The 66926-nt window shown below is 37.7% G+C and overlaps 2 long non-coding RNA genes across 2 annotated transcripts; one reads left to right on the forward strand and one right to left on the reverse strand.

Annotated features, from left to right (window-relative positions):
• Positions 1 to 4372: 4372 nt before the first annotated feature.
• On the forward strand, positions 4373 to 19747 carry LOC129145320 (uncharacterized). Its single transcript, XR_008550739.1, has 3 exons — positions 4373 to 4469; positions 6088 to 6292; positions 19659 to 19747. It is a non-coding gene; the product is annotated as an uncharacterized LOC129145320 (long non-coding RNA).
• Positions 19748 to 56180: 36433 nt separating this feature from the next.
• On the reverse strand, positions 56181 to 57949 carry LOC119247211 (uncharacterized). Its single transcript, XR_005125682.2, has 3 exons — positions 57797 to 57949; positions 57225 to 57352; positions 56181 to 56428 (listed from the first exon to the last, which is right to left on the reverse strand). It is a non-coding gene; the product is annotated as an uncharacterized LOC119247211 (long non-coding RNA).
• Between the last annotated feature and the right edge of the window lie 8977 nt (positions 57950 to 66926).

The raw sequence follows: 66926 nt of genomic DNA on the forward strand, positions 1-66926 counted from the left end.
AACTTGAGATGATGTACCAGAGTGCCTACTTTATAATTTCCTATTTTGTGAAAACATGAATCTTTATTTGCTTAGGCCACTGTAGTTATGTTTCTGTTGCAGAAAACTAAACAGAAACTGAAAATTATAGATTTCTGTGAGCCTTTTGGAAACAAATTCAGTGATTCAATTTACCTTAATTTATCTTAGTTTAAAGGTACATTGAGGATTATAATCCCTTTCAAATTCTTTATCATCTACATATTCCTCTCTCCCTGTTGGCTTCAAAGGAATTTGTGAGTTGCAATTGTTGTGACAAGAATGTCCTTTGAGAACATTTCAGAGGCCGACAGCATCTTGTTTGATTTTTATATTATGCAATAAAGAAAACTGGAAATCACTTATGTCATTTGTTTTTATTTATAACCAAGCCATACTACATTTCTGAACCTTAATTTATAAGGCTAAAAAATCAGGACAGTTATAAGTATAAAACAGTTTTGAGAAGTGTTGAAATAATTAGCAAGGAAAAAAGTATTCTCTGTGGGAGAAAATAGGTACTTTAGTATATAGTGTTGTGATTGTTTTTCAGAATATAGGAAACATGTTTCTTTGATAACTAAAACCGTAATTGACAAGAATCAGTAAATAGGTTTGTTAATTCCACTCCTGCAAGGGAATTAAAAAAAAAAAGAATGTTTTAGAAGCAATTTGTCTTTTAGGCAATGTATAGGGACTCTTATTTTATTTGTATGTTACATCTTTATCATGTATGTCTTATGAAATTTGAAAGAACCCAAACTCAAAGGACATGGGAAAAAAAAACAAACCTCTATTTCCCACAAGTTGATACATTAATTAACATTTTATATTACAATTATTACTCCCTCAGTTTCAAACTGTGCGGAAAATAACTGCACTTTTTGTCTTAATTCACTGAGGTCTATTCTGCATTTCTGATGTTTTAAATAATATCCAACCTTACATAAATTCATTTTATATAGGAAAAGAGATTCTTGTTTTTGGAGTTTAGTGGACTAGAGTCCAGATTCAGCTATGGTATATGGATAACTAGAAAATATTTTTATGTACGAGCTAAGAAAATGTAAGGGTATTTTATATAACAGAAATGTATATTTCTTATATATTTTTTAAAAATTAGCATAGCTCATTAACTTGTTTATAGAGAATTTTTTTTTAAAAAGCTCCTAAAAAGAGAACAGGGACAAAAATCTACTCTGGTACTTCTTTTTATGACCTCACATTGAGTTTAGTTTCTTATCTCTTGCCAGTCCTTAAGGTTATGGCAGTGATTGTCATCTGTACCTGCACTGAGACATTTTATCAGATCAGATTAAGCGCTTCTAACTATTGCTAAAAATATATACATAGATCTGCATAGACTTGTCTGTCAACCACTTACTATCATCAAAGAAAAAGAGGTCATTTTGGCATTTTCTTCCCCTTTTTACACAGGAATTCATTCTGATATATGCTAATTTGAGTTGCCTTCTCCTGTCAAAAGACTGTCCTAGACATTAATTTTATCTGATTTTCCCTGTCTCTATACATGAAGGTGGTCCACAGTGTACTTGTTGCCTATAATTGTTCAATGTGAGAATAATTTTCAGACAGATGTGAAGCCCATGTTCATTTTAATACACTGAAGTATGCTGACTATCAAAGCAAAGATACATTTGAGAAAGTCAAAACCCTGGTTGGCAGCTACACAGCAATTTAAGTTAATCAGAAATTACAGTTCTTAAGCTTTCTACAGGTTGTGGAATTTTTATAAAATCAGTAGTTGCACTCAGTATATTCAATTCAATTTTATTTAGAAATAAAGCATAATCTTTTCATACTTTTAACTAATCATGCTATACTCTCAACTTAAACATCTTCTAAATTACCCTGGTTACCAGGTCATCGGTATCATACTACCTCTATATGGACCAGTCTCCAATCCCTCCCTAACTCCACTCATCTTTCCATTGTGCCTCCTGTGTCTTTCCACCACAGGAAAATTTCCTTCATGCAGATTCATATTTTCTTCACTGACCTTGTAGTACAGTGGACTTCCACCATTTTCTTCTCATCCACTGGTTTCTCTTTCAATGACATTTGTTACTGATTTGTTCATTTCCCCCAACTTCTAAATATCGGAGTATTTTTCTCCTTTCTAACTAAGCTTTCTACGGGAGCTTACCCTATTTCGTGGCTTTTAATGTCATTTAATGCCGATGAATCCTACTTTTTAATTTTCCCTGGCCTTTCCTTTGAGTTTCAGACTCCTATGTTTATCTGTTTTTTCCTTATTTCTATTTTCACATCTAATTGAGTTCTCAAAATTAACAAATATATAATATGCAACTCTTAAATTTCATTTTCTCACCTCCAAATTTGTTCCTCCCCCTTTTCTACTTATTTCAGTGTGTGGTATTTATATTGATCCATGTATTTAGGCCAAAAGGCTATGAATCATTTTTAACTTTATTCTCTTAGAATTCAATACACCCTACCAGCTAGTTCTTTAGCTTTACTGTTAAACTGTGTTCTGAATTGAATCACTTTTCATACCTTCCACCATTAGCACTCATCCCAGGCACTACTGTTTCTTATCTGGACTATTGCAGAAGCCACCTAACTGGTTACCCTACTTCAATATTTGCCTGCCTACTATCTCTTCTTCAAATAGATTCCATTCTACTTAAAATGTAAATCAAGTCATTTAAATATACTTAATCAATGCTTTCAAAAGACTTTCCATTATATTCAGGGTAAAAGTCAAAATATTTTCAATGACTTACAAGACCATACATGGACAAACCCTTGCCTAATAGCCTAGTCCATTTGGCTTCAACTCACACTGGATTGCTTGCTGGTTTAAGCAGATCAGTATTTGCCCATATCTAGATCTTTACAGTGCTTGTTGCACTACCAGAGACACTCTTCCCAAAGCTCTTTCATGTCTTTCTCCTTCACATCATTCCAATTACTCCTCAAATGTCACCTTACTGACAGACCTTTTCTTTTCTAAAGATTTATTTATTTATGCATACAAGAACTGGGATACAGGCCAGAGGTGCTGGGAAGGAAGAGTATTCACCAGAGATAGAGTGGGGAGCAGAAAAGGTGGATTGACTGAAATACTGCTGAGGGAAATAGTGGGGCAAGACAGGAGAGGTCTGCTGTGCCATGTGGGTATCTCCCTGGCCAGGGATTGAACTCATGCTGCAGTGGCTGTGGATAGTTTCATAGTGCTGAGACTTAACCCCTTGCGCCACCAGGGGGGCCCCTGATAGAACTTAGAACTTTTCTATACAACTCTCTGTTCCCTTCTTAACTTGCTGAAATTATATGATTTTTTAATTAGGAGTGACACCTATCTTTTTTATATCTTATGTAGATAGTACTAAATACAGGATTAATGTGAAATGAGTGTTGAACAAACAATTATATTAACACTGTGTGGTTTTATAAATTTCAATACATAAAATTGGTAGGAATCTCATAAAGTTACATCACATTTTGAAATTGCTAATTTATTTATTTATTCTTTCTTCGGAAATGTAGTGACAATTTATTTGTGCGTTTTGGGTAATGCTTCTGAGATAAAATACATACAAGATAACATATTTAAAGTTGTTTTAGAAATGAGTACAATGTTAAATTCTCAATACCTGGCAGCCATATTACCATCATCCCATGCCATGCATAACCTTGATACAATTCACCTTTTTTCAAACAAGGAATAAATTCTGGCATGTGATGGGCATGTGATAAAGTAAAAACACACTATGTCAGGGGTTTGAAAACCTGGCCTCTAGGTCAAACTCTTTTATCAGCCTAAGAGCTTAACAACATACATTAATCTCATTGATCATAAGAATCTTCATATGTAAAATGATCGGTATGGAGGGGCATGAGGGTAGAGAACAGTACAATTTTGAAATCTCCCCTCACACCTGTAAGTTCTGTAATACTATGTACTTGGAAAACTCTTTCCATTCTCAAAAGAAATTGTTAAGACTTTCCTTGGCAAACTCATATACTTCAAAGTAAACATTTTGCCTTGGGCCCAAGGCGCTTTGTATTTCTTCATCATTTGTGGGATGGTTGAGATAAAAGTGAGGGACTGGAGCCACTGGTGAAAGAAATCAATGTTTTGAGAATATTAGCTGCACATTTCTTTCAGGCTTCAATTCTAGTTCATCCAAGATGTTAACTGTAAACAAGCATTGAAAGCAAATGTAACTTAGCCTTATAGGACTTAATTTTTGAGAGTAAGACCAAATGTGATTTCTGTACATAAAATCAAAAATTTTCATCACAAGTTGAACATTAACAAATAGGTCAAGTTAATGTAATTCTTTTTTATAGGTATTAACTAATTTTGTCAGACTATTTTATTTGAATTCTGACATCTAAAATCAGGTGTGGAACACAGAAATTGGTCCCCAGAGTTGTCCGTGACCTAACCCTTGAAATCTGTGAGTATCTTACCTTGCAGGACAAATGGAACTTTGCAGATATTATTAAGTTAAAAATCTTGAGATAGGCATATTGTCCTGAATTTATATGGGCAGACCTGATGTAATCACAGGGTCCTTGTAAGAAGGCAGAAGATAGAAGAGGAGAAAAATTTTTTTTTAAAGTTGGAGGAAGAGGTCACAAGTTAAGGGATATAGTGGACTCTAAAAGCCAGAAAAGTTAAGAGAACAAATTCTGTCTACAGTCTCCAGAAGGAACACAGCCCTGTGGACCTATTTTATACTTCTGACCTCTAGGACTATAAAATAATAAATGATTATTGTGTTATGTTATTATGTTTGCAATAATTCATTACAGCAGCAATAGGGAATTAATATATTTATTTTATAAAAATGACTATGATAGAAATTTTCATTAGAAGGTAGTTCTATGTTTTTAGTTGAAAGTTAATAACTTCAAGTTTTTTTCAAAAATTTAATCATCTGAAAGTCTAACATGTGTAGCAAGTCACCTATAGTTATATTTAACCACATGGAAAGCATCTAGAGTAACTTATTACAAATCATTTACTTTTTCTTTTTAAAGTAATTAAGGTGTTTTTACTCTGGTAAGAACATATAACAATAGATTTACCCTCTTAACAGAATTTTAAGTCTATGATACATTATTGTTAACTATAACACAATGTTGTACAGCAGATCTTTAGGACTTACCTTGCAGCACTAAAACGATACACCCTTTGAACAGCAAATCCCTATTACCCTCCTCCTCCAGCTCCTGGAAACCACCATTTTATTTCCTGCTTCCAAGAGTTTGTTTGTTTTACTCTCACCATTAAGTGTTTATTTCACTTAGTAGAATGTCTTCCGGGTTCATCTATATTGTTGCATGTGGTAGAATTTCCTTCCTTTTAATGGCTGAATAATTTATCTGCTTCTTTGGGGGGTGATTACTTTTGTTTGCAGAGTCCTGATATTATATATGAGATTGTTGAGATAACTGACTTTCACATTGGATTCCCCTCTGTAGGAGTTTTTAAATTAAGAAACAACAACAAAAAAGAAATCTTTCCATTTTTGACAAACTGGATGTACCTCAAGGGTATCATGTAAGTGAAATAAGTCAGATGGAGAAAGACAAATACTAAAGATTTTACTTATATGTGGACTACAAAGAAACAAAGCAAGCAAACAAAACAAAACAAAAACAGACTCTTAGAAACAAAGAAACAGAGCACAGATAAGAGGAGAAAGGGGTCAGGGGTTCAGTGAAATAAGTAAAGGGGATCAATGTTACCGTGATGAATGGAAACATCTTTTGGTGGTGGTGATCACAATGTAGCATATATACATATTGAATTGTAATGATATATAGTGTTACTTATATATGTATATAATGTTACTGAAACTTAATATAAATCAATATTACTCCAATGAAAATTAATGTAAAAAAAATAAAATATGCCCACAAATTCAAAAGACTGAACCTGAGAGTCCTCTGCATGAATGTGGGTTGAACTGAGTTGCTTCTAACAAAGAGCATTTGGCAGAAATGATGGCATGTGACTTTTAGGATAAGCTCATAAAGACATTGCCCACTCTTGTACTTTCACTCTAGGGAAAATTAGCTTCCATGTCATGAGGACAACCAGCCCCGTTGGAGAGAATCATGTGGTGAGGAACTGAGGCCTTCTACCAATAGCCCTGTCAAGGAATCACCTTAGAAATGGATCTTCAGCCCCAGGGGGTCCTTGAGATGACCAAGACCCTGGTCTAGGCCTTGACTGCAGCCTCATAAAGGACCCTGAGCCAGAAATATTCAGGTGTGTCACTTTTGTTCTGATCCTCAATACTAAGTGAAATAATCAATCAGTGTTTAATGTTTTGAGTTGGGAAGATTTGGAGTAATTTGTTGCTATTTAAGAGAGGACAAATACACTCTCCATGGAAATTTTGCTACATGTTATGCTGCTGTCCTAATGTTATTGGGAAGGTTTATTTTAGAAACACAAAAGTAAAAACAAAACAAAACAAACAGAGAAGGGGAATGGTCCAGTCTGGATTATACTTATTGTTTAAAGAAGTGAAAAAATGAGGGATGACATATTTTGAAAATTCCTTTGGAGAGATAAACCAGAGTATCACGGGGAAGTGACTAATAAGGGAAGAAAGGGTGGAAAAAAAAGCTTTTTCTTTTGCCCCTTTTATTCCCAGTCTTTCCTGCTAATTAACATCTTATACTTTCACAGTTCACAATCAGGTCCTATAATTAGAGAAGGATTAAGCTCTTCTCTCCTAGAGAGGAAGATTAATTTAAACTGTTTGGAAAACACTTAAAGAAAACTCCTGGAAGATATGCGAGGGATGGAAGTTAGACATCTTGTAAAAGAGCATAAATGTGACCAAGTCAAATGATAGCCCCACCCACACCATCACCAGTGCCAAATTGTCTCAAAAGTAAATCACAGCAGGTAGTACAATTTCAGCTAATGTGATTATTGTTAACATGAATAAATTATTTAAGGGTTTTAAGTTTTTTTTTTTTTTTTTGTTCAGATCTTCTCATTCATTTTGTATTTATTGTTGAGGAGCTGCAGGCACATCACTTCAAGTGCTGTAGATATTTCCCTGTTGGCATGTAGAGTGCCTTGAAATTTGTACTTTGAAAGAAGTAGCAGCAATACTCCACCCTGAAACTCACATATTGTCATCAGAGTAGAAAACACTTAAGAATACTGTATTTCACCCGTAGTGTAGGATAATCTTCAATCCGGATTGCTCTGCTGCATCCCGTCTTCAGATAAACAGAAAGGTCTTATGATAAATGCCTGAAGTTTTATATCTGGCCTAGCGGTCGGACCATAAGCAGAATGAAATGAATATTGTTCATTGTCCATTGTGTGGAACAAAATGTGGTTCTCCTGGATGTGACAGGGACAGGAATATGGCTTTAGTCTAATTATGCTAAAATTCTCACTTCACTCATTCCCAAAGAGTACAGGCACACAGGGCCTGGGTTTCCTAGGAGAACTCACTAAGCCTCCTAGAGGCTGCCCTTGTGCTAGGCCTCTGTGAGTTAGTCTACAGCTACATTTGCAAGTGAATGTTTGAAGGCCCTTCCTTCAACTCCCCAATCTGTCTCTGGACCTCTTCAACCATTTTATTATACTGAAAGATAAGAGCTTTATTTATAGTGTGAAAGAAAAGGCAGATGAAGGCTCTGTTCTGGTGTCACCACTTCCGAAGCCACAGGAGCTGTACTCTCAAAGCGTAATGACAGGTTTGGGGGGAGGCTGAAAAGCTAGGAGACCATTCCCAGCATAGAAAATGCATGAGAAACAAAGACATCTGACTGGCCATCGAGACTCTGTGAATGCCAGGTCACATGGAATCCTGCCTCATTGTACTGAGACCTTAGGCTGCAGTTGTTTCCTTTAATTCATTCATATAGTGACTGGAAGCTTAAGTCAAAGCTCATCACTCTGTTCCCCTTATTCAAACCTGCCTGATGTTCTGTCTGCTCTCTGAGTGTGTTCCAAGAGTAGAAAAACCTCATTTTATTGAAAGCACATAGATTCACTGCTACTGATTAGTCTATTTATCTAACTAACTATATTTACTTAAAGAAAAAAGGCTTTTATAGTAAATGGTCATAATATTTCTTTGAAATAAAATGGAAAGAAAAGTAAATATCATGCCAATCTTTGTTGGAATATATACAATGATTATATTTGACTATAATATTAAGAGCTAATTGCATATTTTTCATCAAGTTTATGTAGACTTTGCCAAAGTCATTCCTTGGGGATTTTTGTATTTAAAAATTCTTTGACTTTTTCCAGCTTTTGTTAATTATTTTGCTTTTACATTTGACCCATCTACCATCATTGGTTCCTGTCTAGAGGGCACATATCCAAAATATACTGGAGGAAGAAAACAAACAGGAGGTCTCAGAGTTGGATCAAAATGTTAGAAATATCCTATGTGACAGCAGGATTAACTGGCCGAACACAAACACTTAAAAAACACACACATGAAAGAACCCAAATCAATGAATTCTTTTCTGTTTTTTATCTTTCTGATTTGACCAAATTTTTCAATCAGAATGATTGAGTCAGACTTGACTAATTGAGTCAGACTGTAGGGAAAAAAAACCAAAAACCTATGTGAATATTTCACCTGCTGTAGGAATTGTATGATTGCCTTAGAAAGCACAGCCAGTTATTAGATAGCTTTTTCACCATTTCTCTTTGGGTGATGCTTAATACAAATAACTTACTAATATCCTCATTTCCCCTTCCCCCATATCCCTCACCCCCCCCCACATTTATGTATGACATTAATGGTTTTGTCACTGTTTCTCAGCTGCATTGATGTAGGCATTAATGTAGGCATATTTGTAAGACAAAGGATAGTAAAAATAATCAAATAGTTGCTCAGATGAGATGAATACAAGTACTACTCGCAGGAGAAATGGAGCATTGTGCATAACCACTTCAGCATACTTTAGCATACAAGTTAAGGGAAAAAAAATAATAACTAATCAAACTTTATTAAGGAATGTATATGTGCATTTTGATTGAAGGCATCAGTAGCCAATAGGGTAAAAACACGATGGTCATGACGTTAGCCTTTGAACTTGCAGTTCCATTGAAAAATCAAGCACTATATTTTATGTAAAGATGTAAAGATGCTTACTTATTATATACTTGTCCTTGTTATTTCAAAAAACCTTTGTTCCCCCAATAACTGGATATCACAAGTTGGGTTCTGTAGACAGCAGAAGTGAAAGTGAGCTTGGTATGTAGGACTTCTATTAGGGAGTGCATTGGGACTATATCTGTAGAAGAGAAAGGAAGTAGGACTGGGTAAAGGGGGAGAATGAACTGCTGTGCAGATCTCAACAAGTCTGAGTTGACCCCATGAGGGTCTATGAGGTCAAAATGGCCTGTTAAGAATTGTCTTGGTTTGAAACAAAATAATCTGATTTTTTGCCCCCTGTGTTAGTAGTTGGATGTGGAACACTAGGAAGGGTGAGACTATGTCTGAGATGTGAGGTGGATCTCTGGAGCAGAGGCAGCCCCTGAAGTTGCAGAGAAATGAAGGTGTCTGATGACAGCACTTGAAGCTGCTGGCTGGCAAGCCCTTTCTTGAAGGGACACATGGACAGCCGTTTTATGTGTCCATTACATCAGTTCATTGACTTTCAAAGATTTTTGTATACGATCCACAATAAAACAAAAACACTCTTAAATCACCACCCTAGTGTATTCTATGCGAACAAATTAAACGAAAGTTTTGCAAAATAATATTTTAATATTTGTAAATGTTACATGCGATGTACTCTGTTTTCTATTTCAAGTTGTTTTGCTTCCTACCTTTCCATGTTATTCTATTCTTCACTTTTGAAAATACTGTTTATATACACTAATATGATTTCAGGACCCACAATTAGATTACATCATGCAATTTGAAAAATATGAAATGAGTTTTATTGTAGAAATCAGCTAGCGTTGACCATGTTCTCCAGTATAAGTAGAAAGGACTAGAGCATTCCATGATATTACTTAGTTAGATAACTTTCCTTTCCAGAAAACTGGAAATGTGCCACAGTAGAGCTTTGCACAACCGTGATCCCCAGGGAGTAGGTGTGGTTCATCACAAATCTCTAAATTCTTGAATGCCTTGTTCCCGGTGGGCTGTCATTTGTGATTACTTGTTCTGACAGTATGAGCTCCAGGCAAGATTTTCAAAGCAGGATGTTAATTACTAGGGGAGAAAATAGTAGCTGGCATCGAGAACCATGATTTCCATTTACTTGTAGGGTTTTAGGACATAGGATGTAGAGGTCAGTTAAAACGTCTTAGTTTTTTCAGACAGTGGATTCCTGTGACCTCTTTGTACTGAAACTTTTCATGTGAGGAATTATTGGAAGAAACATTTGGTGTCATGCTACAGAGCATTTAGTTTTGAAATATGTAAGGTAAATGCCTGAATGGGAGAGTATAGCTATAAATTAGTGTTAAAAGACTTCAATGTTAGACAAAGTTATAAAAAGTACACAAGTGTGAGATAGAATTCAGAATGATGACAAATAATACATGTTTTTTCTCTGTGTGCCAAGAAAAAAAAAAACCCAACAAACTAAAAATATACCCTTTATACTTGAAACTGGAGCAATGAGCTCATGGCCCTTATTTGTACAAGCTTTACACTGGAACAAAGTAGATTTTTTTTTTTAACCTGCATTTAAAATTTAAGTTCGGGCCTCCCCGGTGGCGCAGCGGTTGAGCGCTGGGTTGCAAACCTGCCGGCGACCTCTGCGGCGCTGGTTCGATCCCCGGCTGCTCCCCGGTCACCGGAGGAGGGTCCCACATGGCGCGCAGACCTCTCCTGCCGCCCGCTGCTCTCCTCAGCAGTGTGCTTCGTTTGTCTGCCTGCTCTGCTCCCCGCTCTGGCTCTGGTGAATTCTCTCACCCTCCCGCGCTTCTGACTGTACCCAGTGCATGTATAAATAAAAAACAAACAAACAAATAAATAAATAAAACATGCCTCTATAAAAAAAATAAAATAAAATTTAAGTTCTAACAAAAATACATATAAAAAATACATATAAAAGCAAAGATGTCATAAGAAAGAAAATGGTATTTGCTATTTTTCATGATCTATCCTAGGAAATATGCGATTTTTAAAAATATTTAATCCTTGTAGCAATCTTCCAAGTAGACTTGATGGTTACCATTTTTATAAATGAAAAATTGAGACTAAGATGTAAGCAACTTAGCCAGGTTAGTGGAGTCAATACTGAAATTCATATCTGGCTTTAACCTTCTTTCTTCTTCAAAGTCATATATATGTTTCAATTTCCAATTTTTTTTAAAGATTTATTTATTCATGCATACAAGAACCGGGGTACAGGCCAGATGCACGGTAGGGTGAGAGGATTCACCAGAGACAGAGCAGGGAACGGAACAGCAGACAGACTGACTGAAATACACTGCTGAGGGGAGCAGTGGGCAAGACAGGAGAGGTCTGATGCACCATGTGGGATTCCCACCTTCTGGCTGGGATCCAACTGGTGCTGCAGAGGCTGCGCCTCCAGGGGAGGCCCCAATTTCCAACTTTTAAAGATCTTCAGAATAAACTCACATTAACACCAGACATATATTTATTCATACATCAAAATGTGAGCTACAAACTGGTTAATCTACTTTCCACCACGTTTCTATATTTTGCATTATTGCAGTTTGTGAAATGAGTACATTAAAGGCTTTAAAAAATCATTTTTTACTGTTGCAGACTGTTGGAAATTTCTCCTCACACTGTTGTGTTTGTATGATAGTTCAGTCAGCTGTTAAGTAATCCAGAAGCCAGGGTCTGTCCACTCGATAATAAGCAAGCATATGTACTTATGAAGAGTTGAGATTAGCCAATATTTGGAAGCTAGTAGAAATTAAATGTTTTATAGATACACTCTATCATTTACATATATGTACAACAAAGGAATAGTCACTGTGTGACTATTTCAAGCATTATTACAAACTAAAAATATACCCTTTATGCTTGAAATTGGAGTATAATGTTGCTTTTTTAAAGGGAATATCAGGGCCTCCCAGGTGGCGCAGCGGTTGAGTGCTGGGTTGCGAAGCTGCCCGCGGCCTCTGCGGCGCCGGTTCGATCCCCGGCTGCTCCCCGGCCACCGAAGGAGGGTCCGACATGGCGCGCAGACCTCTCCTGCCGCCCGCTGCTCCCCTCAGCAGTGTGCTTCGGTCCTTCTGCCTGCTCTGCTCCCTGCTCTGGCTCTGGTGAATTCTCTCGCCCTCCCGGCTTCTGACTGTACCCAGTGCATGTATAAACCAAACAAACAAACAAATAGATAAATAAGACATGCCTCTAGAAAATTAAAATAAATAAATAAATAAATAAAGGGAATATCAAATTATCTTTGATTTGGCAGGTTACATTTGTGAACTTGTATTCATTTCATATGTCATAGTTGTGTTACCAACAATAGTTCTACAAAAGGAGAATAGAAGTTTACACAGGACAGACTTTAAAAAGTTATCATTAACCCAGTTACCTCAAAATAGTAAAAGAAATTTAGTGATTGACCTCATTAACCAGCTTACTTCATATCATCTCAGTTTCCGGAAATTAGATCTGAGGAGTGTGTAGAGGATAAATTCAACTTCACCATCAGATGAAAAATGAAACAGTAAATATGTTCAGAAGCTGAAGAAGACACTAGAAATTCTAAAATATAGTTAAATCATCATCTATATATTATTCATAAAATGATATTTCAGAATTTAAGTTTGTTGTACAATGGCTTTCCTATCTCTGTGACCTATGTTATGAAGTTTGTTTGTTTTTTCTCTCTGAACACTTACGGTCTCACTTTGCTTGCTTGTAACATGGGACATTTAAAAAACTGTATACTCTGGCAAAAATCTTGTTTTTTCAGATCTATTGATTATTTAGCATAAGAGTCATCATAAGAGAGTATGTGAAGATTGTTAGCCTTTTACTTGAGGAGCAGAACAGTTTTAAAATTTGGATTCTGGTAGGATTTATCATTGTGATTTAAACAAGTCACTTAAACTCTTTGTGACCCAATGTCCAAACAATAAGATGGAGATTGTAACTTGTGCTGTTACTTCTCACTGAGGATAGAAAATCTGAGCTAGTACTTGAGGGATGCGACACAGATAAATATAAGGTATTATCATTGTAACAATTGATCAATACTGCTGAAAAAGAGAATCAACTGTTCTATTAGTGAATCAGTGAATTATCACTTTCTTATGTGAACAAAATTTCAACTTTTGGTTTATGTAAGTTATTTGTTAAATAATACTTGGGGCATTTATTTTAATGTCTTTGAGACACATGTTTAATGATGCTGGAAATAATGGAAATCAAAATTGCTTACATCTTCTCTAAGAAGGCTGTATTAGATATTTTGGAAAGTGTGTACTACAAAATAATTACGGAAAATAATGACTGACTTAAATTTTGATGCCTATTTAAAATAGTATTTATGATTATTGCCTTCTGTTCTCAGGGATATTGATATTCAGAAGTTGTTGAGGTGTCTAGCATGCTTTTTATGAACACTTCACTCAGAAATATTCATATTTGGACTTCACAAATTTTTAAGTTTCAGAAAAGATGAAAGAAAAGTCAAATTTTAACATTTGATTCTCTTTTCTATTGTGATTGAAGTGTTGAGGGTAAATGAGTTGTCAGTGGGAGAGTGCTGGGTAAGAAAAGCACAGGCCTGGTACTGTGTCTGAGAATATAGTGTGCCTAAGAAACTGTAACTAAAAGTAAAATGCATGAGAGAAGTGGAAAGGAGTATTCAGAGAGGAAGGAGGAAAACAAAACAGGACTGCACAATTCTAGGGGAAAATAGAATTTCCATAACTAGGGCTCAATTGATGTAGGACAGAGGAAATTGGAAATGGCTGGGATCCAGGATGCTGAAATATCAAGTCACAGGGTGAATCATGAAAAGTCTGAGAATGAATGTACTATGTGTAACAAAAGGACCTTGTAATATTTGCTTGGCAGCAGGTATTAGGAACCTAAATGTGAGCACTTCTCCTGAGAGATGTGGCTCCGTTCCTTGGATGCCTTGGTGGGGATAAATAGGACAATGTCCAAGGGGATCTAGACAGGTAGCCAAAGAGCAGACTCAGACATGCTTGGAACAACATGGAAACCTAAAAACTAGATGTAGAGCTGAGGCTGGGGCTAAGAGATTTTTGTAATAGAACTGAATTACAATTACTGGAAAGAGGGAATATTGTCACAATGGGGCAAATAGAAAAATAGGTCTGATACTCACTCACAGAAGTCTCTAGAGGTCCTTAATAGTCACATGTTTAGGGACCTGATTAATCACTGAGGTTCCCATGAGACTTAAACTAACAAGTGGGGATTATAGAAACTCCAAGATCCCTGGGCCAGCATGGTGATGAGGATTGCTTCACTCCTGAGAACTGCCAGAGGGACATTCCCCCCAAAGCTGGAAAAACCCTTTGGAAATCAGAGACCATCACAGAGCAACACAGAGGAGACAGAGAGAAGATTCTGCTTCACTGACCAGGAGTTGAGTGGAGAGAGTTCCTGGAGGCTGTGGGATGGGTAAGCAGACTCCCAAGCTGCTGGCTCAGCCAGGGGCTTTTAGGAAGGAAGTGCAAAAGTGTGGAAAAGCATACTTGACTGAAGGGAAACAAGTGTGGAAACATGTCAGAGACTTAATATTTTGCTTGAATCTCAGAAAGATACCTTGAACATTAATTTTTCCCAGTTTATTTGACCACAGACCTTTCACCTCAACTACCGCCTTTCTTAAGCTTCCCCTGGACTTCTGGACTTGTGTTATAAGGGATGTCATTGGACAGTATTAAAATAGGGAATCACATACAAATCAGTATATGGGCCAAAAAAAACCCCAAAAAACAAGAAGAAACCAAACTATGTATGTTGGTGATATCGGTGGGAAAAAGTATCCTTTTTGGAGTTTCAACGATTTCAAGAACATACATTAAAAGAATTTGAGAATCCTCATTGTACTTCTAATATTTTTCTCCAGAGATGAGAGAACAGAAATAAGAATCTGTGTGAATTTGTCATCCACAGTTGGATATTAGGGTGAAAAATTTGGAGAATATGGGACATTTTCAGGAAAGCTCCATGGGGGTGAAGAAGATTATGAGTCCGAGGCAGTAAGTCATTACATTGTCATTATGTTATTAAAACTTAAAGTAATTTTTTTCTACTTGAATTCCACAGAGAAAAAGCTGCTTGTGATTAGGGGCTAGAGCCAGGGAAGTACAGGAGGAGTGATCTTGCCTTCCTTCTACTTGAAGGTGTCATCCCTTGTGTCTGTCTCCCTCCAATTAAAGGTAGGGCAGAAGCCTTACGTCACTTGTGAAATGGTAGCACCTCTCACCACCTGTAGCACATAGTAGGCACTTTTTTTTTTTTAGCTGAATTGAACTAAGAGTATCTGAATAAATGGTTTGGGACTCGTGTTCTTACAGTGCTGTGTTTACCAGAATGGCAGGGCCAGAGCTCCCTCTTCCTCCTTGAATGGATAAACTAGTGTAAGGGGAGTACTCCTTTCCTTAGGGTGATTGTTCACATTGTCACGTTGTCTTTTTTTTTTAATTAATTAATTAATTTATTTATACAAGCACTGGGTACAGTCAGAAGCGTGGGAGGGAGGGTGAGAGAATTCACCAGAGCCAGAGTGGGGAACAGAACAGGCAGACTTGACGAAATACACTACTGAGGGGAGCAGCGGGCGCGGCAAGAGAGGTCTGCACACCATGTGTCACATGGTCTTTTCTAGGTGTTTTGCACTGTATCCCCAGAGTAAATCCTGCAACATATTCCTTTAAACGCCCATCAGCTTTTCTTTATTGTCTATGGTTGTGCATAAGGGAAGGCGGCCTCTCAGGTTGCAAAGCTTACATTTCTGGGAAAGGAGGCGAAAACTGGTAGAACAACTGAGCAAGAAATTTTGATAGCCTCTATTTCCAGGGAATTAGGGCACTTAGTGGTAACATCCAGAATGATAAAATTGAGATAAGTACTCAGGAAAATCAGGTGACATAAGAAAATGACTATGAACCCTGACAGACTGACAATGGCTCAAATCCTACCCCCAAAATTTAGTTCCTAATTGACCTTGGGGGATATTTCTTATATTTTCTTTGCCTCTGTTTGCTCCTGTGAATTGGGATTACAGCCGCCAACTCAAAGGATTGTCATGAGAACTGAAGGAGATACCATATGTAAGGCTAGGTTCTTTCCTTACATTTCTCATGGAACCCTGCGCTTCTCTTTCACAGCACACATTGTAGTTTGTAATTCAGTAACTGTACAACCAGCTCTTTTCTGTCTATCTTCTCTGCCTTCTGTGGGAGATAAGCTTTTTGAGGGAAGAACCACAGTTCTCCTAATTGCAGTGGGATCGCAAATGAGTGGCCTGTCCCTGAGGAAATCCTGACTGGAGGAAACCAAAGCAGTATAGGCACACACTCCCCTGTTCTTAAACATGGTTTCCTTTCTTTTTCATACCCAGAAACCTGACAGTTTTCTTTTCCTTGCTTTGTTCCTCTGTGAGTTTTGCTAATTTCTGTGCTTTTTTTTTTTTTTTTTAAATTTTCTAGAGGCATGTCTTATTTATTTATTTGTTTGTTTGGTTGGTTGGTTTATACATGCACTGGGTACAGTCAGAAGCACGGGAGGGTGAGAGAATTCACCAGAGCCAGAGCAGGGAGCAGAGCAGGCAGAAGGACCGAAGTACACTGCTGAGGGGAGCAGCGGGCGGCAGGAGAGGTCTGCGTGCCATGTGGGACCCTCGCCGGTGGCCAGGAGTAGCTTCGCAACCCAGCGCTCAACCGCTGTGCCACCAGGGAGGCCCTAATTTCTGTGCTTATTTTACCACACATGATATTATTGGCAGAGTGCTTGCTAATAATACTTGCTAGGTTTTATTCACATGTAGCATGGACTATCTCAACACCAAACTGTTTTTTGAAATTAAATCTATATTTTACCTACTTATTTTCCTGATGTTACATTGCATTGCATTATGTAAGTTTCAGCTGTTCATCATTGAGAATCAACATGTGCACAGCTAGATTTGCTTCACTGTTTAAAGTTCAATTCCATACTTTGCCATATCATTTTCCCTCCTTCCCCAACTTCCCCACCTCCAACTCTCCTTCTCTTTTCATTTCTGATGGCCTCTAACTGGTCTTACAGTACAAACATCTATTTTGTTTTATATATTTAATCCATCTGTTTGTTTTTTCTATATAGCATATACAAGTGAAACCATATGGTATTTATCTTTTCCTAATTTATTCCACTGAGCATAATTTGCTGTAGATTAATCCATGCTGCAAATATTAAAATTTTATCTTTTTCACAGTTAAATAGTATTTCACCGCTCATGTGTATGGAATATACATATATATATAAATAAGTATGATGTGTAATATATATATATATATACACATACACATACATCTTTACTCATTCATCATCAGATGAGCACTCAGGTTTCTAATTCTTGGTTATTGTAAATAGAGCTGCAATAAACATGGGCAGGGGTGCATCTGTCTCTTTGAATTAGAGTTTTTGTATTTTTTCAGTAAATACCCTAAATGGGATAACTGGAGCCTGTGGAATTTGTATTTTTAACTTTTTGAGGTATTTCCATTCTGATTTAATAGTTGCACCAATTTGTGCTCCCACCTCAGTGTCCAAGGGCTCCCTTCTCTCCAAATCTTCTCACTGGTGTGAAGTGATATCTCATTGTTGTTTTGATTTGCATTTCCCTAATTAAAATGATGATGAGCATCTTTTCACATGGTTTTGACATTCTGCATGTCTTCTTTGAAGAAGTGTCTACTTAGTTCCTCCGTTCATTTTAAAATTGTGTTTGCTTTTTCTTTTTTTAAAAAAGATTTATGTATTTATTTATACAAGCACTGGGTACAGTCAGAAGTGCGGGAGGGTGAGAGAATTCACCAGAGCCAGAGCGGGGAACAGAACAGGCAGACTGATGAAATACACTGCTGAGGGAAGCAGCGGGCGTGGCAGAAGAGGTCTGTCACGCCATGTGGGACCCTCGCTGGCGAACCGGCGCTGCAGAGGCTGCGGGCAGTTTCGCAGTCCAGCGCTCAACCGCTGCGCCACCAGGGGAGGTCCTGTGTTTGCTTTTTTTTAATTGTTGACCTTTAAGGGTTCTTTGTATATTTTGGATGTTAATCCCTTGTCAGTTGTGTGATGTGCAAATATCTTCTCTCATTCAGTAGGATGTCTTTTCATTTTGATAAAAGTTTCTTTCTCTGTGTGGGAGCTTTTTATTTTGACATAGTCCCATTTCTTTATTTTTGGTTATTCCCACCCTCCCCATCAGTTTTCAGAGTTAAGTCCCCAAACACACCTCTGCAGCTTGTATTAAGGCTACATCACTTATGCTTTCTTCTATGTATTGTATGGCTTGAGGTATTATAATTAGTCTTTAATCAATTTTCAATTAATTTTTGTGTAAAGTATAAGATAGTAGTCTTGTTTTATTTTTTTGCATGTGGTTTTCCATTTTCCCCAACACTCTAAATTAAAGTGACTTTCCTGTTTCACTGTAAGCACTTGGCTCTTTTGTCATAAATTTTTGTCCATAACATCAAACTCTGTCTTAACTAGAAACATGGTCCTTACAGCTATTCTTAAAATGGAAGTTTTCCTAATTTGCTTCAGAGATTTCTGGGTTGGCTTATATTATTTTGAATACTTTTTCATTCATTTTGCTTACATTTATAGAATGAAGTCAAGATTAACTTGCTATTGGTAACTTTGGATCTCAATGCGATTGCACTGTTCATTATTTCATGTGTTAAGAAACGTAAGCCTTATATATATCTACATTATATTTATCCAAAGGCAGAAGGAAAATTAGATCTCATCCAACCCATTTTGTGCTCATTATACTCATTTTCATGTTGACTGACTCCTTTATGAGTACAACAATTATTCCTTGATTTCATCAACTCATGACCACTAAAATAGATGACAGTTTTAGGTTTGTCTTCTGCTTGCATTCACCATGAGGGCTTGGAAGAACTGCACATATCCAGGAGAGGAGTTTCCATGGAAACCTGGACAAAGGCAGAGCAAAATAATTCTTCAAGGCCCGCAAGAAAAGAAAAATTCCACCTTGCTTTTTGTTTGCAGTTCTATATCTCTGGAGCAGTTCAGCCAACTGGCACTGTCCTTGCGCTCTAGGAATCCCTGTTTGAAATTTATATATAGCATTATGCATCTCTAAAATCTGCTAAATAGGATTTGGTGAGTATGACTAAAAGAAGGTATAAAGGTATTTTTACAATACGATTTTTTAAGCATACATTTAAGCAGCTCTGAATTTATGAATATGACATTGCTTTTCAAATTAAAAAATCTTGGAAAAAGATCACAGAGAGTTTTAGAGCAAATGCATGGAATCAATGATTAGAAGTAATTTGGTATTTCAAAACTGTTTGCTACTTGAAAATAAAGAGCAGCTCAAATGATTTCTGATGAATTTGTGGATTATATATCTAGAATAAAAGGATGTCGTGGGGTTCCTGTGAATTCTTTTGAAAAATGATGTCTTTCCCATAGGTTGCAAGGTTGCAAAGCCAGCAGACTGCCTTATTTATGTACCTTCCTTTGTACTTAGCTAAGTACTTTGAAGCTATTTTGAGGATTGGATTGAGGTAAGGATAAGCACCCACCGTGCTCTCCCACAGAAAGTTCTATAGTGCCATATTCAGAAACAGAATCCTCAGCTTCTGAGGCACACTGTGGCCACTATTTAATAAATTTATTGCACAGTACATACTTCTCAAAAATATATTCACAATTCAATTCATTCTTTCACCAGATAATTTCTGAATAATTATTGCACACCAGGTACTATGCTAGGGGCTTGCCCTGAAGGTATCCTTATAGGACTGCCAGATTTTAAAAAGAAATAACACAAAAGAAAAACACAACAAAATGTGACAATATTCCATGCTGTGCAATGCTGTGGGATTCAGGGCAGTCCAAAGCGGGGCGACATCTCACTTTAGTATAGTGGTCATACTGGGCTTAGCCAGGTAAGGCCTTCAAAGAGGAAGTTTTCTTTTGAGCCCTGAAGGCTGATTAATGTGAATCAGGCAGACAAGTGGGGGAAGGAACACATCAAGAGAGGAAACAAATATAAAACCATAGGGATATGTAGGGATGCCAGTATTTGAGGCACTGAGCATAGGTCCTAATATCCTCATAGAAAGAGCAAAGAAAGGGAGTGTGGAGAAGAGCAGAAGTCAGGCCCTCTAAAGGCTTGCAAAGCTAGAGTATGAATTTTATCCTAAAGGGGAGCAAACCACTGAGCAATTTTAGCAGAAGAATGACATGTTAAAGCTGTGTAGATGTTCTGGTGGATGTATTGAGGATGGAGACCAGTTGAGGGAAATAACCTAGTGAGGGAAATAACCTAGTGGTCATGAAAGGAGACCAGTTGAGGGAAATAACCTAGTGGTCATGAAAAAATGGTGAGGACTCAGACTGAGGATGTGGTTATGTTGTTTCCTCATTGAGAGAACACACTTTTTCTTGTGGGATACCATACCCAATTCCCAGTGTGCTGTTGACCAGCTGGCATGGAAACTGAGTTTTCAGTTAACTCTTATTTCATTGTATTAGGCCACAGTTTCTAGGTAAAGGCTGTATGGTAATACCAATAAATCTTCTCATATTACCTCATCCTGTTGCTGTAAAAAAGGAGTGGCTGCTCAACATGGATGGCGCTGGAAGGGATCATGCTCAGCAAAATAAGCCAGAAAGAAAAAGAAAAATACCGGATGGTCTCACTCATAGCAGGAATCTAGAAAACTTAAATAAGGGACCAGGAAAATGAATAACTATAAGAAAGTGAAAATCAAAATCAACAAAAAACTATGAATCAGAGACACTCTATGGGGGGTAGGGGGCGGGAGGGGAGGGATTGGGGTCAAAATAAGGGGGTTGCAATTGTATGGGGAATATAAAAATAAAATTTATTATTAAAAAAAAGGAGTGGCTGCTGTTTTTTAATTTTTTTAATTTTTATTTTTTTAAAAATAGTGTGAATGGGGCCTCCCCGGTGGCACAGCGGTTGAGCGCTGGATTGGGAAGCTGCCCGCAGCCCCTGCGGCACCGGTTCGATCCCTGCCTGTTCCCCGGCCACCGGAGGAGGGTCCCACATGGCGCGCAGACCTCTCCTGCCACCCGCCCGCTGCTCCCCTCAGCAGTGTACTTCGGTCCTTCTGCCTGCTCTGCTCCCCGCTCTGGGTCTGGTAAATTCTCTCACCCTCCCACGCTTCTGACTGTACCCAGTGCATGTATAAGCAAACAAGTAAATAAATAAATAAATAAACAAACATGCCTCTATTAAAAAAAATAAAATAAAATAAATCCAGAAAAAAAAATAGTGTGAATGATACCATGAGAATGAATGAGACATAAGTAAATCTGTGGGTGGTATCCAAGTGTGTTTTCAGAGCTCTTCTGATGAGTAGCTTTACATTAGGACTATTCTACATTAAAAAAAACAAACCCATGCCCAATGTACTGAAATAACTGGATCTGTTCTCTCTAAGATACTCAGCTTTCTCACAAGGCTTCCAAGAAATAGTACTGAACATAGAGTTTTGTATATATCATGAGGTATTGCCCTCATCCTGTCACAGCTGTGCATTTTGGGTAAATCTTCAAATGAGAGAGGCAGCAAAGTTTCATTGCCCTAACACTTAGTCTGTAGCTCAATCTGAGTGAAATGCACATTTTTTTTAATAATAAATTTTATTTTTATATTCCCCATACAATTGCAACCCCCTTATTTTGACCCCAAACCTTCCCCTCCCCATCCCCACCCCCCATAGAGTGTCTCTGGTTCATAGTTTTTTGTTGATTTTGATTTTCACTTTCTTATAGTTATTCATTTTCCTGGTCCCTTATTTAAGTTTTCTAGATTCCTGCTATGAGTGAGACCATCCGGTATTTTTCTTTTTCTTTCTAGCTTATGAAATGCACATTTTGATTGAAAAAAATGAGACTGTGTAGGCAAGAATGGAGAACTAATCTGGAGGACAGACGGGCTGGTAAGCAATTGTTGAGGGGTTAAAAAGAAAGGGAGGGTACAGTGGACTTTAGGCTACACATGCAGGTGTTGATAAAACAGTAATACTATTAAGCAAAATTAGTATGAGAGGCAAAAAATCCAAAAAGGTTAAGAGAGTGACTTTAATCCTTGTGCTGGCTGACTACTCAAGAGACCTGAGGCAAGCTTCTTAATCTATTTGAGCTTCCATTCCTTTGAAATGATGACATGGGATTGTTTGGGGAATTATATGAGATGATGCTTATAAGACAGTCACACATCTGCTCAATCTGTATTTTGGAGCATTAGTCATGTACCAGGTAAAGGATTCAAAGGTGCACAAGACAAAGTTTCTGCCATACTAGATTCTAATGGGTGAGTGGGAAGGGAGACATAAAGTGAATAAGTCAATTGCAGATTTGGAAAAGTGCTTTGAAAAAAAATCAGCAGTTTGGTGTAACAGACATGGGATATGTTGTTAAGTAAGGGGTCCAGGGACAGAGATTGAGAATTGGGGGAAAAGCATTTCTTGCTGAGTGAACAACCAGTTCAGAGTCGCTGACATGGGGAAGAATTTGGAAGGATAATAAGCACTTAGCATTTCTTAAATATAGTAAGCGTATAGTAAATAATATGTATTTAGAAATAAGGAGACATCAGTTTGACTATATGGTATGAAAACTAGCTTAACAAAACCCCTCTTTCATTTATTACATACAGTAGTCAGAATAATATTTATACTTGCCACTTAAAAAATATATCTTCATATTTAGGAATGTAAATAAAATTGTTCATGGAAAGGGAGAGGATTTCTCTAAAGAGTGTTGGGTTTTATTATCACTACTGGGAACTTTGTGTTTAATGTTCTTCTCAATAGTTTTGGAAGTATATATTTTTCTCCAGTTATTTTCTTAATTTATTGGAATCTGACAATCTTAGCATCAGTGGATCTTTCAAAGATCGGAAACTATTGAGTACGTTTTTGAAGTCTGAAATTCATATAACCATATATAGAAAACTGTGTGATCCTTCATGCCTTTAGTAGAAATTTCTATTATTAGTCACTTTTGCATTTTTTCTGTGTGGTTATAGAAGATATATCATTTAAATTATCAAGAAATGATTGCTAATATAGAGTACTAGGCATTTTTAAAATTGCTAATGAAAAATGTTACACAGGGGAATGGTTCAGTCACTACATCATCCTACTGTTCATGCATCATGACTGAGAATTTGCAGTATTGCTTGTGACGGAATGATTATAAACAACTTCTGTACACATGAACAAAGGCATCTGAATTTGATTATAAATGCTAGTTAGGAGATTTTTTTTTTTTTGCCAGTGATTCTACTTATCTTTTTGAACTAGACTAGATAGTGAAAATGAATTGCAAAGATAGGGTTGCTATATACTCGAGAATGAACATGTGACAATGTTAAATATAAATAAAGAATAATGCATGGAATGCCTTAAAACTGTTAATGATATAAAGTAAACTTTAAATATCAAACAAATCATAAAAATAGCTAAGCAGACACCAGAACCACATCAAACAGGGATAGGACTGCTCTAGAATCCAATAAATGACAGCCTCCACGTCTGCTCAGAGTGAATTCTACCAAAGAGCTAATGAAGATAAACAGTCTATTTAAGTGCTGCTGGAAAATCCTCCTTCAGCCAGCAGCTGGCATGACTATTGTCATTCAAAGGGCATAAGTAAGTGTCATATAATTGAGTCATTGAGAAACTGAGATGACACTGAGCTACATTCTCATTAACACTTAAAAAAATTCTTCCCTGGGCTATTTTGTAGATGGTATTTAATAATGATATTAAGCTAAAGAAGAACTGAATGGAGTCAAAGTTTAAGTAGGCCTCAGCTTTTTAATTGGAGGTTCCCAAGGAAGGAGACTGACAGGTGGAGTGTGTTTCTATGAACTGACACTGACAGGATTCTGAATCATCGTCTTTTATAGATATGAGAAACACAAACTTTATGTGTGACAAGGGAGTGCTCTAATCAAACCCAAAGATTGCTATATCCTAGAATACATAGTGCCTTGGAAAATGCCCTCCCCACCTCAGTACGGCAGAGAAAGTGGGTCCTCATAATTTAAAGGAACTCTAGGTGAGAAAGGCGCTCTTTTCCAGAATTAAGTTGAATATTCTCCTTGTACCCGATTTCCTACTTCCTCATTTTACTTCTAGCTTTTATCCATGACTGTTAACTTGGGTGCTCATTCATTCTAATAAGTTGACTTAGTTGGCGTCTTCTAGCCTGGCACCAAAATTGACCTGAACTTTGCTCCTTAATTCTGTCTTCAACACTTGGATTTAATTTAAATCTTTGTCTTTGGAGCTAACTCTACACACTCTTCCCTTTCCAGACTTGCTACACCCTGAAATACTGTACTAAGAGAGTCTTGAATAATAGAGGTTTGAACTCCAGGTGCCACAGATTCTTAAATGAAAAATAAAAATGTTAATTTCTGGATCTTTCAGGTTAAAATATGTTCATAATAGATTCTCAGAATCTTAATGGCTACTCAGATTTGTGTTCAGTGACATAAAGCTCAATGACTAGGTAGCTAGTCAGTAGGAAACAGGAGTATCTTACTCTATCTGGAAATATACCAAGACAAGCAAGTGCAAGGTCCTTTTTTAATTTTAAACTTATTTATTTTCTTACATCGTTGTTCATTTTGTACAGTATTTGATTTCTCTCCTCAGGTGCAGTCTCCATAGTTCTCCTACCACCATAGCACCCATGACCCATCATTATAGTCTCTTGTGCTCTTTCTTCCCCTGTTTTAACCCTTCTCCCTCCTCCTCCCCTAGATGACCCTTATAATCTGATTATTTATATAAAATATTCATTAAGGATGTCCAGAAACAGAAAAAAAAACAGAAAAAAAATTAATTTGTAAACTTTGCAGTAAATGACACATAATTGATATTAGCAGAAATCACTAAAACATATTAAAACACTTTCTGATAGCATGAAATGGTCATTAATTTTGATCAACATATATTTAAGGTTATTTCAGACATATGAAATGCGGTTAGGAAGTCTGATTCCACAGCCCACACTTTCAAAGCAGCCTCTGGTCTTAGATGTCAAAATTGTCCCGCAGTGGATGCTACTGCCTTTGGACCCCTGGGTCCCCTCTGCTGAGTCTCAGTAATCTGCTTCTTTGCCAACAGTTTTGCTGCTCACAGCTGTCAACTTCAACTTGCCTTCCAGGACTATCTTTGGGCCACTAAGCTGCTCTGCCCAACAGCTGAGAGGCTGCATTGCAGGAAGTATCAGGAGTCCACACTCCCAGGATGGAGTGGCCAAAGTCTACTGCATGACCACAGAAACCCCTTCCGAGTCTGGTCAAACTCTGAAGGTTATTACCGGAGACACAACCTTGAAGTGATTCTAAGGAACACATTTGTCACATGTTTGAATCAGGATGTACCTTGCAACTGATTCATCATATTTTAATTGGCAGTGCACTTTTTCTTTCTTAGTATATACAACATGGATGTGTCTAATGGTTATGGTGAATCAGTCAATAAAATTAAGGATGAGAAAGAAAAAATTCTGTTTGAGAACAATAGGCAGTAACTCACTCTAAACTGGTATCTTGTGGAAACATAGAACAGATTGTTCAGTTGTTTTGAAGACATATTGTGAATTAAGGCCAACTATATAAGTTGAGTAAGAAGTTAAAAGGATCGAACCACTTTCAATTGGGTTCCAACTACATGTACAGCATATAGGTCCTGTGCCTTCAATAACTCTTTCTTTTTTATAGTAATCTTTTGGGCAGGAGATAACATAATCAGAAAGACAGCAATTCTGGCCCAAGTCCCATGCTTGGGGATCATGGCATTGACTGACATCAAGATGGTTTTACAACCATCTGCTTTTGATGTCTTTAGTTCTCCAAACAGCTAGACCCCTGTACTAGGCAGCAAAGACACCAGCTTCTGAAACAGGCAGATTTGGATCAAGCCCAGGCTCTTTGATTTAATTGCTGCATGATGGGGAACAAATTACTTAACGTTTAAAAATAATTTGGAAAGAATTATACCTATCTCGAACAGCCTGTAGTGCATTGGCACATATAGCATACATGATATTAATAAATGTTTGTTCACCTCCCTTCCACTCTACTCCCTTCTTTTCATTGTTAACTATGCTTTCTCAAATAACAGTGAGTTAACTGAGATCAGGAAAACAAACCCAGGGAATCTGGGAGCTGTGGTCAAGATCAGGGGCCAGGATTTGCCTTGGCCCACAAGGGCATTCTCTTCTAGTCACTGCAAAGTCAGTAGTCAAAGAATTGGACTCTACAAGTATATGTAGCCTCTCTAGGACTAGAATTGGTATGAAATGGAAAGAACCCACAGTTTAAAATTAAGAACTACAAGATGGAGTCAGGCAAATTCAGAGTCAGCATTCTGTTTGTCACATCATAATCCAGTCTTTTCATTAAATAGACACTTTGAAAGATTTTTTTTCCAATCAAATGGCATTTAATTATTAACACTACATTCTCATCTTATGCATCTGTAACCTTTAAGTGACTTTTTAAAAAAGATTTACTTATTTATGCATACAAGAACTGGGGTATAGGCCAAAAGTGTGGGGGGTGAGAGGATTCACCAGAGACAGAGTGGGGAACAGAACAGGCTGATTGACTGAAATACACTGCTGAGGGGAGCAGTGGGTGAGTCAGGAGAGGGCTGCTGCCCCATGTGGGTAGCTCCCTGGCCGGGGATGGAACTCAGATAGCTTAATAGGTTGCGTCTTAACCCCTTGTGCCACCAGGGAGGCCCTGCATCTGTAACTTTGAAATAGAGCTACTAAGCAGCATAAAATAAGCAGGGTAGCCACTTTAAATTGATGTAATTCATTCAACCTGTCATATTTCCACCCTTTCCACAAATATCTCCTGTTCCTTTTCTGTATGTGCACAGCTTGTGGGTTGAGGGAATATAGTGTGAATATGTCTGCTTCCCTTCCTAGAGGCATCTACCCTTCAGAGGAGCCAAAAAAAAAAAAAAAAAAAAGAGTGTTTTGATGTAGGAATGAGGCCAAGACACTGTGGGAACTTAAAGGGAGGACTCCCTTAACCTCTTTGGTGGCGAGACTCTTCTGAAGAAAACATTAAATGCTTGAAATAAGATGCTAGCATTGCAACAGAAGCTTATTACAATAAAATTAAATTCTCTCCTTACAGACCTTGAGTGAGTGTCCATGGATCTAAGGTTAAGAACCCCCGGGAAAAAGTTTGTTCTAAGCTGAGGGAGAAAATCAAGAGGAGGAGTGAAATGATGTAGGGAGGCAGAAAAGAGTATTCTATAAAAGAGAAGCTTCAAGTGCCAAGAGTCGGCAATAAGAGGACAGTGTAGGGTTTGCTTCATGACCTCCAAGGTTGAGGCTGGTGTAGATGTAGTTAAAAGCAAAGGGATTATTTGTTTCTAGTCTGAGCGGCTACAATATAAGCACATGTGCTTTCTGTTAGGCTTTGTTATAGCAACAAAATATATAAAACAACTTCTTTCTGTTAAATGTCCTCATGATTAAGTGCTAGTGAGAAAAAATATATTGTTTGAGTACATTAAGCTAGAAACATTACTATGCCAACTTTCAAAATGAAAATAATTTACATAACTAAAAATACTGATCCAAATTACTCTGGATCACTTTGTATGTAAATTACTAAACAGGGAATCAGGTCGTAGCTGGAGACCTAAATGTGTATTTGTAAGAAATGCTCTCTTCTGAGCATAGAAATTCGCTCTGAAATACCTTTGGTGGTTTTTGCCTTTTTGCCCCCCCCCTTTTTTTTTAAACAAGAATGTTTTTAGAGACTAGGGCACTATGCAGGGTTTATTTATTTTTAAACTCTATTATTTTTTATTGTTTTTTATTGAGATAACATTGGTTTACAGAACTGTGTATAATTTGGAGGTATAGGCTCACCTACTTTATTTTTTTATTTTTTTTCTTTTATAATAAATTTTATTTTTATATTCCCCATACAATTGCAACCCCCCCATTCTGACCCCAATCCCTCCCCTCCCGCCCCCCCCCCCAAAAAGTGTCTCTGGTTCATAGTTTTTTGTTGATTTTGATTTTCACTTTCTTATAGTTATTCATTTTCCTGGTCCCTTATTTAAGTTTTCTAGATTCCTGCTATGAGTGAGACCATCCGGTATTTTTCTTTTTCTTTTTGGCTTATTTCACTGAGCATGATCCCTTCCAGTGCCATCCATGTTGCTACAAATTGCATGTGTTTATCTTTTTTGAATGCTGAGTAATATTCCATGGTATATATGTACCACATCTTCTTGATCCAGTCATCTATTTTTGGGCATTTGGGCTGTTTCCAAAGCTTAGCTATTGTAAACAGTGCTGCTATAAACATAGGGGTGCAGGTGCTCTTTGGAATTGATGTTTCTGTGTCCTTTGGGTAAATACCTAGGAGTGGAATTGCTGGATCATATGGAGGCTCTAAGTTTAGTAGGTCCAGAAATCTCCACACAGCTCTCCATAGTGGTTGGACCAGTTTGCACTCCCACCAACAGTGCAGGAGAGTTCCTTTTTCTCCACAACCTCGCCAACATTTGTTGTTGCTAGTTTTTTAATATGTGCCATTCTCACTGGTGTAAGATGGTATCTCATGGTAGTTTTGATTTGCATTTCCCTGATTACAAGTGATGTTGAACATTTTTTCATATGCCTGTTGGCCATTTGCATTTCCTCTTCAGAGAAGTTTCTTTTTAGCTCTTCTGCCCATTTTTTGACTGGGTTATTTTCTTTGTTGTTGTTGAGTCTCATCAGCTCTTTGCAGATTTTTGTGATCAGTCCTTTATCATTAGTGTTGGGTGCAAAAATGTTCTCCCAGTTGGTGGGGTTTCTCTTTGTTTTTGTTATTGTCTCTTTTGCTGTGCAGAAGCTCTTTAATTTGATGTAGTCCCAGCTGTTTATCTTTGCCTTCACTATCACTGCTTTGGGTGATGTATCTGTAAAGATGTCTTTGATGTGCAAATCCCGTAGTGTTTCGCCTATATTTCCTTCTATATATTTTATGGTTTCAGGTCTTATGTCTACTTCTTTAATCCATTTTGAGTTGATTTTTGTGTATGGTGTGAGGTAGTGGTCAAGCTTCATTCTTTTGCATGTAGTGACCCAGTTTTCCCAGCACCATTTATTGAACAAACTTTCTTTGCTCCAATGCATAGTCTTTGCTCCTTTGTCAAAGATTAGTTGACCATAAATCTGTGGGTTTATTTCTGGATTTTCTATTCGATTCCATTGGTCTGTATGTCTGTTCTTGTTCCAATACCATGCAGTTTTGATGATTATGGCTTTGTAGTATAGTTTGAAGTCTGGGAGTGTGATGCCTCCATTCCCTTCTTTCTTTTTCAGGAGAGCTTTGGCAATTCGGGGCTTTTTGTGATTCCATATGAATTTCATCAATAATTGTTCTATTTCTTTGAAGAATGACATTGAAATTTTGATTGGAATAGCATTGAATCTGTATATTGCTTTTGGTAGGATGGCCATTTTGATAATATTTATTCTTCCAATCCATGAGCAGGGGATGTCTTTCCATTTCTTTGTGTCTTCTTCTATTTCTTTTAACAGTGTTTTATAGTTTTCTTTGTATAGGTCCATTACCTCTTTTGTTAGATTTATTCCCAAATATTTGATTTTTTTTGTTTCAATAATAAAAGGGATGGTTTTTTTGACTTCTTCTTCTTCAGATTTATTGTTTGTGTATAGGAAGGCTACTGACTTTTGCGTGTTGATTTTGTATCCTGCCACTTTACTGAACTGATTGATGAGTTGAATTAGTTTTTCTGTGGAGTTTTTGGGGTTCTCTATGTATATTATCATATCATCTGCAAATAGTGATAGTTTGACTTCTTCTTTTCCTATTTGGATTCCTTGGATGTCTTTCTCTTGTCTTATTGCTCTGGCTAGGACTTCCAGTATTATATTAAAAAGCAGTGGAAGGCTCACCTACTTTAAATGAGTATTACCATACCATGACCATTGCCAAGATACCCGTAGCCCTCCACCATAGTCCGTGGTACTATGCAGACTTTAAAATATATATTTCATGTATCAGGTATTGTGTATCCATCATTTGGGCACTAAATAAATTACCAGTAAAAAAATAAAGCAATGAAATAAAAATGCAACAGTTTACTGTATAAAATCATAGAAAGAGCCACTCGGTCTTTAAAATAAGGGGACAGGGCCTCCCCTGGTAGCACAGTGGTTGAGTGCTGGGCTGCGAGGCTGCCTGCAGCCTCTGCAGCCCCGGTTCATTCCCAGGCTGCCTGCGATGGTCCCACAAAAAAAAAAAAATAAAATGAAATAAGGGGACAAATATACACAAGCAAAACGAGATAGAAGGGGAAGAAATTAGGAAAGTGATACCATTTATAATTACAGCAAAAAATAATGAATTAAATACCTGGGAGTTAACCTAACAAAGAAGGTGAAAGATCTATACAAAGAAAATTATAAGACATTGTTGAAAGAAATAGAAGACACAAAGCAATGGAGAAGACTGGGAGAATCAATATTGTTAAAATGATCTTCCCACTCAAAGCTATATACAGATTCAACACAATCACAATGGCATTTTTCAAAGAATTAGAGCAACACTACTGAAATTCATACGGAATAAAAAAAAAAGACCTTGAATAGCAAAAGCAAGCCTGACAAAAAGAAAGAGAATGGAGTTATCTCACTTTTGGACCTCAAATTATTTTATAAAGCCATAATATTGAAACAGTCTGGTATTGGACCAAAACAGACATACAGATCAATGGCATAGAATTGAGAGCCTGTAAATAAAACTACATCTATATTGACAGTTCATCTGTGGCAAAGGAAATAAGAACATTGGAACAATGGTGTTGGGAAACTGAACAGCTGCATGTAAAATAATGAAACTAGACAACTATCTCACACACACACACAAAAAAAAATTGAAAATGGATAAAAGGCTTGGGTACAAAACCTGAAACCATAAAATACAAAGAAGAAAACATAGGCAAATAATTTCATGATAAGGTTTCGTGATGCATTTAGGGATTCATCACCAACAGCAAAGAAAACAAAACATGACACCTGGAACTACATCAAACTAAAAAGCTTCTACACAGTGAAAGGAACCTTAACTGAAATGAAAAGACACCCTACTGAATGGGAGAAAATATTTGCACACCATACATCTGACAAGGGACTGAGATTAAAGAACTCATAAAACTACAAAAACAAAAGAAATAACCCAATCAAAAAATAGGCAGAACTAAACAGACAATTCCAGTGAAGACATTCAGACTATAAACAGGCACGTAAAAAATTTTTCGCCATCGCTTATTACCAGAGAAATGCAAATCAAGATTACAATGAGATACCATCTCACACCAGTGAGAATGAGACCAGAAACAGGTGCTGGTGAGGATGTGGAGAAAAGGAAAACCCCCTACAGTGCTGATGGGAATATAAACTGGTCCAGCCCTTATGGAAAGCAGTTTAGTGTCTCAAATCATTAAAAAATGGATCTATTATTCTATCTAGTAAGTCCACTGTGAGGTCTCTACCCCCAAAATTAAAAAACTCTAATCTGAAATGAAACTTGCACTCCCATGTTTATTGCAGCACTATTTACCATAGCTAAATTATGGAAACAACCTAAATGCCCCAAAAGAGATGAGTTTATCAGGAAGATGTGGTGTATATACACAATAGAATGTTACTCAGTGATCAAAATAAGATAAATTCATTCCATTTTTCCACAACATAGATGTAGCTAGAAGGGATAATGCTAAGTGAAATAAGTGAGATGGAGAATGATAAATACTGGATGGTGTCACTAATATGTGGAATATAAAGTAACTGAACTAAGAGACTCAGATAAAGACAAACTTTAAAAAATAATCTTTGAGGGCCTCCCCGGTGGTGCAGGTGGTTGAGCGCAGCGTTGTGAAGCTGTCCGCAGCCTCTGCAGCACTGGTTCGATTCCCAGCCAGCCAGGGAGATATCTATGTGGCACGGTAGACCTCTCCTGTCTAGCCCGCTGCTCTCCTCAGCAGTGTTTTCGATCCATCTGCCTGTTCTGCTCCCTGCTATGTCTCTAGTGAATCCTCTCACCCTCCCGCACCTCTGGCCTGTACCCCAGTTCTTGTATAAATAAATAAATCTTCAAGAAAATAATCTTTGATAGCTGACTACAGAACTGAAGCATCAAAGTTGGGGAGGCTGATGGGGAGGGGGTAACAACAAAGAGGGAAGGAAGCACAATGACTATGGTGGTAAACTGGATGGTTTGGTGGTGGGTGCACAATGGTGGTAATATCTGTGGTAAACAAATATTACCTCAATTAAAAACAAATACATGAATTAATTTAAAAAATAAGTATGGCTCTATAGGAGCTGCAGTTAGTTGGGTATCTGGCTTTTGCTGTGCGGGTGGGGAGGGAGAACGGGGGTGTGGTGAGGGAACAGAAAGCGTGTTTTCACAGTTTTAAGCCCACTGCGGTATTCTGCCACAATTCTTTTCCTTCCCTTCTTCTTTTACTGGAATCCCCTGGCTGCCTTCCAGTTACCCTACTCACTGCACAGATGGCTTGGCGAATCTGTGAATTCAGAAAAGGTGGAAGGTGAGGTGGAATTGAAAGTTTGGGCACACAGCCTCCAGTTTTGGTGTAATAGCACCTGTGTTGTGTACTTGAAGATGTCAGACCCACAGACACTTTATAGGTTCGGTGCTTAAATAGATGTATAGTTTCATTTTAATTGCCAGAGTGACTTGAAGTTCTATGTAAAACAGTCACATTCCAAGGGATTTTGAAAAAGATGTCAGTTCTGCTACTAATGGATAAGTGTACCCATACCATCACTGCATCATCAACAGATAGCTTTTTTTTTTTTTTTTTTTTTTTTTTAAGAGTGGGACTTGCTAGATTACAACTGATTCTAGTTCATGAGACATTCTTGCCCCTTAACCTGTGGTTTATTGAGACAGTTTCTCTGTTTGGCTTGGCAAGTTAATCCTCCAAAGACCATCCCTTTTAGGGAATGTTCAGCTAATGATGCTCCTTACTTTACAGAACTAGATTGAGATTTAAAATGTTTTTCTAAAAAAAACATAAGTTCTTTAGCTTTTTTATTGCACAAAATTAGTATTATTTTTATCTCTTTGATAATTCATGGACAGAATTAACAAGCTGTTCTATTTTGTCGACTGTGAAAATTCTCCAGCTTCCAGGCTCTGCATTTCAAAATGCAATCGTTATCATAATAAAATTCAAGCAAAGCCGTAAAGGAGGAAATATTGTAATATATTTTTGCAACCAAGGCTTTGAATGTAAAAGATCTCTGTTTCTTCCCAGATACATTTTTTCCCAGATCTCTTCATTATAGTGCCAGCTGATAGTGCAGTTCTCAGCTTTCATTTAAAATAAAGTTGTGGATCTGTGATTCTGCCGAATAAAGTTGTACATAAATGAAGTATCCGCAACACAATCATAGGAAGCATATTTTTTGTTTCACCAGTAGTTGCTTATGTTACTCAGATGAATAATATGATTGATTTTTTTACTTTATCTCCAACTGGCAGTGTAGTCATAAATCCATCTGTGAGGTACCCAGTATGGGATAAAATGTTGTTTTTCCTCAGTGTGTTCTCATTTGATTACAATTGCAGCCTTGCCTGGCTGCATTCCATCCATAATTAATCGTCGCTTTGGTTTCCAGTTGCAAGTGAGGCCAGTAGCTTAGCTGCTCACATCTTTAGATAATGGTCCACTCTGCCAGCTGGCAAGTGAATGGAGACCTTTCACACTGAGTCTAATGGACGCAAAAGCCTGAGCTTTTGTCAGGGGCAGCTTTGTCAATAAAACTGTGCCAGAGTAGGTTCAACTTGCTGTGACTGACGGTCTCTTTGGCACCTCACACTTTTGAGTAAACACCATATGCAGAGAGGTTTCATTTTGCCAATTTATTTTAGTGCCCCTCATTCTATGATAGAAAGTATTCTGAGGGGTGACAGGAAAATGAATTCCTCTAAGGTTTTATGTTAGGGTCCAGATCCTTCTGTCTCTCTTACGTATGGAACCATACTCCCATGAGCATTAGTGACTATGATTTTGTCATAATATAGACAGAGATCTGTTTTCTGTCACAGTATTTCATTCTTGGGCATATGCTTTCACACTACTTCAAGGGGAACAAAAAGTGAAGCATACCAGGCAAAAAAGTTAATTTATCTAGTCTAATAATATCCGAAGTTGAGATTTATTTTTGAGCAACAGGACACGCTAATAATGCCCACTTATTTGGTATGAAGACTATTAGATAGATCTTTACATAGATGTGTTTAGTTAGTGATTTGCACTCTGCAGTGCTACCTAAGGGATAATACTGAGCGAAATAATTCAGAAGGAGATAGATAAATCTGGATGGTGTCACTGATATGTGAAATCTAGAGTAACTAAATTAAGGATCATGTAATAAAATAAGCTTAAAAACTAATCCTTGAAAGCTGACTACAGAACTGAAGCACCCGATGGGAGAGGGGATGGGGAAGGGGGAAGAGCAAACAGGGAAGGAACTGGGTGGTGGACTATGGATGATTTGGTGATGGGTGCACTGTGGTGGTGATACCTGATGGAGGTATCCAAATATTACCTAAACTAAAAAAAATAATAATTAATTAAAAATAAATAAAATAAAAGCAGTTTTACCAATAAAAAAATACTACATAGGTTAGTATTGTTTGGCATGAGTTTTGAAAGAATCTCATAAAATGTTAGAATGTTAGCTCATGATTACTCAAGAAAACTTTAACCAGGTTCTAAAACTCAAAAGTCTGCAGGAGGCATATAGGTGACTCTAAATGAAGTAGACCTGGAGCAAGATTTTGAGAGACTGTACAAAATAAAAGGTGCAGATTGTTGGCAGGTAAGGGAAGTGAAGAAATTAGGGGAAGTGAGTGTAATCATGCCAGATTTTACTCATCACGGGAAGCCAGATATGTAGATTTTTTTTTAAAAAAATTATTTATTTATTTATACAAGCATTGCATTGGGTACAGTCAGAAGCACGGGAGGGTGAGAGAATTCACCAGAGCCAGAGTGGGGAGCAGAACAGGCAGACTGATGAAGTACACTGCTGATGGGGAGCAGTGGGCATGGCAGGAGAGGTCTGCGTGCCATGTGGGACCCTCGCCAGTGGCCGGGGATCGAACTGACGCTGCAGAGGCTGTGGGAAGCTTCGCATCCCAGGGCTCAACCACTGAGCCACCAGGGGAGGCCCCAGATAGATAGATTTTTATCTGATATCTCTTATAAATGTTGATTGCAACTAGTTCAATGAAAACAATAACAAAAAACAAACCTTAATTCCATTGTGAAGAGGTTTTACCTGCAAACTGACTTTACATTATACCAGTCTTATTACAGAATAAGACATTTAAAATGTGCTCTTTCTTTTAATAAACTCATGGTGAAATGTATTCACCTTGATGTGTAAATGTAAAAATATCCATATTAGTAAAAATAAGCTATCCTATTAAGTCAATATGTTTTGAATGCTTATAAAATCTTCTCAATACAACTGTAATCAGAGATTAAATCTTTTATCAATTACAGTGAAAAAAATGTTAGTGTAGTCTGGAGAGCAGATCAGTTTATTGCTTTGATGAGCTATAGTTTTATTACATGTCGTCCTCACCCAATTAGAGCCATTGCCATATACTGTGAAATGACTGATCAAAATAAAATTTTCTTATTGTGTTATCTGTTATAAATTCATGCCTGTATATAATCTATGCATTTCCTGCTGCTAAAAATGATTAGAATTTAAAGATTAGCAGAAAATGTGCTACTCTACATTTCGATAATACATTTTGTAATGCAATCACAATAAAAACCTAGATTTGGAATCCAACACATATGTTGCTTTGCTCATGATTGTAAGGAATATTTTAAGGATAAAATAATTTTTTAAAAAAATTTATTCATTTTTATACAAGAACTGGGGTACAGGCCAGATGCGCGGGAGGGTGAGAAGATTCACCAGAGACAGAGTGGGGAACAGAACAGGCAGACTGACTGAAATACACTGCTGAGGGGAGCAGCAGGTGAGACAGTAGAGGTCTGCCTCGCCATGTGGGACTCTCGCAGGCTGGCCGGGATCAAACCTGCTCTGCAGAGGCGGACAGCTTCACAGTGCGGCGCTCAACCGCCTGTGCCACCGGGGAGGCCTAGGATAAAATAATGTTTGAAAGCAAGTTTTGAGAAGGAAATAATGTTAAAGATGATGTATGAAACTTAAAGGAGCGTGAGATTATAGATATTTGTTTCTTCTTTTGTTGGAGGGCTGTAGGAAATAAAGACATGGGTTTGATTTTTTATTCTAGAGAGAAAAAAAGGTATATAGAAAATAGGTGTAGTAAATAACGACAATTTTGAATGGATATGAAAGTGAGACATTCATTTTCATCAAATGAAATATAATTTGATGCCAAGCTTTTATTTATCAGGGCTGTCAGTAAGTCACTGGGGCTGCTCCCCCGCCTCGGGTTCCACAAATGTCCAAGGGGACTAACATAGAGTGGGGTGCTCATTGTGCTCCCCTGGGTCTACAGTACTACTGGTTCCTCTGAGATATCTTGATTCTAGTCCCTCATGAGCCTTTGAAATCAGTCAGCGCAATGGCTTGTGGTCCATTCTTTGGCACAGCAATGTTCTTTCAGAGCCGGAAAGCCCTGGATGGAGGGGAGCTTCTTTAGTTTACCACGCAGCTACTGCCCTCTGACTTTTCTTGCCCAGCAAAATTCAGTCAGTGAGCTCAGACTTATTTATTTATTTATTTAAAAGATTTATTTATTTATTTATTTATTTATTTATACAAGCATTGGGTACAATCAGAAGCGCAGGAGGGTGAGCGAATTCACCAGAGCCAGAGCGGGGAACAGAACAGGCAGACTGACGAAATACACTGCTGAAGGGAGCAGCAGGCCCGGCAGGAGTGGTCTGCGCACCATGTGGGACCCTCTCCAGGGGCCAGTGATGGAACCGGCGCTGTGGAGGCTGCGGGCAGCTTCGCAGCCCAGCGTTCAACCGCTGCACCACCAGGGGAGGCCCCTCAGGCTTATTTAAAGAAAGGAGACTGTCTTCACCCACTGAGGTTATCCTCTTGCCTGGTCGTCTTTTTGGAATAGGTATAAGTAAAAACATCAACAGTAAAACACAGCGATTTTTTTTTCATATTCTTCTACAATAAGAATAAAGCAAAACTTATTACTTTATTAAAGTACAGTTAATCCTTGAAAGAATATAGGGGTGCTGACCCCTGCATAGTTAAAAACCCACATTTAACTCAGAATTCCCCGAAATCTTTTTTGTTTTTGATAAAAATCTCATTCTTTCTTTTATTTTAATTTTGGGATTACAGTTTTACTTCTCCATATGCACACTTTCCATTTACCCTCCATCAAACCACTGGTGTCGATACCCCTGTCTGTCTCACCTACCCCATCCCCTCAGGTAGCCATTAAATTCTTTTGCTAAGAATTATTTAGGAAAAAAAAAAGTCTAAGATTCACTCCTGTTGTATTTTGCCTGAGTATGTTTTGTGGTTATTTATATTCCATAGATGAATGAAACCATCTGATATCTTTCAGTATCTGACTGACTTCATGTAACAAAATCGAATTGAGGTCCATCCATTTTGTTTTTAAATATAAGCTCCTCCAAATTTTAACTAATAGTCTGCTGTTGACTGGAAACCTCATCAATAATGTAAACAGTTGATTAGCACATAATGTTGTATCTATTAAATAATGTATTCTTACAACAGAGTAAGCTAGAGAAAAGAAAATGTTATTAAGAAAATCATAAGAATGAGTACATTTACAGTACTAGACTATCAATAGTGTAATTTTTTATCACACATTTACAAGAAAATCCACATACAAGTAGATCAACACAGTTCAAACCCATGTTGTTCAAGGTCAACTGTCTATTGGCTGTAAGACATTTTGCAGTATCTCAGTAGGGAAATCCTGAAATATTGAAGAACATATAGAAAAGAACTACCAATAGAGATGGGGATAACAATAGTGGGGGGAAATATATATTATTTAAAAATAGGAAATAATGAAGAGAAAAATCTATTCCTACCTTTCCTCCCTCCTTGTTTCCCTCCTTCTTAAATTGATATTTGTACAATTTTCCTGCTATAAAAAAGTGGGGATTTGGAGAAAGGAATTCTAGAAATTGACTTTATGCAAAGTATGTCTGAGAATGAATGCTTTAGTTTTTTTTGGAGAAATAAGTGTCTACATGTTTTAGTGAGGAAATTTAAAGTGAATTTTATAATGGAACATAAGGTTTTGTCTTACTTAATGGAATGTTTTTCTACAAAAATTATATCTTAGAAAAAAAGGGACATAGCCTAATATTTAAGTAATTATAAATTCCTTCATCTTAGAAATCCTTAAAAAAATTGGGGCCTCCCTGGTGGCGCAAGGGGTTAAGACACAGCCTATGAAGCTATATGCAGCCCTTGCAGCACGAGTTCAATCCCTGACCTGTCACGGAGCAACCCACATGGCGCAGTAGACCTCTCCTGTCTCGCCTGCTGCTCCCCTCAGCAGTGTGTTTCAGTCATTCTGTCTGTTCTGTTCCCCGCTCTGTCTCTGGTTAATCCTCTCACCACCCCCGGCCCCACACCTCTGGCCTGTATCCCAGTTCTTTTATGCATAAATAAATAAATCTTATAAAAAAAAGTAATCTTTAAAAAAAATCTTAATGTGCCTGCCAAACTACAATATAAAGTACACATAAGAACCAAACAATTCATTTCTCCATTAGGGAATTTGATGCCTCGATAAACATTTTATTAATAGGAATATTACCTCACTATTGCAAATTTTAGTATCTTTGCAGACAAGTATTAAGGTCACTTTAAAAAACAAGTGATTCTCTCATGGAAGCCACATGCACATATTTACGGGATGAATATGAGACTTAATATTTTGGTTTGTAGTCGGGCTTTGTACTTTTCATCATCACATGTGGATTGAAAGTACCATACCTTGAAGTATGAATGTAAATGAAAAGCAGATGGAAGGTGCATGTGAATGATGTGGAAAAGAAATAAGGAGACTTGATCACAATCACTGTATGAAGTCTGAGAGTAGTGAAGAGCAAAGTTTCTAAATAAATCTATTCTTTTACAACTGTAACTTCACACATGTATTGATGATTAACTTAATCTATTAAATATTATAAGTAGTCATTTAACTCTTTTTCTCATTGTCTATCTACTTCATTTTTAAACTTGGCCATGAGAAAAATGATGTTTCAGGGACCAGGGGTTATTTGCATTCAAGCAGGTAAAGTAATTGGAGTAAGGGGTTTATGTGCACCTGAAAATATCTGTCACTTAAACCTTGCAGGATTCAATGTCCAAATCAGGAATTATTAACTCTGGGAAAGTATTAGTGAGTTTGTTAATATGCTGTAATATGTGAAACAAATTTTTAGTTTCTATGCATATATGCGTTACTCTGGGGCAAGGAGACTACAACAGCATTTTTTCAAAAGTATCTGAACCACATGGCTAAGTACAGCGCTCCAAAGCATCATAATTTGCATAATTTGAGGAGCATGGCCACCAGACATCCTGGCTTCTCCTGAAGAAAGGAAGGAAAACATAAGGTTAAAATAACCACAATATTCTCTGGAATCCTGTATAGCTGTAGGTTGTATTTCCATCACATGTATAGAGTTCAAATAGTCAAGGAGCTTGCTCTGGATAGATACTACTGTATATGTTGAGGGAGGCCCTGAGAGATAATAACAGAAATTTCTAGAAAATTATAACTGTTGAAGTAAGGTGATTAAGCAACATTTCTGGTATGTGTTCAGAGTGGCGAGCTTGCAATAAGAACAAGGTAAATTGCTCCAGTTAGGAAGCCGTTGACCTCTTGGGCATTGTGTCGGGATATCAAGGTGACTGGAGGTTCAGCTGTTGTTGCTGCCCTAGAGAGGACCTTGCTATCAACAGGAGATCAAGGCCAGTCAGGTATACTGAGCAAGCTCTGTGGGGTAGGTGTTAAGGCCACATCCCAGCCTTGGGTTGGTATATTCTGCTTAGCTTGAAAAAACAAAACAAAACATAAAACAAGGCAAGAAAGAGCTTGTTGCTAAACAAACCTGGAGAGTGACATGCATCTGGCTAAGGTATGGTTCTGCAGAAGGAAACCTTGAATTGTACTCTGCCTGGTGATCAAAGTATGCTCTAGCTCACACCTCACAATTGTATGTAAAAAGCTGGAACTTCTTATTGATCTGTTTATACTTTAGGTTGTGTGTTGACAGCTTCATCTCACCAGCTGCTTATGGTAGACACAAGAAATATACTTGGGTACCATTGGGCTGTGTACTCTATTAGTTTTAAGAAAATGATTTCAAATCAAAAGTACAAGTGATGAATCCAAATGCCAGTCAGGTCCCTAGGCTGCCATCACTTCTAAATTGTGTGACCATCAACTTTATTTTTTTTTTTTTTTATTATTTTTTTTTTAATCTTAAATTTTATTTTTATATTCCCCCATACAATTGCAAACGCCCCATTCTGACCCCAATCCTTCCCCTCCCGCCCCCCACCCCCCAAAAAGTGTCTCTGGTTCATAGTTTTTTGTTGATTTTGATTTTCACTTTCTTATATTCATTTTCCTGGTCCCTTATTTAAGTTTTCTAGATTCCTGCTATGAGTGAGACCATCCGGTATTTTTCTTTTTCTTTTTGGCTTACTTCGCTGAGCATGATCCCTTCCAGCGCCATCCATGTTGCTGCAAATTGCATGTGTTTATCTTTTTTGAATGCTGAGTAATATTCCATGGTATATATGTACCACATCTTCTTGATCCAGTCATCTACTTTTGGGCATTTGGGTTGTTTCCAAAGCTTAGCTATTGTAAACAGTGCTGCTATAAACATAGGGGTGCAGGTGCTCTTTGGAATTGATGTTTCTGTGTCCTTTGGGTAAATACCTAGGAGTGGAATTGCTGGATCATATGGAAGCTCTATGTTTAGTAGGTACAGAAATCTCCACACAGCTCTCCGTAGTGGTTGGACCAGTTTGCACTCCCACCAACAGTGCAGAAGAGTTCCTTTTTCTCCACATCCTCGCCAACATTTGTTGTTGCTAGTTTTTTAATATGTGCCATTCTCACTGGTGTGAGATGGTATCTCATGGTAGTTTTGATTTGCATTTCCCTGATTGCAAGTACCATCAACTTTATTTTAAAGAAAAGAAAGCAAATATGACAAACTAATTTCATAGATACTAATCAGCTGTTTCCCACACCAAATCCTTATAATCACTGAATATTTGAGCTCCAAAGTAAAGGTGACAGGATAAACTTTACTACCATACAAAGATACAAAACTCTTATTATAGTTTATGGGAGCGGGATGCCAAATTCTCTGACTATTCTACAAAAATTTCCCTAGAGAAGTGGCTTAACAGTCATAAAAATAGTCTTGTTAGGGCCTAAATTATTTCATTTGCATAATAAAGAAAGAGTACCAGAGTTTATAGCTGTAGCTGGCCACCAACCTCTCAGAAGTGTTATTTAACAGGAGCAATTTTTTATGCCTCAAGAAAATTCCTTTCCTGCGTTACTAAATTAAATCTCTAAAAAATCCACTGAGAATCATGTCAACACTGACTTTTATTTTTAATGATTGAAGGAAAGGAAGAAAACAACATTTTTTAAGCACAAATTTGATTGTTTATAGTTAAGTAGCTTGTTAATTAATTATAATCTCATCTGTGGTGTATATTTTATTTACAGGGTAGGGAATTTCATTTTATGTGCCTAAAATTGAAATCCTGCTATTGCATGTGATTGTGCTATATTTCACAAATGTTTTCTGTTTGCTTATACTGCATGCTATCTATTTTTCTTTTCTTATCTACCTTTGAGTTGATGATAATGAACCAAAAATTATACTGGTTTCCATATTGTCGGGGCAGGAATGGACACAGGGCAGATTTTCTAGGATCCAGCAGACCGGGTAAAGGAGGAGTCAGAGTCCTTAGTGGCTTTTGCAGGTCTTTTATTGGGGTTCACCAGGCATATGGCAGGCAGGGGTGCTGGGGGGCCGGGAGGCTGGCAGGCCTCTCAGCCCCCAGCAGGTCTTCACTCTGTGGGCACTCCGGCCTCACGGCTTCTGCTCAGCTTCTCTTTCGGCTTCTCCTGGTGTCCCCGTGACTCCGCCCTTAAAAGCCCAGTCTCAGCCCAGGTGAATCCCATCTTCCTATGCCCACACCCTATTCCAGGTGCCCGTCATCTGTCCTGATGGCGGGAGGGCAGAAAAACCTGACATTTTTTCCTTACCCTACACATATAAATTATTGGATCACTGAAAATTTCAGAAACATTAATGTGAAATCTAAGAATCAGATACACATTAGATACCAAAAGGGAACTTAAAAAAAAAAAAAAGTATTTGAGTTAAACAACTTTTATCCAAAAATAGTTTTGAGTGAAAGCATGTTTACATTTCCTTGCATTTAAATGAACTTTAGGTGTGCTTCTAAATTTTAACCTAAAAAAACCACTTAGCTATAGGTGTGCACAAAGGTGGTCTTAATGTAGGAAAAAGAATGATAGCAGACTTTGGCTTGGGATGTTTACAAGTAATGTAGTGGGAAGAATGGCTTGGTGATGTGTAAAACAATAACATAGATAATATGAGGATCTAAAGATGTGTGATTTAATATGGCAAGGAGCTACTATGTGCATCAAGGTGAAAAATAGTTGGAGTTTACGGTTAAAGAAAAGCAAAAGAAAGTAGAGGGTGCATAATGTAATTAGTAGGCTATAGAGAAGATACCCAATTGATTGTAATCTAAAGTGTATTCTCCATCAAGTGGCCCAGCTTTCAGTCCAAGTCCACTGCCAGGATGGAGACACTGTGTAATAATATTCACACTATACATTCAACTATAAAGGGTAAATGTTAAAAATCTTGACATGAAAATATACATAAAACTGGCAGAAGTTAAAAGGTAGAAATATTTGAGTGGAGATGAAACCAAGAGGTACTTGCTGTGGTTGATGGAACAAAAACTGAAGATTCAAGTGTGTTTGTTGTTGATATAACCAGTGGAGAGAATGAGAACAATGTGCTCGATGCTAGGTAGAAAGGAGAGCATAGTGGGAGATGCTTCAGTGAAATAATTTACAGCTATTAGAACAATCAGTTGAATATGCTTATGTTTTTAAGGTCAGGAAATAGCAGAGTAAGAGTGCTGAATTAAATTGTGTTTCCCGGGCCTCGCCGGTGGCACAGTGGTTGAGCGCTGGGTTGCGAAGCTGCCCGCAGCCTCTGCAGCGCCGGTTCGATCCCTGGCTGCTACCCGGCCACCGGGTGAGGGTCCCACCGGGTGAGGGTCCCACATGGTGCGCAGACCTCTCCTGCCGCCTGCTGCTCCCCTCAGCAGTGTACCTCGGTCCTTCTGCCTGCTCTGCTCCCAGCTCTGGCTCTGGTGAATTCTCTCACCCTCCCGCGCTTCTGACTGTACCCAGTGCTTGTATAAATAAATAAATCTTTAAAAAAAAAAAATTGTGTTTCCCACAAATTTATGTCTATCCTGAACCCCATGAAGTGACCTTATTTGGGAATAGAGACTTTGCAAGTGTAATTAGTTAAGTTAAAATGAGGTCTTACGGATTAATGTGGGCCCTAACTCCCAAAGGCTGATTTCTTTATGAGGAGGTCATGTGAAGACACAGGGACACAGAAGAAGCACACAGAGAAGTCAGACACATGAAGATGTAGACAGAAATAGGAGCGATAAAAGTGAAGTGTAAGAAAAGATAAATAAGCATTTCCCCCTAGAACCTTCAGTAGGAGCATACCCTGTCACACCTTGGTCTCAGACTTTTAGCTTCTGCTATTTAAAACCACGCAATCAGTATGCTGTAACTTGTCATAGTAGCCCTGAAAAAGTAATACAGATCTTAAAAAAATAAAAGTAACACAAGAAGAACCCAATTCAGTTCAACGGTGTTGTATTTGGGGAGAGGACTGGTGAGAAGGGAAATAAAAGATTTCTCATGCTCTATTTTTCCTTAAAGATTTATTTATTTATACAAGCACTGGATAGTCAGAAGCACGGGAGGGTGAGAAAATTTACCAGAGCCAGAGCGGGGAGCAGAGCAGGCAGAAGGACCGAAGTACACTGCTGAGGGGAGCAGCGGGCAGCAGGAGAGGTCTGCGTGCCATGTGGGACCCTCCTCTGGTGGCCGGGGAGCAGCCGGGGATCGAACTGGCGCTGCAGAGGCTGCGGGCAGCTTCGCAACCCAGCATCAACCACTGCGCCACTGGGGAGGCCCTCTCATGCTTTTTTAAAAAAGACATCAATATTTGATTTAACACTTGGATTACTGAGTTAGAAATTTTTACTTTTTATTTTATTTTTATTTTTTTAAAGATTTATTTATTTATTTATACAAGAGCCGGGGTACAGGCCAGATGTGCGGGAATGTGAGAGGATTCACCAGAGATAGAGCAGGGAACAGAACAGGCAGACTGACAAAATACACTGCTGAGGGGAGCAGGGGGCAAAGCAGAAGAGGTCTGGCACACCATGTGGGACCCTTGCAGGCTGGCCTGGATCTAACCTGTGGCGCTGCAGAGTCTGCAGACAGCTTCACAGCTTGGCGCTCAACTGCTTGCACCACCAGGGGAGGCCCTGAGTTAGAAATTTTTAAAAGAGTAACTAAGTTAAAAAACTTCCAAGGTCAAATATAAGTGAGTAGATAATTAGACGGGAAGTTTAGATATCTAAAGATAGGGCAGATTAAATCTGAACATAAAGGTTTGAACTCCTAATAGGACTGAATGTCCCAAAGGCATAATGGTATGAGCTGATTGGTCTGGGATAAGATTCAGTAACTATGTTGAATTACTCTAATTTATCTAAAGACTCTCATTCTGCAATAATAAAAAGAACTTTAACCTCAAAGTAAGTGTATGATGTGTTAATGTCTTATCTCTAAGGGATAAATGAGAGGCCAAAGACTCTAAGAGGGATTTTCATCCTCCATGATGCAGGCCCTTTGTACAGGAAACAGAGACTTGAAAATAAAAGCCAGTGCCTTCTGTTTGAGGATACGCAGGGGGAGTTATCCCAATTAATGATTTTGGTGATTTTTCTGGCACAAGCAAATGTCCGAAGAGGTGATCTAATTTCTATAAGTTTCCTTTTGTTTTACTTCGTGTCAGAATGTTACCGATGGTCTCGAAAATATCACAAACCCATATCAGTATCAAATTGTTTTACTTTATTTATATATATATATAAATATAAATATAAATATAGGAACGGATATTCACAAATTTACGAACAAATATTTCACCAGAGTGAATGTTGCAGATGGCAAATAAATGTATATCAAATATATATAAATATATTTATATACATCAAATTATTTTACTTTATTTTAGATATATATATTATATATATTAAATATTCATTTATTTATGCAAATAAGAGCTGCGGTCCAGGCCAGAGATGTGGGGGTGGTGGTGAGAGAATTCACCAGAGACAGAGTGGGGAACAGAACAGGCAGACTGACTTAAATACACTGCTGAGGGGGCAGTGTGAGAGACAGGAGAGGTCTGCTGCACCATGTGGGTCACCTCCCGGCCAGGGATTGAATTCCTGCTGCAGTGGCTGTGAATTGCTTCATAGTGCTGACACTTGACCCCTTGCACCACCAGGGAGGCCTCTCAAATTGTTTTACTTTAAATTGGAAATGCATGACTGATGTGTGTGTGTGTGCATCTACCTACCTACCTACCTACCTACCTAGCTACCTACCTACCTGGCTAGCTAGCTATCATTTTTCTGTCTGGCCACCACCAGATATTCTGATTCAGTAAGTGTGTGATGAGAACTTGGATTCTGTGTTTTTCAAAGTTTCTATCTCAAAGTTCATAAAAGGAACAGACTGATTCTTTGGTTCTTGTCCTACCCCATACACAGGTAACCACAGGCAGGTTTTAGTTCACATTAGTCTAGCATTCTTACAACTCTGTGTACAACAGTGCTGCTTTGGTTCCCTTAAGAAAATCAGCCAGGCCTCAACTGGGTACTTCGATATTATGTGCCAATGTGTGATAATGTGATTTGTTCTGCCAGAAGTCTCCCTTAGCAAGTAAGAAATACAACTTTTAGTAGATGTATTGGGAGGGTCGTCTCTTCCTTGACACTTGTCAAATGATTCTGCCCTCTGCCTTCAAGCTTTTATTTATGAAGTTTGACGTTTTCCATGTTTTTTTTTTCCCCAGGATTGAAATGTAGTTCACAATTACCTTGAAAAATACTCATTTAAGCCAACTCTGTCCTTTTTTCCTCATTCTACAGACAGTTTTAACTTTTTTTAATGACAGTTTGACTTTTTCAATTTTATCATGGGTGGAACACAGTATCATCCAGTAGACATCATATTTTGAATTTCAGTCTCTTCTATATATAATTATGATATGCATTATGATATTCTCCCATAACGGTTGGCTCTGTCAGTGAGTGCAGTTTCCAGCCAGCCATGTGATCCCAGGGTAAACAACCTGCAGGTCCATATCACTATTTTCCCCCTACAGACTATTTTCACATTTGGTATAGTATCCAGTACATTATATAAGATATCCAACACCTTATTATAAAATAAGTTTTGTGTTAGATGATGTTGACTACCTCAAGGCTAATGAATGTGTTTTGGCATGTTTAAGGTAGGCTAGACTAACTTGTGATATTCTGTATGTGCCACTGAACATGTAATACATGTGAGATGTACTAAATGCACTTTTTGACTTAAGATACTTTCCATGAGTTCATCAGGCTGTAACCCTATAATAAGCTGAGGAAGATCAGTAAATTAATGAAATTTATATTTTTGTGTGATCGCTAAGCAGGGCTGGTCTCAGCATCTGCCTCTTTACATGGCAAAGCTTTTAGTGGAGAAATGAGAGAAAGAAGAACAATACTCATAAGTGAGTTCATGTTTATTGAAGTAAATAAAAATGATTCCTGTAGTATATGGAGTTATCTTGTGGACAGATTCTATGAAAACTTAGTGTTTACACAATATTTAAAGTTAAACATTACACAATTCAAAGGATTTGTTGAAAGAAAATATGCCACACTTGAAGCATAACTTAAAATTGTGCATTCTGTAGTAAATAGGGGAGAAAAAGTATCCTTCAAAACCACAGTAGAGAAATTGGACTGCATCAAAATTAAACATTTTGTACTATGAAAACCCCTGTTAAAAGAATGAAAGACAAGTCAAAGATAGAAAAAAAAATATAGCAATTGAATTATATGTAGAATATATAAATCACTTTTAAAATTCAACATTAATTTAAAAAAATAAATCCATTAGAAAATACACAAATTTAGGAACAGATATTTCACCAGAGTGAATGTTGCAGATGGCAAATAAACATACAAAAAGATTTCCCCATAGCCCTTGAGAAACACATGTTAAAACTATAACGAGATACTATTGCACACCTAACTGAATGACTAAAATGTAAAAGAGTAATAGCACCAAGTGCAGGTAAGATTGCGGAGTTATCTGGATCATTCATGCGTTGCTAGCAGGAGTGTATCTATGATATGGATACTGGAAAACAGTTTGAAATTCTTTTAATACTAGAAATGAATTTGTAATACAGCTATGGTATCATGGGTGTATATCCCAGAGAAATGAAAACTTATTTCCACATAGAAACCCATACATGAATATTTATAGTGACTTTATTTGTCATAGTCAAACACTGGAAACTACCTATATATCTCTCAATGGGTGAATTGTTAAACATTCATAGCAGGGAACACTAATTAGCAATAAAAATATTGACTATCGATACAAAGAATTTGTGTGAACTTCAAGGAAACAAGGTCATGTATGTTATAATTCTATTTACATAACATTTGTTTAATAACATGATGACAGGGAGGAAGAATCTGTTACTAGCTGTCTGGGGTTAAGGATGGGGTATGCACGTGGTTATAAGATGGGTGATATTTTCTGGTAATGGAACTACTTTATATCTTAACTGTATTTGTGGATATATGTGCTAAAATTTCTTAAGACTAATTATACATATGCACACAGGAGTGTGTAACTGGTAAAATGTGAATATTTTCTGTGGTTTATATCAATGTCAATTACTTGGTTTTAATATTGTGCTTTACCTATAAGATGTTAACGTTGGTGTAGACTGACTGAAGTGTGCATGGGATTTTCCTGTACATTTTTTTGCTCCTTCCTATGATTCTGTATTTCAAAATAAGGAGCTAAGAAATATTCATGATATATTTTAAAATCAGAGAAGTCATTTACAATTCTAGGAAGTATGAAATATATTTGGTATGGGCAATTTGATGATTGAATCATTTAAAAAATAATTCATTAACTCTATCAAATACTATAATTCCAAGAGAAGTTACAAATTATAGATCAACAGAAGTCTTATCAGTCAAATATTTTAGGAAATTTTTTTTTTTATAATACACACTCCAACATAAGAGTATAAAGATGAGATGCTATTTTTATTGTCTATTTGTTGGGAGCCTGCTGCCCTAAAGGGAGCTGGAGTTTGGACAATACCTGTTTCCTCTGCCTATGGAGGAGTTCCAGGATGTTAAAAGTTCTGCAAACAGAACTTCTTCCCAGAATTGACTCCTGTTTGAGTCAGTTTGTCTGAGGATGTAGTGGCTTGTGTGAATGTTCCTTACTAACCAGAAAAGCTTGTTTTCAGCAGTAACTTATTAACCTGTATAAGCGAAAACACAATTGTGTGCTATTTTCTTTTCCTTTGTTCATATCTTTAATAAAAGCTTGGGCTGGGAGAGCGAAAGGCAGAGCTGCTCTCCATGGCACTCTCCCCAGCTTCCCCCCACTGCAAATTCGTTCAGGCTCTGAGTCTTCGTTAAGGGCAGAGAACTTCATCGACTGTCCTATCCGCAGCATCTATTCACAACTTACAAAATTATTAAAAAAAGTTATTGAAATGACAATTGGTTTACAACAAACACTGTACAGAATTCAGAGATAAAGGATCACACTTTCTCAGATGTGTGTCCCAGACCACACCTACCACCAAAGCTCCACAGTCCTCTACTGTAGTCCATTGTGCCTCCTCCCTATTTTTTTTTTTTTTCATTTCCCCTTCCTCATCTTGCCTCAATTCCACAGTCAGATTTACAGGGTTAGAATTGGGTTGGCTTTGCCTGATCCTTTGTTTTGTTTCTCTGTATTCCAAATATAAGTGAAACCATATGGTAATTGTCTTTTTCCTTTTGACTATTTTGCTTAACATAATCCCTTCAATTCCATTCATGTTCTTGCAAATGGCAATTTCATTTTCTTTCTAGCTGAATAGTATTCAAATGTGTGTGTGTGTGTGTGTGTGTATCATGATTCAAATTCCACTCCTCTGTCCTTAAACACTTAGTTTGTTTCCATAATTTGGCTATTGCAAATAGTGCTGCCTCTTTTGCTGTTTTAGAACTTCTCCCCGGGAGTTCTGCACTCTCTTGCAGTAGACTTCATGGAAAGTCTGCCGCCACACTGGATAGAGGTGGGTACCACATCTGACTCCCCACACTGGCCACCAGAAACCAGGATGTCCTTTCTTTGCAGTCTGTGTGCACTGTGGTGTTTCACATAGTTTCTGACTAAACACTGGATGCAGGCCCAGAAGTCACACAGAGGGGTGGGATGGGTGACTTCCCTGAGGTCCATCCAGGCACCCCCTATAGATAGGGCTGTGAGCCATATGCCCAGAGGGCCTGCACCCTCCCGTTGTGCACGGAAGCAAGTGCCAGAGATCTTGCCGGTTCCAGACCTGCACTTCTGCTGACTCCCCAAGACTGGGACAAAGAGTCCACTGGGCAGACTGTGTTTCCTGTGGCTATTTTCAGTGTCTTTCTATGCTCTCTGGGCATTGGCTGGAGGTCACACAGAGGGGATCCTGGCAGCTACCCAGGTGTCCTGAAGCCCATGGTCTAAGAGTCCCTTGCGGTAAGGTTTAGAACCATATGCCTGGAGGTCCTGTGCTCTCCCACTGTGCAGAGAGCTAAGCTTCAGCAATTGCTATTTCCTCTCAGTGCCTCTGCTGATTACCCCCAAAATCGGGCCAGGCTAAGTTCTCTGTAGTCACTGACAGCTTCCTTCTGTGTACTCTGGGAGCAAGTCAGAGTTAGCATTGGGTGGAGGAGTTGGGGTGGTTCCCCAGGTCCCCACAGTGGGTAACACAGCCCTGGGAGTCCAGAGATTGTGCAGGGATTAGAAAAATTTCCCTCTCCTTTTCTGAACTAGCCCCCAGTTGCCATTTGTTGATCAGTTGAAAAGGCTAAGCTCTCGCTGCCAAGTAGGCATTCTTGGGCCATGCCTCAGGAGAGCCTGAGGGCCCTGCAGGGGAAGGGCCTTCACACCTGGTGAACTGGCACCTTTTCTCAGGCTTTCTGGCTCTGACCGTTTCTTTCTCTCCTCCTTACTGAGACTCTGTACTCATATCCCACCTTCCAGATGTGGCCGCCCCTCCATAGCCCTATGCTTGGTGCCACTCAAGGAAGTCATGACTCAAGGATCCTGTCTCTGCCATTTTTCCCTCCTCCACTAAAAAATCTTTTGATTTAGACAGGTTGGTTCCAAATATCTTTTAGGGAAGTATTGTCCTTTATTAGATTATGCCTTTGCAAGTTTTAAAATCTGTAATATTTTGTTTTTGTTTGATTTCTAATTACAATTTAGTTTTTAAAAAGTAATTTTTAAAAAATATATAGTTGTTATCAAAATCCAAATAGAAGGAACCACTGCCTTGTGGTTGTAAATGTAATACACTATTAACATATTTGATTAACATCTTCTCAGAAATACATCTGTTGTAATGAACAGAGTACAGCTGTGTTTAAATTTTATTTTTATGCACATGGAATTCTGTTGAAAGGAAGGATAATAATGTTGGCTCCTGTCATAAGGAAAGCGTGCTGAAATGGCACACATTTTCCTACTTTTCCTCATGTTTTTGGTTAGAATTTCTAAATAATTGGCTTTTTTTGAGCCAAATTGGAATTGGCTTGAATAAATCCCTGCTGGCAGTGTTTTCAGAAGGCCCTGAGCTTCAGTATGGTGAACGGAATTGATTTCAATTCCACAATTAAAATGTCACAGTTTAGAAACTGATTAAAAGGGAAACACAGGCATCTCCCAAAAAACTTCTGGAACCTAGTTTTCATGGTTATGTTTTTTTTCAAATTGAGATAGCTTTAATGTCTGAATGTGAAATTAGTTTTCTACTTATGAAGACTTTTCAAATTCAGACAAGATGAGTGTGCCATACTTTCATTTTGAATTCAAGTTATATTCCGAAGGAATTTTATTGTCCCAGGTTTGCAGATGGTAATAGATCTGATCATAGTACTCACGCCTCCTACCTTAAAGCATCAGTAAACACCTTTATAATAACTTCTAGCTTAAAGATTTCCCCATAACCCACTCACCAGAGGCTGTGAAATAGCATTTGGTTCTTCTCAAAGAATGTTGACTAGCAAAGACCACCAAGCTCACTGACAAACCCATGTATTCTTTTTGTCTCTCTTGTTCCCCATTATGATTCTTCTGTCTGTGCTAATAAAACTGTGTAGCATATCTTGTAACTCAACCAGTATGTTTAAAACCTGACTCGGTAACCTCCAATACAGAGACTAAGAACTGTTTGCATAATATATTAAAATTACTAAAGTTTTCTCTCATGTTAATATTCCTAGCCACATATATTTACATGTGGCTCAGTTCTGGAAAACAAGTTCAAACTTAAACCTTTAAAAAAGAAATCTCATAAATTTTAATTGTACTTCTACCAACATGTAATTAGCTTTCTTTTTTCTTATTTATTTATTTATTTTTTATATTTTATTTTATATAATTCTTATATCATTTTTCATTTTTGCACAATGTATGCATTTTCATCTTGGTTATAGTCTCCGTACAATTCCCACTACCCTTGTTTTGGCCATAATCCCTCCTTTCTTCCCCCCCCCGCCCCCATTAGTGTGTCTCTGGTTTATAGTTGCTTGTCGATTTTAATTTTTTCTTTATTATAATTAGTCTTTTTCCTGGTCCCTTATTTGGGTTTTCTAAATTCCTGCTATGAGTGAGACCATCCGATATTTTTCTTTTTCTTTATGGATTATTTCGCTGCACCCCTATGTTTATAGCAGTGCTATTTACAATAGCTAAGCTATGGAAACAACCCAAATGCCCAAAAATAGACGACTGGATCAAGAAGATGTGGTACATATACACCATGGAATATTACTCAGCATTCAAAAAAGAGAAACACATGCAATTTGCAGCAACATGGATGGAGCTGGAAGGGATCATGCTCAATAATTAGCTTTCTTAATCATTTATATTCTGGAGCTAAATGGGTAAATAAAGGTATATAGTTGTACAATAGCGCAAGAGGGGATTTGCTGAAGGGAGCTTTGTGTGTTTTCACACAGATAAGCCACACAGCAAGATGCCTTCATATATTGTCTCTCTGTGTTAGGACCAGGTACATTCAGTTGGTATATGCAGTCATTTAGAAGCTTTGACAATTTCGTGGGTTTTATTTAATGGTTCAGTTATTTTGTGGTCATGATAAATCTGTGCCATACATGGGGCCTCCCTGGTGGTGCAAGGGGTTAAGACACAGCACTGTGAAGCAATCTGCAGCCACTGCAGCACAAGTTTTGATCCCTGGCCAGGGAGGTGACCCACATGGCGCAGCAGACCTCTCCTGACTTGCCCGCTGCTCCCCTCAGAAGTGTATTTCGGTAGATTTGCCTGTTTTGTTCCCCACTCTGTCCCTGGTGAATCCTTTCACCCCTTCCCATACCTCTGGCCTACACCCCAGCTCTTGTATGCATAATTAAATAAATCTTTTAAAAAAAATGTATGCCATGGACTCAGCAACATGAGAACAGGTTATTTTTAGAAGGAGCAGGAGCTCTTCTACTGACAATTCTAGAGACTTCAACAGTTTTGGTCAGTGCTGGCTGAGGTACAGTGTTTGCTGAGTTCTGGTCCTAGAAGCTTGAGTGTGACTGCAGGGGTTGCATGGTAACTTATTTTGTAGTTACATGTCTATGTTAACATGTATTACAATAGGTCATCAAATAATGTCATTTTGTTCAACATCATTTTGTTATGATATTGATGAGAACAAAGACAATACCAACCAGTGTTGAATGAAATAATCTCGTTTGAGAACCTGCCTTTGTTATATGTCCTTGCATTAAAAGGTATAGTTTCTAAGAATCTATTGATGGTGTTAAGTTAGAACTTACTCTAAATGAAACTTTAACCCCATAATTTTACATATTATAGCTTAATAATTATCAATTGCTTAATAAAAAATAATAGCTAAAGTTGAGTAAAGTAAAAAATGTAAATTTATTGAAAGAAATTATTACATACATGAAATTATATAATCTTATGTTAATGTTAGGTGCTAATCACATATTTGGAGGGAATTTTTTCAAGTGAATTAATTTTGTACAATAGTATTTAAGGCATGAAGAATGGTGTTAGTACTAGAAAACTAGGACGGGGCAAAAGATCATAAGAAATTTACTAACACTTTTATTATAAACAGATATTTACTGATTATTATTATCCCATTTAAACTTCTTCAAACCTATCAAGTAGATACTGTTGTCCATAATTCTCAGGTGACATAATCCTGAGCGGTGGAGCAAGAATTCTAACATATAAGCCCTTAAACTTTTCTCTTCAAGGTAAGAGAAAGTAGAACATGAGGCCAAATATAGATCCCTAGGGAGCTGTTTTAATTTCTGGATCTACCACTGATTGAGTGGACTATTAATAAATTATTACCTACTATTTTTCATCTCTAGTGGGTACTAAAGACTAGCCATTTATAACTTGTTTTGCACGTGTCACAAGCTAATATGGGTAGAGCTTTCTAAGTGAAAGATGAAGACATTACTATATTATTATATTTCAAAATTTAATTTAGCTCGCTGGTTCATCAGATCAAAGTAATCTACCAAGAAAAATTAAACGAATGTTTATAGGCAATGTCATTTAACTTTATTCTGCTATTTAAAGTACAAAGGTTTTTTTTTGGTCAATCAATATTGTTCTTTGAAATTAATTATGACTAGGCCTCCCCGGTGGCGCAGCAGTTGAGCGCTGGCTTGTGAGGCTGCCCACAGCCTCTGCAGTGCCGGTTCCATCCTCGGCTGCTCCCCGGCCACCGGAAGAGGGTCCCACATGGCGCGCAGACCTCTCCTGCTGCCCGCTGCTCCCCTCAGCAGTGTACTTCGGTCCTTCTGCCTGCTCTGCTCCCTGCTCTGGCTCTGGTGAGTTCTCTCACCCTCCCGCGCTTCTGACTGTGCCCAGTGCTTGTATAGATAAATAAATAAATCTTTAAAAATAAAAAGAAATTAATTATGACACTTGTCTTGGGAAAGGCTCAACTTAATAACATCACACCACCTTATACACCAGATATACACAACTCACACATGTGCTACACACACACACCACTTTTTATTCCCCATATGCACAACTTGCACATGCAGCGCTCACACCCTACCTATGTCACACAATGTACATGTAGACCCATACATTCTCCCTCCTCACACTACCACTACACACACACACACGTGTGCATGCCCCCACAGATATATCTTAGAAAGCTGGAAATGAGGGAAATAAGATTGGTTATTGAGATTCAAAATATTTAATCCATGCTTAAAGATTCAAAGTTGAAATGCTCTAATAGAATTCCAGCCCTTTTCCCAAAATATACCAGAGCATAAGAAATCTGAGGACAGTTATTAAAAAATGCAGTCTGGGCCCTGTCCCAAATTCTGAACAAAATCTGCAGGGACTGATCTGAAATCTGTGTGTTTTATGTGCCTCTACTTTGAAATAGGATGGTTCCCTAGTAAGACCAATAACTTGAGTGAGGCAAAATGTGACCTGATGCTGGTGAAACTTAAGCTTCAGCACCTCCTTCCTTTCCACCCCCAGGCCCTCTCAAAATCCCTGGATTCTACTGGATGGTGTGGAGGCAGAGGAAGTAGTAGCCTTTGATCAAACCCAGGGGAAAAGGGCCCCTTCTAAGCCAGGCAGAGTCATTCATGGGGCTAAGTGTGTGGTCTCTGCGGCCGGCACTACCTCCACCAAGACGGCAGACCTGGAAACATCCTAGCATTAAGTTTGATTCCAAGGAAAGATCTGAACCACTGCTGGAAGTTTCCTCTGACCCAGGTTCACAGTGTCTTGTACACTTCCTCCCAAGAAGACCGCAGGGGCAGGAGATATAGGGATATAGGACAGGGACTGAAGTTCTTGTTGGAACAGCTGCAGCAGCAGGGAGCCTTGGGAACCAGGGTGATCAAAGGACTGGGGCTCTCCAAGGGACCCACCGCCTCTCTTTCGCCCTACTGCCTAAGTAAGAAACAAGGGAGGAAGATAAAGATGTAGCATCATAATAACAACTTGAGAAACTGAAACAAACTTTTGTAAACCTCTATAATAAAAAACAAATTTGATTTTGCTGTGCTGCTGAAAAAACCGGAAATATCTTTCTAGTCTCTCTTTAGAACATGATATTGGAAAAGTGCAGCCACATGAAAAAAGGAGTCAAATGTGGGAAAATATTAAATGGTGAATCAGGCATTTTGTTAAATTAATAATAAAAGTATATGATTTTTTGATTTTGAATATTAACTAGTTTTCTAAATCTGCAAACATTTGATTTTATCGCTCTAGATAAAAAATATCTTTTATGCCTAGTTTTATATTCTCCCCCTCCTAAGGGATCTCAAAATTAATTAAACTCCAGTACCAACCAAACTGGATCTATCTTTGGAGTTATAGAGAAGAAGAATCATACATTATTGCCAGATTCCATCAAAGAACTCTTTATCCAGGGGAGATGTGCCTTGCCCAACTTATGTAAGTTTCTAGGTTACTTCTCAGAAATAGCAATTGCGTAGAATATAGTCCCTTCTGTGAATAGAATCAATTCAATGAAATGACCAAGCCGTTTTCCACGTAAATCCAGCCACTGTCTGATGATTTGACTTTCCATGCAGTTTTCCTGAGATGGATGTACCTGTCAGATATAAGGGGGTGTCCATGTTCATCGGCTGACACTTGCTAAATATTAATAACCTGATTTATTTATCAATCTTTGTGATCTTTGTTAGTGCGAGTCTATGTTCTGAGAGTGAGCCACTGAGGTATAAAATCGGTTTACTCTTGCAAAGCCACTGAGGGGCAGATCCTGACACATGCGGTGCATGTACCAGGGTAAACCCATGGAGAACCTGTATGCAACTGGCAGAAAGTGCCATGACAGTCAAAACTGATTCTGGACACAGTTTCAGTTTTCTTTATGCGATGTACTTATTTTCCTCTAACTCCTTGCATTTTAGGGAAGTACAAGTTATTTTTCAAAGAAATTATTTCAAAATTCAGTTTGTCATCTCAAAGTGAAAGTTGCTTTTCTTTTTTCTAGAACTTTTGTTTAATTTTCTTTATTTTTTTGTATGATGCATAAAAATACCCTACCAAGATATATTATTTTAGCACATCTCACAGCCAAATATTTTCTCTCAAATTAAGAAAATGTTTACAGTAAATTAAAAGTAGTCTTGAAATATGCACTTTTCCAAAAATACCCTATAAATTCTTAGTATGGTTTTTAGAAAGTGGCCTGTATTTTTCTTACCTATTCTTAAAGTTCATTTGTTGACCTTAGTTGTTCTGCGACTTAGAAAATAAAGGACATCTAAATATCTTTTAATTGGAGTGATATACAGCATAAGGAGAGAATGAACTTATAGGTGCTTAGATGCTGACGTGCTATTCCCTTTCACAGGTAGTAAAAGAGAAAGATTGTCCAGTACCTTGAGTTTCTATGTCTTCTTTGCCAAGTTGTAGTATGCGTTCAACTTCCCTTCCACCAAGCATACCATCCATGTGCTTTGAGGAGCCTTTCTCACATTAAGAGCCAAACCATTCTCCAGAACTGGAACTTTGGGACATCAGATGAAAAAGAAAACTGTTAGGCAGCAAAGATTACGTTTTCCTTATTCTTTTCATTAGGTGACTCAGAGATAACTCAGAGATAAGATAAAGTTCACAGGTCCACAGACTTGACTGCATGGAACTTATGATGACACTGGAGATGATTAGGTCATTAGAAATTACTTTTTGAAGTAATTTATTGCATCATTTCTCTCTCTGAATTTCATTTATGTCAGCTTATGAGTGAGCTATTGATGGTAATTATTCTAGAGATACTAAAGTTCAAGCCATTTTTATCAAACTAAATATAATCACTACTTCATTTACAATAATATTCTGCAAACCCCGACTTTTGGAAAATTTCCCCCTCACAGTGGATGCTGTAGTGCTCTACCCAGATGCCTTCTTCATGATCCAAACTCTCATTGTACCAACTGCTGAAGGCTCACACCTGAGTACTTCTCAGGACACTGCTCTTGGCAGAAGGGAGCTGCTTCACCCAACTTCACCAGGGGTAAGACCTTTCCAACGACTGGTGGCTGCTGGCCAGTGGAATCTGTAGGTTCATCCTTCTTGTCTCAGCCAGAACAATTGTGTAAGGCCATTCTGTTTCCATAGCACCCTGTGGGATATGGTGAAGCTTCTGTTGTACTTGAAGTTCTTCTTTCACCTGATCCTGCTTCTTTCACTCCTTTAAAGAATATTCAGTCCCAGAGCATTCTCCAATAAGATTATTGCATAGAATTTCTTTCTTTTTTTTTTTAATTTATTTATACAAGTACTAGGCACAGTCAGAAGCACGGGAGGGTGAGAGAACCCACCAGAGCCAGAGGGGAGAGCAGAGCAGGCAGACTGACGAAGCACACTGCTGAGGGGAGCAGCGGGAGGCAGGAGAGGTCTGCACGTCATGTGGGACCTTCCTCCAGTGGCCGGGGAGCAGCCGGGGATCGAACTGGTGCTGGAGAGCCTGCGGGCAACCTCGCAACCCAGCGCTTAACCGCTGCGCCACTGGGGAGGCCCTGCATAGAATTTCTATTCCTTAGTCTTTTCCTTGGTGACCGTCACCTAAAAGGGTCACATATGTTCATAGTTCATATTATTTCACTTTGAAATGTGAGATGCTGATGAAATGAATAGACTTGAGCTTCTCATTTTTTCTTTTGAGCTTCTGATTTTGATGCCAACGAAAGTGTGGCCCAAGTCGTAAAACTGCTAGTCTGAAATCCATTTACATGGCCCTTTAGGATTAAAATATATACAGTCATACATCCCTTAACCTTACTTTAATCAATAACAAGTCACAAATATTATGGTGGACACAGTTGGCTATGCCATACAGCCTAGGTGTATAGTAGACTGTACCATCTAGATTTGTTTAATTATACTTTGTTGCTTGCACAAATGACAAAAATCACCCAACAAGGCATTTATCAGAAAATATCCTAGTTGGAAAGCAACTCATGACTGCAATTAAAGGCTGAAATGCATTCATGACTAACAGGATCGTCAATGACTATTACAATGCTAACAGTGACATTTTACCAAGCTTTTTGATGATCTGTTTAGTTTCTTTTATAGTCCATTTAGAAATTATACTTTAGGTCTGGAGATAAATTGGGGGAATTTGACTTGAGGAACATTTCTGTATTCCTGCTGTCAAATATAATAAGGATATCTCCAGTAAAAACAAAGCGATGACCTAGATGATGATGGCTTTTGGAATTGTTAAATGCCCAATATCTTAGTGAGAAGATGTATGATTTTTAAAAAAAATCTATGATTTCTCCTTACATTTGAATGAAGGAAGTTATGAGAAATAGCATTTCTCTTGTTTTACAGAGAAAACTCTGCTTCACAGGTTAGGAAAACTTGTGTAAACAAACCATTAAACTATCTCCATACTGATAGCGGAGATGACTCAGTTGTAGGCCAATTTCCTGTTACCTCTCTTACGTCAGAGTGATTTATGGCTTTTTCCCAAAAACTGTTGTTAACAAAAGTGAGAATAATGACATTTTTCCTTGGGCAAATTGTGGGTATTGTCAAAGCTTGCTATTGCTTATTTTAAATTATGAGACTTAGAACTGGTCCTTTGTATATATGAACTGCCTTGGTGGGTGATTTTTGTCATCATGCAAGCAACAAAGTATAATTAAACAAACCTAGATGGTACAGCCTACTATACACCTGGGCTGTATGGCATAGCCACCATAGAGACATATGGTAACTGATCTTTTTTACTTAAGAGTTTACCTAGAGGCCAGAAACAAAGGCTTATGAAACTCAGTTCTTACAGTAAAATCCCTCTCAAATGCTTAAGAGGAAGTGAAACTCCTATTTATTTACATTACAGCCAGTCAGACCTTTATTAGAATCAAATATTTCTTATATTGAAAAAATATTTCTAAGGAAACAGTAGTACATCTTTTTAATCTGGGTTTTGGTTTGTGAAAAAGTATCAGTGGCATATTGGTAGAATTTCTGTAGAATATTTAAAAAGAAAAGGAAAGATTCAAACAATGTAAAGAATATTTATCTTTTTCATGAAAGATACTATATACTGATGGACATGGGATTGTAATTTGACTGAAAGCTTACAAGGCACTGTGAAATTTAGTTTCCTAATTTTGTGTGACACGAGTCTATTTCCCGTTATTCAAAGAAATGTCATGAGGCTATAAAATATACAATCATTATTTTACCTAGAACACTAATTCGTCAAAGTAATTGAAATCATACAGTGCACTGAAGAAGCAAGAAGATGTGTTTAGCTTTTAGCTTTGATTTCTGTGTTGTGGAGACATGACCTCCCCCTACCCCCACCCTATGTCTTCTGTGTCTAGCACACACAGGATTACACATCCCCCAGGATGTGTGTTGCACTTTAAGACTCCACACAGAAACATTAATTCCAAAGGGCACCTGCACCCCTATGTTTATAGCAGCACTATTTACAATAGCTAAGCTTTGGAAACAACCCAAATGCCCAAAAATAGATGACTGGATCAAGAAGATGTGGTACATATGGAATATTACTCAGCAATCAAAAACGAGAAACTCATGCAATTTGCAGCAACATGGATGGAGCTGGAAGGGATCATGCTCAGTGAAATAAGCCAGAAAGAAAAAGAAAAATAGTAAAGCATTTTAACAAGGGACATTACAGAAATCTATCTGCACAGACGAGTTTGCCAAATTTCAGATGAATAAAATAGCATTGTCATTGTCCTACATATATTTTGTGGGGCACACAGAGTTTTAATACATGAGAGAAAGTATTTGCTTTGTAAAGAGGCACAACTATAAGTCAGTACAAATAAGAATCCAGAGACACTGCAGTCAAAGTTTTTCAGCATTTGAAAGTGGTCTTACACAAAAACAGGGTATGTGGAACTGTTGTGGTGATGGTGATGTTGATGGAGGTGGTAGAGGTCCAGTTGCTATCTCCAGCAATGAAACACATGAACTCTTGCATGTGTACAAATGGATCACAATTTATCAATAAATACCACATGATATGTGTTATAATTATATTGTAATGAACTTTATGGACAGTATTTTTAATTTTTTTTTTAATTTCCAAATATTTGCCAGCTTTCAGTTTTTGAGCCATTTGAGGAACTTGAGACCTAGCCAATCAGATATTTGTTCAAGAAATACTCCATGAGTTTAAGAGAGGATCTTTTACTTAAGATAGTTATGAATTAAATTATTCCATGAATGGCAAAGAAAATATAAATAGCTGAAAAGCGTTCCTTCATTTATCCAAAGCCCAAATTGGCCAGTAGTTGGCAAAGTTAAGCTGATAAAGAATAAAGGCCACACTATTTTAAGCTCTTTATCCAGCTTGCCATCTGAAATGATTTCACAGCTCATGTAGGAAGGCAAACTGGGTAAACAGAACATTCACAAATAAGTTCTACAGAATCCAGTGTGGAAATTGAAGAAGCTAGAAGAATGTTTGGACTTAGAACAACTGTGAAATTTGAGGCAAAAATAAAAGGACTGCTGGTGATTCCCCATTGACTCAGGGAGGGACTGCCCAGCCCTGGAAGTTATTTGTGTTCCAGTTAATTCTTCCAAAAAAAGAAAACGTCAAAGGCCTGTAGCAGGGCATTGAGTGTGTCTCTTAAAAAAAATGAAAAGAACATAACTCCATAATCTCTCTTACTAGTCATTTCCGGTGGGTCATTTTTGCTTAAGGAAAAAAGCACATGTGATGTGCACTCATGCTTGCAGATCCCTTAAAGCCCAAGCAGAGTCTGCCTGGAGTCACTGACTCACTTGGTCTTATCAAGATGTAAATTCATCAGGAACAACATCCTCCTTTCTGAGTAGGTGTGTTTTAAATTTTACTGTGACAGCACACGTGTACAAAGGCAGGTGCAAACCAAAGAGTCCTTAGCCCTTAGGGTATTTGCAGCAAGGCTGCAATCAGTAACCATTGCTCACTGCTGCCTGACAGCAGGTAGGGGCACGGGAATATGAAAGACTGGTGAAATTATTATATGGGGTGAGGCATGGCATCATTGTAGACATAATAAAGCATTTCCTTTGTGGAAGGTGAACACCTTAGGTGTAAAGTCCATAGGCACTGAAAAGTGGCAGGGCTGGCTCAGCAAGGTAGAGAGTGGGAAGGAGTCAAAGGTCATATTTATTCCCTTATCCTGAGATATTTGCCCCCTTCCTAACTCCTTTACCTCCAGGATTCTCCCTTTAATAGTCTACCAGATTGCAATTGGATTCTCTGCAGCTAATCTTCCCCTTTTATATCTTTAATCGACTATTTTTACCTGATTTTTGCTAGCAAAATGTTAACTGTTTGAGATTGATGTACTCAAGTATAGTCTGTTAACATTAAGTATTTGTGGGGAAAGATTAGCCGAAAGGGCTTTAAAATCAAGCAGGCCTGAGATTCAATGATTTGCCTTGTATTTTCTGTGTGATTTGGTCAAGTTTTTTAAACTACTTGAGTTTCAACTTATCTGTAAAATACGGACAATGGTTTGTAACTCATAGGGTAATGTTGAAGATTAAATGAGATAAGATATATAAAGGGCCTAGTATTAAAATATATTTGTTTAGTTTTTTTCCTTTATAATTTACTACCCATTGCTACACAACAACCATGGGTTATAAGTAATATTCTATCTCTGAAGTCTCTAATGGTGGAAATTTTGAAAATGAAAGACATCCCAAAAGTTCAAATTTCCAGGGAAAACTCCTTTCTGAAAGGTTTTTTTTTTTTTTTTTTTTTTTTTTTAAGTTCTGTGCATGAGTGTATTTGTGTGTTAAGGAGCATATGTAGACACAGGAATTTAATCATGTGTGTTGACTATTTTCTTATTGATCTGCATTTTTCCCTCCTCATCTTTGCTCCAGGAGACTGACTTATTTATACGTTTTCAACTGGCTTCTGCACATTTCTGGCTTTGGTAAGGTTTGGCCATTAGGCAACCCCTGCAAAAGATCCAGTGGTATTTATTTATTCTTGGTGTCTTATGTGGAGAGGTTGCCTGCAGTAGTTCTGTTGACTGAGACCATCAAAGTTCCTCAATACTTCCTACTGGGAATACAGGGGATGAAAAGTACCAGGGATGAAAAGAAAGTGACCTCCCCGCTGCATGCCCAAGAACAGGCTCTATACTCCTCAGAAGGTTACTCTTCCTTTTATAAGACTCTGTATGACTATCTCCTTACGGTTTCCAAAACTCTCCTTTATCTTGTCCTTATGCACCTCAGCATGTTGACTGGTTGTAACCAGCTCAGCATTCTTGTACTACCCCTTGTGATTTGCCTACACCCACACCTCTGTAAATAGTCCCTTTGTAAATAAACCCTCCTTAAATAATCCTAATTTAAGTGTACCATCTGTTTCCTGTGGAATCCTGATTTATATACCAGTAAACAGAGTGGAATTGGAGAAGAGGAAAAATGCCTGTAATGCAAGTTAGTTATATGTTTGTATATGACAATTCTAAAATTTATAGTGTTTTCTAGGATATGTTTTGACTTGAAGTGTCTCTGAGTAATGATCACATTGTTTAAATCTCCTTTATGATCTTACTTGATGCTTAATCATTGTTGCTTGGGATACACAATCCAAAACAAGAGGAGAAAGATGAGGAAAGAACACAGGAAGAATAAAGGTGGGTACATTTTATGCAGATGCTCAAAGAAATTTGTCGAAATAAATTAGGTTTTTCCTTCACAATTGTGCCCTTAATTATGATGGATTTCCCTTAAATCCCTTTGAATCCAAAGCTGCATCTGGAGTGTAGAGTTTGCTCAAACACCTTACACTGGATATTGGAAGAATCCTACTGCAGATGACTGGAAACAAAACAAGCATTGTGAAGATATCATTTGCTAATTCTGTGAATCCTTTTCCTATTGCATCTGTTTCCTTTAGATGTAGTTTTAGAGAAATTTTGTTGAGGCAACATTAAATACAAGAAGAAAATTTATGAGTGTTCAGGAGCCTGGAATGAATGAGGCATTAACGGGAGGCCAGGACATTGGGCTGGTCAATGGTGGACAGGCTGGAGTCTCTTATGAGGCCCAAACTTAAAAATCTAGACTCTAGAGAGAATTTATTTGTTATTTGAAAATAGAATCCAAAAAGGGTATGCTTATTGGACTAAATAAGATTTCTTCCTTTTAACTTTCTAGGTATTTTTATTCCTTTACCAAAAGACTGATGAACATGGCAAGGCAATATTGAAAATGACAATTTATGCTGTCCCCAGAACTTAAAAACTTTATTCTAATTTGAACTTTAAATAACATTTCTACCTTGTATTATTCATTTGACACCAATTATTTCAAGAAATGAATTGCACTTCTCATCTGTTAATCTTCTCATTTTAATATAATAATAAACTTAAGTCAGTGTACTTTTCACAGAGAACTGGCAATATTTTAGATTTTTGCCTTTTGATTGGCATTGAATTAACCTAGACTATAAGAAGTCTGGTGTTGAATGTACAAATGTTTCAGCTCATTAAATCTTATGTTTGCAGAGCAAGTAAGTATCGTATACTGCATGTGTGAACACAGGAGAGGATTAACTCTACTGTATGACAAGTAATACAAAGAGGAGATGTATATCCATGTGGCTCTTTAGAAATGTTTATTTTATAAGACAGCATAATACTTGTTCAAACAGGACGGTCTCGGTTGCTATTTCTTTTTTTTTTTTTTTAAGATTTATGTATTCATGCATACAAGAACCGGGGTACAGGCTAGATGTGCGGGAGGGTGAGAGGATTCACCAGAGACAGAGTGGGGAACAAAACAGGCAGATCTACAGAAATACACTGCTGAGGGGAGCAGCAGTGAGCAAGACAGGAGAGGTCTGCCGCGCCATGTGGGTATCTCCCTGGCCAGCCAGACATGAACACATGCTGCAGAAGCTGTGAACAGCTTCATAGCGCCACTCAACCACCTGCGCCATCAGGGAGGCCCAGTTGCCATTTCTTTTACTGAATATTTATTTCCTAAAACTGACTACCTTCCCCCACAGAAATTCTCCGTTTAACATTGAGCAGGGAAGAGCTAATTGTTTCCCTTACTTGATTCTCTCTCTCTCTCTTTTTTTAAAGTCTTCTTTTACGTAGACTTATTTATGGTTAAAATATATATTAAGATCTTTAAAATTCTTTAACAAGGTCTTCAATGAGAACCTACATATTTTGATTTGAGATGCATATATTTTATGGTACATGGACATTTGATTTATCTTGATGGTCTTGATCTGGGTTATATGAGACCAAAGTGACCCATAAGAAGATTTGATATACCCTATGAATGCCCAGATATATAGATTTGTGTTAACTACATTTATACTAGTCCGTGCCATGGGATTACAACTTTTATCAGATTCTCAAAGGGATATTTGACTTTATTTTTAAAGATTTATTTACTTATGCATACAAGAGCAGGGGTGCAGAACAGAGATCAGGGTGGGGGGCAGTGAGAGGATTCATCAGAGACTGAGTGGGGAGCAGAACAGGCAGATGTACTGAAATACATCTAAGAGGAACTGCGGCAAGACAGGAGAGATCTGCTGTGCCATGTGGGTCACCTCCCTGGCCAGCGATCTAGCTCGTGCTGCAGTGGCTGCGGATAGCTTCATAGTGCTGTGACTTAACCCCTTGCATCACCAGGGAGGCCTCGAGATATTTGACTTTAAAAATACTAACATCCTCTCATTTAAAAACTGCAAGCAAGTAGTACATGAGTATTTTTGCTTTTCTTAAAGAACTACTGATTATGGGGGAGGTGGTGTTTTCATAGCAGTTCTTTTATGGATATATATTAACTATATGGTACTTCATGAATCAAATCTGAATGATGCAACCATTATCTAACACAGGAAATGTGTAATGGGAATGTAGAGTGTGGAACCAGTGAGAGATATGACAGTTACTGTGTGCTATTGAGTAGTTATAAAACAAGATAGCATTCTAGTGATTCTAAGTTAACCCTCCTGGAAATCAGCACAGTTTTTATGTAAATATTACAGAAATGGAACCGTTAAGAAGCCAAGAGGCATGTAAAAGAAATGAAGCCCAAAGAGCATTATGGTAATTTTGATGTAACATCTTAAAACACACATTGAAACAATACTTAGAGAAGGTAAAAAGGTAACACCATGAAATAACATCAATATCTAGTATCCCAATTTACTGTTCCTAAAGATAAATATTGTAGTTTATTTTTTCATATGATAAACATTTTCATCAGTTTCTTTGTGATTTTCTTAGTGTTATACTGAACAGAGGTCTAATATCAGAAGGTTTCTCGCCATCAATTTCAGAAGTGACTATTTGGTTGCCATAGAAACTCGAAGAGAGGCAAAGTCAAATACATCCTGTTAAAAGTCTGGAAGAGATTCTTCGAACAATTCTATCCTTAAGGGCCCAAAGAGAGCACTGTGCATCTTTTCTCTCTGGACATGGAAATAAACTTTGACCTTGGATTTGAGACCAGGTCTATCCAATCACCTACATAGTTTGCATGCAAGTCCTCAATGCAGGTTAGCTCTTTAGGTACATACGATTGTCTGATAAGTGCATATAGACAATTTCATGTTCCCATGTGTCTTTATTTCCCAACAAAATATCAATAGCAATATTAAGTGCAAGTCTTGAATTACTACATATTATTTTGAAAAATGGCCTCTTCTTCTAATAATTTTAAATAATGAGAAACCTAGTATGATGTTTTGGTCAATATCCTCCAATTAGCTGCTGCATGGTATGCTTGGTTGCATCAGCCTTCCGGTCTGACCTTTGAGTGATAGAAATAAAAGTCAGGTCCATTTCTTACTCATAAATACCTTTAAATGACCTTTGATATATAAAGTTCAATGGTCAAAAATTATAGTAGATTGCAAATTGCAAATTGTCAGTAACTATAAAATAAATACTGCAATAGAGAAGGATTAAGATATATTTTGTTTAATTATCATATATAATTGTCAAATGCGATCTATAGCTTTAAATAGTTTAAGTTAAAAACATAAATACACTTAGTAAAAACACTCATTGTACAAATGTATACAATAAAAAGGAAGT

This window comes from Talpa occidentalis, unplaced genomic scaffold (assembly GCF_014898055.3).
Source record: "Talpa occidentalis isolate TD23 unplaced genomic scaffold, MPIMG_talOcc4v2.1, whole genome shotgun sequence".
Classification (NCBI taxonomy): domain Eukaryota; kingdom Metazoa; phylum Chordata; class Mammalia; order Eulipotyphla; family Talpidae; genus Talpa; species Talpa occidentalis.